This window comes from Arvicola amphibius, chromosome 3 (genome assembly GCF_903992535.2).
Source record: "Arvicola amphibius chromosome 3, mArvAmp1.2, whole genome shotgun sequence".
NCBI lineage: Eukaryota > Metazoa > Chordata > Mammalia > Rodentia > Cricetidae > Arvicola > Arvicola amphibius.
Window position 1 is genome coordinate 99,401,097 of NC_052049.1, and position 71,929 is coordinate 99,473,025.

Genomic DNA, 71,929 nt, shown 5'->3' on the forward strand with positions numbered 1-71,929 from the left:
TGGTGCTGTATACGCACATTTCATTCATTGATTTCAGGTGGGCTTGGGAGAAGAATGTGTTAGCGTCTGTTTACCTGGTGAGTGAGCTCCCAGAACAAGCAGAAGCCGCCTCTGCTGGCTAGTTTTGTGACAACTTGACACAAGTTAAAGCCATCTGAGAGGAGAGAGCCTCAACTGAGAAAATGCATTTTCTTAATTAGTGATTGATGGGGGAGGGCCCAGCCCATGGTGAGTGGTGCCATCTGTGGGCTGGTAGTTCTGAGTTCTATAAAAAAAAGCAGGCTGAACAAGCCATGAGAAGCAAGCCAGGTAACAGCACCTCTTCATGGCTTCTGCATCTGCTCCTGTTGCCAGGGTCCTGCCCTGTTTAAGTTCCTGTCCTGACTTTCTTTGATGAGGAACAGCAATGTAGAAGTATAATTCAAATAAATCCTTTCCTCCCCCAATTTGCTTTGGTCATGGTTTTCCGTTACAATAGCAGTGACCCTGACTAAGACAATGGAAAACACAAATCTGCCATTCCTTCCACTGGTCTCTGTTTCTGGGGGCCACTCATGGCTCATGGAGTGAGTGGCTAGCAATGGGAACCAGAGTCTAGAGTTTCTGAAGTCAAGCCACTGCCTTCTTCTCCTGTCCAATGAAGGAACGAATAATCTGCTCCGGCACAGAAGAGAACTCACAGGGCTGGGTTTATTGAGAGAGACATGGCAGTCTCTCGTGGCTCATAAATACGACTTTTTTTATAAGTGATTTAAGAGATTTTAAATGTTATGTTGACTATACATGATTACTTGTAACATATTTGTTGTATTATGTAAAACTTTTTGACTGGAAAATCATAAAAATGAAGAGACTAGCTGAAACTGAGTAGAGAAGCAAATGGCATATGGAGCATGTTAGAGAGAGATAAAAATAAACAGGCTCCATGGTCTAACCTACATAGACAGAGGAGGGGGACCAAAGTGTAGCAAATACTCATGACTTGTCTTAGTCAGGGTTACTACTGCTGCAATGAACCATCATAACTGAAAGCAAATTGGGGAGGAAAAGGTTTTTTTCCACATCATTGTTTATCATCAAAGGAAGTCAGGACGGAACTCAAGAACAGCTCGAATCTGGAGGTAGGAGCTGGTGCAGAGATCATGGAGGGGTGCTGCTTGCTGGCTTGCTTCTCATGCCTTGCTCAGCCTGTTTTCTTTCACCAGGACCACAAGTCCAGGGATGGCACCACCCACAATGGGCTGAGTACCTCCCCTGCCAATCACTAACTAAGAAAATGCCCTACAGACTTGCCTACAGCCAGATTTTATAGAGGCATTTTCTCAGTTGAGCCTCTCTTTTCTCAATTGAGGCTCTCTCCTCTCAATTGAATTTAGCTGTGTCAGGTTAACATAAAACTAACCAACACACTAACAATACATGAGACACATTAAACTTTGAGCATTTATGTCTTAAATGAGCCACTCAGTTGACTTTGCTAGTCCTTTGCCTACCTTCCTAACATAAACCAACGGAGAACTACCCATCAAGTTGGTTGGTAAGATTCGGCTATTGACCAGCAGAGCTGCCCTGCAACCTCTGCTATCTTTCAAATATAAAATTACATAAGCTCCATGTATCTTCAATCTATGGGACGCCTATGCTCAAATATGAACTCTGATCCTCAGATACACATCATAAAAGAGGAAAGCAGTAGCATGATTAATAAGAACCCAGAGACAGGGGAGATGGAGAGATGGTTCAGAGGTTAAGACCACTGACTGCTCTTCCAGAGGTCCTGAGTTCAATTCCCCGCAACCACATGGTGGCTCACAACTATCTGTAATGAGATCTGGTATCCTCTTCTGGCCTGCAGGCATACATGCAGACAGAATGCTGTATCCACAACAAATAAATAAATCTTTTAAAAAAAAAAAAAAAAACCAGAGACAGATACTGGAATTCAACTTGAAGGTCAGAAAAGCAAAACAGCCAGCCACTGGCTCTTACCTCTACCTCATTCTGAAATGGCGATCCTGCCCCAGTAATCCTCAGAAAGAAAGTGACTGACTGCCTGCTCCTGTTTTATATTCCTCTCTAGATCTGGGATTAACTATCCGGTTTCTGTGGCAAACTAGTGTGGCTACTGGGATTAAAGGTGTGTGTCACCACTACCAGGTCTATATGGCTGACCAGTGCAGCTGTTTTATGCTCTGATCTTCAAGCAAGCTTTATTTATTAAAATACAAAGAAATATCCCTACAGAAAGCTGACATGGAAGGGGACGAACAGAAATATGAACACTGCTGAATCCACAGTCAGGTAGCATGGTCTTCCGCTCCACTATACCTTATCAACTACGTTGATCTACCTTATGTCTTTCTTCATATCTTTCACTGCGTCTCTTAAATTTTATAATCAAATACAATTCAAGTTTCTGATTTTAGTCAGTGGTTCCGTTATGTTTTTGTTGCCTAACTTTTTCTGGGAAGGCAAAGAAATTTGTTCATACTAGACAAAGAAGATACCAGCAAGCCAAAAAAAGAATTCCATCCAAGTAAAGCTTGATAAACCAACAAGTGTATTAGGGTCAGTTGTGCGTTTCCTTTTCCCCAACAAACACCTTTCTTCAGCTTGAGTCTGTCTGCTGCTAATGACAGGGTCTGAGATTTCTCTACTGCTATCTGTCCTACTTCAGATTTTTCCTGCCTTTTAATTCTTTAACTGAGAAAAACAAAACAAAACAATTAAGACCCCTATACTCTATCACAAGGAGGGAAGGGTCCTCATGAGGTTCTGAGGAAGGCTAATGCATTTTGTGAAGCTCATGTACCCCCATGAGCCACACAAACTTTGTGTACATTCCCCCTCCTCCATGAGGGAATGTCAATGGGCCCAATGTCATGAGAGTCCCCTGTGGACAATCATACTACTGTGATTCAAGATGATCATATCCAACCTAGAGGAAACAGGTATACAATACTACAGTTTTCCTTTTGTTTCTTCCCACCTCATCTTCTTGAGCACTGGAGGTAATGATATAAAGATTATATAGGTATTATCTGAGAAGTTTGACAAATTACGAGTTTCCACAATAATTATGGGAAGAAGTTTCTATTACTGCAGCTGTCATGAGGAGCAATCTATGGGTATAAACACAGATATTGAGGAAGGAAATTTATAGATACATTACATCTGTTTAATAGAGCAATAGCAGCAGCCTCTCCACTCCTCCACCATCTTCCTAGCAATAGTTTTTTGTCTGAGGTTACAATATGAAATATGAATCCTCTCCTCTGGAGTGAGGTTTAAATCCAATCAGAAGAGAGTAGGTTGCACCCACAACAATCATGCCAATGTTGTACAATAGGCACATCTTGCCAGGCATGGTGAAAGCACAACATGCCGAGACCATAGCTGAGCAGGACTTTAGTAATAATTGTATCCCAGCAGCCCACGTATGTATCAGGCACTATAAATGCTAGCCAATAGGAAGAAAACTTACAGCACAGTCCAAGTTTGATTTCTCTGTGTCCCACAATCATACTTATGGTGTCGTCAGACATAAGAACTTTCCACTTAGTTCTAGTGTGTAAGCAAGAGCAGTGACAAGAGCTTGTAGGGGATGCTGGTGGAGAACAGGAGCTTCCCTGGACAGCAACATATAAAGAGGCAGCCCACTCTGTCACTGGCAGTTCTAACCAATACCCTTAGGGCTTTTAGAATGCTCTGTCACACTCACACAGGGAGCCTTTGTTCAAACTCGTTAGCTATTGTTTTCACTGTTCTCCTGGATGTTATTCCAAGTCCAGAATATTCTTGAGTCAGCATTATATAATGAAACCTTTGCAGTGTGTGTGGACAGGATCTAGGAAGCATTGGTGCCATCATTTCCGAGCAAATACGGTGTGGTCTTGGGACCTAATAGCTAAGGGGTTGTTACTTAGAAGGGTTTCAGTATAGCCTAAAAACACCTATCCCAACACTTGTGTCATTTGTCCCATCAAAGGAGTGATGCTGAATGTACTGTTGTGGATGAGATGTGCATGGGATGTCTACAGACACTTTCTATTTCTGTGTAGTCCTGGCTGTCCTGGAACTAATTCTGTAGACCAGAAGAGCCTTGAACTCACAGGGTTCTGCTTGGTTCTGTTTCCCGAGTGCTAAAATTAAAGGCTTGCACTACCCCTGCCCGGCTCTATTTAGCTTTTTATTGTCCACTTTACCTCCACAAACTGTCTGGTTTCTTTGCCATCCATAATGGGCTACCAAAAAGGTATGGTCTATGAGCCCATCTCACCCAGCCATGCATGCTTGATTTTATAGTTTAAATCTTGTAGTGAAAACTTACATTAATGTGTGGAAAATGTATTTGAACAGTACGTGCACGTATTGTCTGTATACTTTCACAGATGAGAAGTGTACACAGCACACTAATCTTTTTTACATGTACTGCTCCATCTCCACCGGCCCTTCTGCTTTGGATGGTGGCTGTGAATTAAAGCACACCTAGCTCAGCATCTAAAGCCTTCACAATAGCTTCACAACAAATCCCATCCAAGTGAGGGCCTCTGGTTACACTGTATGGCCTCCACAGACCTGCAACACTAGCTAACTCCTTCCAGGAGTAGTTAGGGTGGTAACCAACCCACAGGTCTTCTTCCACAGTAGCTGGTGGACAGGGGATCATCTGTACTTCTTTTGCCATTCATCTTTTCAGTGAACTGTTCAGACTTTAAAGCTTTCCAGAGGTTCATAAACATCTTTTTATCCCCCGACCCCCATTGCTATCAAGTGACCCAGACAGAGCTTTTCTATGATTTCCCTTAAACTCTTAAACTTTTCATTCTCTGCAAAATCTAAAAACTCAGCACTTTTATCCCATCTTCCCTCTTCCCCACATTTCCCTTCTGTGTTGTGGAATATTATTTGAAGATGCGTCACATTTGTTTATGCCGTGGAACATTTGCTTAATGATGCACAGATGTGTTGCATTCTTTTATGTTGCATTTGTTTAACTCTGTGAAGCTGTGTTGCTTTACCTGCCTGAAACACCTGATTGGTCTAATAAAGAGATGAACGGCCAATAGCAAGGCAGGAAAAGGGATAGGCAGGGCTGGTAGACAGAGAGAATAAAGAGAGGGAGAGAAAGATCAAGGAGGAGCAAGAGAAGAAGGAGAGGAGGACACTAGGGGCCAGCCACCCAGTCACAGAACCGGTCACAGAGTAAGAGTGAAAGTAGGATATGCAGAAGTAAGAAAAGGAAAAACCCAGAGGCAAAAGGTAGATGGGATAATTTAAGAAAAGCTAACTAGAAATAAGCCAAGCTAAGGCCAGGCATTCATAAGCAATAATAAGAATCTGTGTGTGTTTATTTGGGAGCTAGGTGGCGGGCCCCCAAAGAGTAAAATAACCAGCTACACTCCTGTATGTCTATTTCCAGGTCAAGTTCCCTTAGGTGGGAAAGTTCCCTTGGGACAGACAGATAAGCCTCAGCTGCATGTTTCATCACTGCCAAGAGGGATCATGTAAATGCAATTACAGCTTGTAGCAAACCGTTCTATATCACCCCAGGGTTTCTTCCATGGGCACACCATTCTATAGTCATCTTTGACTTTGTCAGATTTACATGTGAGGTATCATGATAATCTTCCTGGGGAAGATTATAGAGTGGCACTAACAGACTCAAGATAGGTTCCATCCAAGTCCAGATTGGGGAAACAGGGACTATATTGGGATAGCTGCAGAAGCATAGGTGACACAGGCAACTCTGCCATCAGGAGGTCCCCTGGGCAAGTGCGGGCAGCTCTATCGCTGAGGAATCCCACCTATACAACATCATTCATGAAAGAAGCACCACTTTAGAGGCCCTTGAACAATTCATGAGAAACTGTACTACCGAGGAGTTCCCAACCCCCAATCAACCTTCCACCTCCTATAGAACCTTGGAAAGTAGAGGGACTTTGTGGAGATTTCATGAAGATTCATGAGCCCCGTGAGCCCCATTAAACGAACTCCAGGAGCTTCCTCCTCTTTCCAAAAGAGAACACAAATCTGTCCAAACTCTTGAGGGCTGCCTGTACGAAATCAGATGGAGATGGTCAGATACAATCTAGAGGAAACAGATGTGGAATGCTGCTGTTGTTTCCATGACTACTTTTCCTAAGGCTTTTGGAAGCAAGCGTTGCCCCAGGCTAGCTTCTTGTATACCATAAGCTCACTTCAGAAACTTTGAAAAGGAAAACAAAAAACAAACCTGTGATTTTTACAGTCTCAAAGGTCATTAAATCTGTCTATTAGAACAAAGGTTGAAAAATTACATGCAATCACATTCATATCTCATCAACAGCCAATGGATCTCTGAATTTGAGGGTAGCCTGGTCTACAGATCAAGTTTCAGGACAGCCAGTGCTACGCAGAGAAATCCTGTTTCAGAAAACAAACAGAACGTCGGGCAGTGGTGGCGCACGCCTTTAATCCCAGCACTCGGGAGGCAGAGGCAGGCGGATCTCTGCGAGTTCGAGGCCAGCCTGGTCTACAAGAGCTAGTTCCAGGACAGGCTCCAAAGCCACAGAGAAACCCTGTCTCAGAAAACAAGCAGAACCCATGAAGAGAGATTTAGGACGTCAGCAATAGCTGGCCACGCCTCTTCCTTGTTTCACGAAGAGGATGCCAAGTTGCTGTTTTATGTGGAACACCTGCACCATGAGAGTTTATGAAATGAGAAACAGAGACAAAAATGTACATGCAGTCAGGATAGGTGGCACATGTCTATAGTCCCAGCCTAAGGAGGCCAAGAAAATAAATTACTTTAGCCCGGGGTTTAAGATTAGCCTGGGCAGCAAAGTAATACCCCATTTCAGGAGAAAAGGGAAAAAGAAGAAAAAAGGAAGAGAATGAAATGAAGGAAAGAAAGAAGGATGTGTGTTGTGCTCTTTATAAAATTATCTGCTTGGTCTGTGCCTCCTTCTAGAAGATGCATTTCATATCCTCATGTCTGGCTTGGAAGCTGCATGTTTTTATGGGACCTCAGCTGCTTTAATTAAAGTTGATATACTGAGAAATGAATCCAAATTGACTAAACCAGGAAACCTGGGAGTATGAACTTAAGACCATACACATTTGTATGGTCTATTCCTGTGGATTACAGTATATTAGGGTTATGTCCTGATACCTTGGGTTCTGGAGACAAATTACTTCTAGTTAATCCTGATTTTGATATTTAATATCATATGATCTCGGGCAAATGTCTTATATTTTTGGTTGTGAGCCTAGCCTTTAACGGTTGAGCCGTCTCTCCAGCCCTTGGGCAAATGTCTTCATGTCTCTTCAGTTACCTCATTTGTCAGACAGATAACTAGAGTATTTACTTCATATATTTACAGTGAATAATAGAGCATAAAAGAGCATCTGCTACCTATGTACGAACACACATGCATATCAAGCCTTTGTCTGGCGTTCCTTCTTATACTACACTATTAGGTAATCAGATAACAAAAGAGGATTCATTTCCTTTGTAACTAATAAAATAAGATGAATAGAATTTGTAGGTGGATGTTTCTTTGGGCCCCCAGCTCACAAATAATGACACAGAGACTTACTATTAATAACGATAGCTCAGCCCGCTTAGGATTGTCCTACTAGTTCTTATAACTTAAATTAACCCATTTATACTAATTTATGTTCTGCCACGTGGTATTACCGCATCTCCTTACTGCCCACACTGTTTCTTCCCAGTTCAGCCAGCAACTCCACCTTCTTCTCCGATTTCTCTCTGTTCAGAAATCCCACCTATACCTCCTGCCAGGCTATTGGACGTTCAGCTTCTTATTACACCAATCACAGCAATGCATCTTCACACAATGTACAAATACCCCACACCAAGAATTATATCACCACATAAAAACTCCTAATCAATTAGTTGATATAAACATTACTCATCAGAGGCTGTTAGCATTACAAAAAGAAAAAGGCAAGCACACATTTTTGTATTGCCTAGTGGAAAAACACACAGCCACCTATGAAGTAATCTGTCCTAAATAAAAATTGAATCTGATAAGACATCTAGATCCCATTACTGATTCACACAAAAATGCAGAAGGGAAGGGAACATGTTATACATACCAAGTGTCAAAATCTACACTGTGGCAAATAACATAATATAATCCCTTATCCCAAAAGAGAAAATAATATAGAGGCCTTAAAACATGTACCAACCAAGCCAGGAGTGGTGGTGCATGCCTTTGATCCCAGCACTCAGGAGGCAGAGGCAGTTGGACCAAGTCTGGTCTACAAAGAGAGTTCCAGGACAACCAGGGCTATTACACAGAGAAACCCTGTCAAAAAAAAAAAAAAAAAAAAAAAAAAGAATCAACCAAGCACAATATAACTCAACAAACTGAGGAAAATATTATATTATATGCAAATGTGTATGGGCAGAGAGAAGCTACGTTAGTGATTGCTTGGGACTGGAGGGCTGAGATAAGGAGAGGAACAGCTAGTAGGTCTGGGTTTCCTTTTGGGTAATGAGAAAGTTTAAAAATTGACTGTGGTGATAGTTGTACAACTCTGAAATATTAAGAATCTCTGAGGGGGCTGGAGAGATGGCTCAGAGGTTAAGAGCATTGCCTGCTCTTCCAAAGGTCCTGAGTTCAATTCCCAGCAACCACATGGTGGCTCACAACCATCTGTAATGGGGTCTGGTGCCCTCTTCTGGCCTGCAGGCATACACACAGACAGAATATTGTGTACAGAATAAATAAATTTTAAAAAAAAAAAATAAAAAAAAAAAAAGAATCTCTGAATGGCACACCTTCAATGAGTGGATTATGTAGTATGTGAGTTTTGTTTTAAAAAAATTGTACATATGTGTTACATACATTACATATACATATACTATATATGGTATGTATTATTGTTGGTCTGTATGGGTCTGCAGATGATAAACAACAGCTGGACTTCCAGATTTGAATGAGCAAGTTTAGAAGAACATAGCATGCAAAAGAAAGAATAAATAGGGGCTGGAGAGATGGTTCAGTGGTTAAGAGCATTGCCTGCTCTTCCAAAGGTCCTGAGTTCAATTCCCGGCAACCACATGGTGGCTCACAACCATCTATAATGAGATCTGGCACCCTCCTCTGGCATGCGGGCATACATGGAGGCAGAATGTTGTATACATAATAAATAAATAAATCTTTTAAAAAAGAAAAGAATAAATAGCTGGGCAGTGGTGGTGCATGCCTTTAATCCCAATACTTGGGAGGCAGAGGCAGGCAGATCTCTGAGTTCGAGGCCAGCCTGGTCTACAGAACCAGTTCCAGGATATCCAGGGCTACACAGAGAAATTCTGTCAAAAAAAAAAGAAAAGAAAAAAAAGAAGGAATAAATAGGATAACAAGGAGCAGACAGAAAGCAAAACATCATCCAATTGGGTACTTAAAATATCCAGCAGGAATTGACTGGGGAAGCCCCACTGAGGCAGCCAGTTAGAGTTCCTGACTGAGAGAGTGAAGTCTCCTCAGGAGACACTTCTAAGGAAAATAATAAATAGCAGCAGAAAGGTAACATCATCAAATTGAATTTTAAAACCATCTGGCAGAAAACAACTGATCAAGTTGAAGCAGTGAGCTGAACCTCCAGTCTCCTGTGCCTACTGCAGGCATCTTAGTAGCACAGGGTAAACAACAGTAACCTCTGCTAGAAATGGTTTGCCTCAGGGCTGTTTTCAAAGACTGCTGTTTTTACTCAGGGCTTGTTGGACTATTTTCATCCTCTTGCCGTTCCAGAAGTGTGTGTGTGCTAGGATGGCAGCTCATTCACAGACTAAGAGGCCTAGGAAGAGACTATGAGAAAAACAGGCTTCCCTCTTTAAATGGGGAGCAGGGAGGCAACCCGATTTCCAGAGACAACTTCTCAGATCAAACAGCACTTGACCATTTACCAATATTACGTACAGTAGCCTATGTAACAAATATCTTTTACATTATTCAAAGTGTATCACATAGAATTATCAAATATGTAAAAGAAGAGCTCTGAAGATGGAGGAAACATAGCCAAAGAATGGAATATTACAATTTAGAAGAACTAATGTAATCAAGAAAAAGCATGGTATTTTAGAGATTAAAAAAAAAAGTCACTCTGTGACTGACATGTTTCTTTGAAGAAGTCAAGGAAGGACCCAGACAGTAGTATTATGAAAACCACAGTAAGAGCTTGGGACTTCACCTGAGAACAAGAGAAACTGTTGGCTGTTGGCTGACATGGTTTCCAAGCATTACAATTCTGGCTACTGTTTGGTTAGAGAAGAGAAGAGGGAGTCTATTTGGGAACCAGGTAAACCATATTACTATTTTCTAGGTGCCATCTATTCTGTTTCAGGATGGTGGCAGTGGGAGTGAGCATATTTAACAGTTGTTCAATTGGATTGACTTGCAGTAGGGTAGGAAAATGACAAAATTGACTTACCCAACTGAGCGGATGGTGAAATGGGAACATTAGAGAGAGGCATGTTTCAGGGTAAGGAAAAGAGTTTTTGTTTATATAGTTGGAAGAATCTAAGAGGAAGAAACTTGAAATGTGTTGTAAGTAAGTAATGGGCTCTCATTGAAATAATTCCAGTCAGACTAGAAATCTTTCTGGTGAGTATGAAACATTCTATCTCTGAAATATGTTTTTGGTTTAAATAACTGAGTTCCCATTCAACAGTAATGATCTACCACAAGAAAATACCGTTTTTGCAAGAAATGAGTCTCCCAAGCAACTCATGGATAAAATAATACCCCCCTCCCCGGAATTTGCCTGGAATTTGAATTCCTCAGAATCACCCACGCTGGGTTAATAATTAAAAGTCCCTCACACTGTCTAGTTTGTTTGTTTCACCTGTGTACAGGATTCCGATTTCACAAAATCCTCCCAACAGAATTATTCAACCTGGTGTCAAAGAAAGGTCTACCTATTCTAGCAACGCAAGGGCAAGTCTCTACTAGCTCGGGAAGAAAAGAGGTGGGAGGCTCAAGAAGCCACAGAAGCTGATCCTGCCCAGAACCAAAATACAGAAGAGGCTTCCAGCAACAGTCAATCTTCTTAGCATTTTTTTTTCTCACAACACCTTCTCCAAGCATCTAGAATTCTGCCTTTAAAGACGAAAAGCCATTTGTCAATAAATTCTTCAGACATCGGGTGGGAATGGGATGGGAGGATGATAACGTTTTAGAAGCAAAATGAGAAACAGACAAAGCTTAGGAGAGAAAAGGAAATGAGACAGAATTAAAGCTGTGCGTGCGTGCGTGCGTGTGTGTGTGTGTGTGTGTGTGTGTGTGTGTATGTGTTTTCTGCCCAGCCTGTCAACATTAGCTACCACCTCAGTCCCTTGAGTCACAATTAGAAAAGTCCAATTGAATGCTCTTTTATTGACTATTAACTATCCTAAGACTTTATTTGTCTACTTTATTCCCTCTAGATTCTTCACCAGTTGTTTCCATGACACATGTTTTCAGCACAGACTCCACCAAGGACTTTAAACTCAGGCACCGCCCTAGACTGCGAGATTCTTCAATTCTCAGTGCAAAGACAGGCCCGAAGTATTTTAAAAACCTGATAGAGTAATACTAAGAAATCTATAGATTAGGTTATCAAGGATTAAATACCTTCTATATACTTGAAAATTTGTTAGAAACGGTGAAGGGCTACCGCAGACCTTGGTTTCCTTACCTTTATTTGAAAGAACCTTTCTTTGAGTAGGGAGCTCTGATGCTCGGAGGTTTGCCGTGTGGAGGGTGGATTAAAGTCGGAGGAGGCCAAGTGTCTATTGCAACCGGGAGATCAACCTACCTTGCACAAAGAAGTCTTTCGGTTTAAAAGCTGGAGGTGTGGGTACATAGTATACATATACATATGCACAGCGCCCAAGGTGCAGAGCCTTGACTGGCATCCTGCCCTCCTCCACGCTTCCTTGGGCACAATGCCACCTGTCTCTGGGGGTACTCCCGGCGTACCCCCTTCCCTGGCTAAATCACCAAGTCTGGTTCTCTGAGGATGAGGAAGTCATGACTTGGGGAGTTTTAATACGTAAGCGCTGATTTCGCAGGCGACCAAAACTTGAAAGCCCTTTAGACTGTTTCTGTCAAGTGACCCGAACATTCCCTCCCCCAAGAGCAGAGAAGAGTCGATGTACTAGGATGCCTGCCATTCACGGTTGGGGAAGGAATAGTTCACAGTCGCTTTAGGTTGTAGAAGCCACTCTGTGTTTGGGAAACGAGAGAGACATGGGAGCCGATTTTTTTTTCCTAGTCATCTCAGAATTGCACTTCCTGCCACGGTAATCAGAAAAATGCTAGGGCCACCTCACAGCACTATGAGGATGCCAGGCGCGCCAAAACGCTCTGTGGTACCACTTGTAAGGGATCCCTGTCCATCATGGAGAAAGCAGGAGGACTCGCTAGGTTCCCAGCGGCCCTCGTGGCCACGCCTTGGTAGGCCTCAGTTTCCACGTGCGAAAAAAGGCCACACTCCCCCAAACTCCTTTCCCGACAGAGGATTGGGGTGCTTTGCAGCTACAACCACTAGAGAAAAACAGTTTCTTTAGGCTTTTAGTTTCAAGGAAAACCAAATCGTTCTAACGTTTCCCTTGAGGCAGCTCAGAGCCCGGCTACCGAAGGACAAACTGGACAAGCCTCGTGGCGCTTATGCACACGTAGGAGCACACGGACAAGTGCACAGACCGGGTCAAGGCCCCGCGGCTTCTGTGTCTGGCTGGCTCGACAGGCTAAGGACAGCTCGCTCTGCGCTTGCGCAATAGCCGCGCACCGCCTTCAGCCCGGCCCCGCCCCTCCCCTTCCCCAGCCCGGCCGTCCGCGCGGAGCATTGTGGGACACAAACAAAGTGCCCCCAAACAGGCTGGAGTGAAACGAGCGGCTACGGCGGCGCCGGCCCGCACGCGCGCTGCGGCGGCTCCCTCCCAGCCTCCCCTCCCCTCCCCTCAGTCCCTTTCCCCTTCCCCACCCCGCCCCGCCGGGCCAGCGCAAGCCGTCGCCCGCCCGCCCTCGGCAACCGCCCCCAACGGCCGCCCGCGCGCCGCGGGCTGGGCCCCTCGCTCCTCCTCTCAGGCCCCACGGGCGCCGGGCGCTCTCCTCCCCGCGCCTCGTACTCTCACACCTCGCGGGCACGCGGGCGAGAGGCGCCGCCATGCGCGCCCAGTTCCAGGCTGCACACTGGCCTAGGCGCGGCGGCCCGAGATAGGGTCCCCTGAGCCTCCCGGGGGAGGAGAGGAGCCAGCCGCGCGCTCCGCCCCCTCCCCCCGGGGTTGCCGGCGCCGCCGCCGCCGCCGCCACCTCGCCGCCTCAGCCAGGCGGGGAGGAGGAGGAGGAGGAGGAGCAGGAGCAGGCCTCCGGACCCCCGCACCGCCGCCCGCAGGTAACGGGGAGGGGAGGACCGGCGGGAGGAGGGGGGGAGACGGCGGGCCCGCCCGGGGACGGACACCACGCGTCGCCCACCTGGACGCGGGGGGCGGGGGGGAGGAAGCCTGGTTTGTCACCCCGGTTCGTACCGGGAAACACCCCACAGGGCCCCCTTATTGGCATTTAATCGGGGCGGGGGTGCTGGCCTGGGTCCCTGCGAACGTGAAGTAGTCACCCGGATCTTCCGAGGGAGCGGATTTGCAAGACCATCCGCCCCACAGCAAAGGCGCTGCTGACGGGGTGTTTGTACGCGCTCACCTGGTCTCCCCGCGAGCCGTAGACCTGTTTATTCCTCCCCTCCCGGCTGCTTCCTCCAGCCCCCCCACCCGTTTTTGAACGGCACTTTTCTTTTAAAAGAAAAGAGGAAGAGGATGCAAACACACACCTACCTGAGGATCTCTCTGTATCTGGTCATTTTACTGTCGGCCTAACAAAAAGAAAGAGGTTACCTGCAAGTGAAATGACGACTTAAGTTAGAACCGATTAAAGGAAATTGCATATTGGATTTTTTTTAACCAGAATCTGTTGTAAAATGCGATGTTCGTGTACTTTCTAGTAACTTACAGAATTTAAGGCCAAACTTATTTTTTTAATATATAAGCATACTAATCTGTTGAATGTTTATCGAAAAAATTCTTAACTTCCGCTTATTATCATTTTATGTGGCGATAAGTTAATATCCAAAGTAAACTACAGTATAATAGATACCAGAGGGTGGATAAAGATTTGATACTTGCTTTTGCTCTTTTGATAATTCTTGCTTTAAAAAAATACTATATAGAGCTTGATTTTTTTCTCATTCACATTGATTTCCAGCTGATTTATAATATTTGTACCTTTTGTAGTTTTCCATGTGCAATGTAAAAATGAGTGTTTTCTTAATTTTTATTTTCTGATTTGATTTAATAAGGAGAACCAGATTTACTTTGTGCAACAGTGTTTTGCTTTTTATGTGTGTAGTCTTAGTCTCGGAACCCGATGATGTAGGTAACTTTTGAATTTCATAGAAGAGATGGAAACTTAGTAACATTATTTGTAACTTGTCCTAGGTTATGCAAGTAGTAAGTTGACAATTGAACAGGTGTCTTTCTGCTGGTCTTCTTAGCAGTGATATTATTTCATTTATGGCCTGAAATTTTTCAGTTTTACACAGTTGTCTGGAAAATACAGTGACCGTATTAATTATTAATTAATTAAGATTCAGTATTTAATGTTTCTTCCTATATTGTTGCATGTTTTGTTCTTGAGACAGTGTGCCTCCTCCTGTTTGATTCTTAAATATTTATTAAAAACACCAAGTCAGTAACAGTGCCCATCAAATTTTTTGTATTCAGATGTCCTCAGTAGTCCCAGAGCATCTCCACAGCTGTAGTCAATCGAGATGCCTGTACTGTATTTGGTGATTATGTGTATTTAGTCATGCCTATTGTTAAAAAGGGTAGTACCCAGACTATCCATAGAGGGGGGTGCACTTAACTGACCAAACCAGTTGTTCTGTAAAACATTTGAGCCTTGACCTTGTCCTCTGAGTGTCATTTTATTTACTGCTCTTTCTTTTAAGTGAAAGTTTGGTTCCAGACCTGCCCAACTGTGTTTGCATAAGGCCAAAGATATCTATGAATACAACCCAACACAAAGTTGTAAACTGAAAATATTAGGTTTTTGTGTGGATAACATGGTTGTGAGGTCCTTTGAGAACTGTAGATAAAGATAGTTTCTTGTTAAGAGATTGGACATCTCTGGAACAGAGATTTCATTAGTTTAAAGTGAAGCCTTGTGTGGCAAGAATGCTTAAATAGGTGATGCTCCGATTGTATATGTTAGGAGTTGGTAGTGTTGGAACACCACACAGTTGACAGTGTGAAATAGACCACTTGATTAAAGGGGTGACTGCAAGGTCTTTTGTAAAGGTGTGGTTTGACAGTTTGATTATATGTGGCCTTAAGACAATAACTGACAGGAAGTAACTTATTTCTGACTATACTTTCCTTAGTGATTTTTAGCTCTTAATTACTTTATTGAAGAATCTCTGAATTTTCTTTATTAAGTATGAACTAAATTCCTAAAAATGCAGATTAAATGCTTGATTTTTACCACCTTAATTGTTGTTGGCTAATTTTAAAGAGCTAGGGAAATTGTTATCCTAATGAACACACACACACACACACACACACACACACACACACACACATATATATATATACATATATATATATATATATATATATATTTCTTCGTTTTAGGGGGGTTATTAAACCATTACGGACTTGAGATTTGAGGAAGTAGTACCACCAGGGAATTTATTAATTTTATAACCAATTAGGATCCTTTTTGAGGGCCACATTGTCACCAGTTTGGACATAAGAACCCTTTCAAACTGGCTACAGTGTGTTAAAATTTGACACTTTAGGCTCGCCTCTTTATCTTGGAACACTTTCTTGTAAAAGGTACCCTAGGCTGATTTTGCTGTGCCATCTGGAAAGGGCTGTTTATCCAAGGAGTCTTGGTCTTTTCAATGAAAAATTATATATATATATATATATATATATATATATATATATCTCCAAAAGTTTGGCATAATCATTGCTGCCAGAGTATTACTGTTTCTAGACTTGTGTGAAAGGATAGCACTAAGAATTTACTTAGGCAGGGTCTCACTCTGGAACTCACAGACATCCTTCTACCTCTGCCTCTCAGGTGCTGGGATTAAAGGTGTGTGCTGCCACACCTAGCCATTTTGCATTTGTTTAATCCTGAGTTCATAGTGATATAGCCAATTCAAATTAGCAAGGTAGACTTTGTCATCTTTGATTCTACTTTATCAAAAATGAAGATTGGGGGGGGAGTTGAGACAGGGTTTCTCTGTAGCTTTTAGATCCTGTCCTAGAACTAGCTCTTGTAGACCAGGCTGGCCTCAAACTCACAGAGATCCACCTGCCTCAGCCTCCTGAGTGCCGGGATTAAAGGCATGTGCCACCACCGCCTGGCCTAAAAATGAAGGATCTTGCTAACAAAAAAGTAATTTTGTTTTCTGCTCTATTTAAATCATTTAAAAATTGCAATACCAGTACTACTGATTCTTATTAAAATTGGAGATTTATTTTAGGATTTGTTTTTTAAGATTTAAACATTTTTTTGTGTGTGTGGGGGCGTTTTGTATACTTATCTGTGTACCACATATGTACCTGTTGCCCTCAAAGGCTGGAAGAGGGTGTTGGAACCCCAGGAACTAGAGTTACAGTTGGTTGTGAGCTGCCGTATGGGTATTGGGAACTGAGCCTGGGTCCTCTGCAGAGAAGCAAGTACTCTTAATTGCTTACCCATCTCTCTAGCCCCAGGATTTTAGTTTTGAATGTATAAAATATATGCATAGTTCTAAAATAATGCTGTAAAAACTATGCCTTAGTCAGGCGGTAGTGGTACACGCTTTTAATTCCAGCACTGAGGAAACAGGCAGGCGGATGTCTGTGAGTTATAGGCCAGCCTGGTCGACAAGAGCTAGTTCCAGGACAGGCTCCAAAGCCACAGAGAAACCCTGTCTTGAAAAACAAACAAACAAACAAAAAAAAACAATACCTTTAGAAACTACACTTAAAGCTGGGTCTTTAATCCCAGTACTCGGAAGGCAGAGGCAGGCCAATCTCTTGAGTTCTAGGCCAGCCTGGTCTACAGAGCAAGTTCCAGGACATGCTTCAAAGCGACATAGAAACCCTGTCTTGAAAAACAGACAAAAAAAAAAAAAAACCTTCAGAAAACTTCACTCAAGGGCCTAGGTAGAGGTTCTAGTATTATCAGAAATCAAAATCAAAACCTTGGCTCAAGTGCCAGAGGGTTAGCTGTAGGGATTCAGCCACATAGTACTACAGTTTTACAGCTGCATTCAGATGCCTTTGGCTAATCTTCAGAAATTTGCAGAGTAGATTTGAAGCCTGCTATTGCAGGTGTCATATATTCATGAAAGAAAAACTGCAATTATTACTTGAAAAACCTTGTTCTGGGGAATGAGAGTAGCTCTGTGGATAAGTACCTGCCATAGCAAGTGTGAAGACCTAGGTTCAAATCCCTAGCACCAGTGTGTGGAGAAGTTGGAGACCAGGATTTGAGGTGTGTGTAGAAGTAGCAGGATCCTGAGACTTGCTAAGCAGCCAGTCGAGCCAGTAGATGATTTTCAGGAAAGTAATAGAGGAAGACAGGAGACTAACCTTGTACCTTGCTTGTTCGAACAACCCCACTCAAATCATCCTTAAAGCTGAATATATTTGAAAGAGGTTTGTGAATATTTGCTTTTATACTATACAACAAAACTGGCTGCATATGCTGTCTGCAGATGTAAAGGTCGTTTGGACACATGATCAGTGAAGATAACACATTTGGATTAGATAAATTTTGTTTAAACTCATAATTATGTGGAATGAAGTACTGTGTCCATAGTTTTCAGAGGAAGCAGTGGTTGTCTAAAGTATAGCCATGCAGCAGCTATAGCTTATTGTAGTATGCTGTGTGGGCTAATCTGATTGTAATTACTAGCCATTGTTGCACCTTTCCTGCGCTAAATATTTTGTAAATTATCTCAGTTAAGGCTCATTTTAACACTTAGATATTTTTTACTAGTATTTTATTTTGCAAGTAAAACTGATAGCTAGAAGAATTAAATGGCATGTCTAAAATGTCACAGCTAGTGAGTGGCAGACCCAGGTTTCAAATCCAAGTGTATTTTCAGAGGAACACTGAAATTGTAGGTCAGAAGTCACAAGTATTTGTCATATCTATTATAAGTCCTTAGATTTCCCTTCTAAGAAATTTGGGAGTCCTGACCCTGTGTCAAGAATTGTTTGTAAGATAAGATTTTATTTAAAGGTATCAGAAATCCAGATGAATTGATAAGTGGATAGATTTGTAATGCCAGCACTCCAAAGGTGGAGGAAGCAAGAGGATCATCCTAGACCCAAGCCAATTTAGGTCACCCTGGATTGTTGCATGAGATCCTGTCTCAAAATCTCAAAACTACAATAAGGTTTGAGTTTTTTTTTGTTTTTTTTTATATTTATTTATTTATTATGTATACAATATTATGTCTGTATGTATGCCTGCGGGCCAGAAGAGGGCACCAGATTCTATTACAGATGGTTGTGAGCCACCATGTGGTTGCCGGGAATTGAACTCAGGACCTTTGGAAGAGCAGGCAGCGCTCTTAACCTCTGAGCCATTCAAGACAAAATAAACAACCACTTCTTACCTCCAATATTATGGCAATTAACACAGAGACACACACCACCCCGCCACACACAACACATACATACCCAGTCACTGTACAGAGACTAGGAGATGTGATGTACTTAGCCTTAAATGAGACATATATTATTACTTCCTAGGCTTAGGATCTCCTAGGAAGAGGGGCAGAAAAATTGCAAGAGCAAGTCAAAGGTGGTGGCTGACTTCAAGGAAATAGTACTTTCTGGACACAACAGGGTTGCTCTTCACATACACTCAGTGATTGTGACAGCATGAGCAAGACCTGCACAAGATCAGGTCAGCCAAAATCCCTGCATTGTGGGAATGGGCGTAACAAGTCTTTGTCCTGACAGCCAACTCCCAAGTAACAGCATGGAGACTTATTAATTATGAAAGCTCAGTCTCAGCTTAGGCTTGTTTCTAACTAGCTCTTAAAGCTTAAATAAACCCATTGCTACTAATCTACGTGCTGCCATGATGCATGTGGCTTTTAACTCTCCTGTATGTCCTGCTTCCTCTGTGTCTGACTGGTGACTTTCTCTTTCTTCTTACCAGAGCTCTCTCTGTCCGGAAGTCCCACCTATACCTCCTGTCTATCTATTAAACCAGTCACAATGACATATGTTTACACAGTCTAATCAAATATTTTGCAACAAATGGACAGTGGAGATGGGCACAAAAATCCTATGATAAGGCAAGGAAATATTGATATTTGATAGTTGTTGAGAGAGACAAAGTCGATTTTCTATAATGTTAAGACTCCTGGTAGATTGACTACACTACAGGGCAGACCCACATGCAAGAGTAAGTTGGGCAACATAAATTGGATTCATGGAAAAATGAGGAGAAAAGGAAAATTCAAAGTTAGGTGGGCAAGGGAGTTGAGGGTGGTTATGAAAGGAGTTGGGATAAATATGATCAAAAATATGTGAAGTTCTCAAAGAGTTAAAAATACTGTTTTTAATCACAGTATTGACAGCTACTTAAAAATCAGTATAATATAGTATCCCCCTGTGTCTTTGTGTACAGTAATCCCCTAAAACTTTTAGTAAATCTTTATAGTTTTTTTAAAAGATTTTTAAACAATTATATTGGAGGAGATGAGCATGTAAGCTTAGGTGAATGTAGTTATAAGTAGTTTTTAGAGTCCTAACATAGATGATAGGAGCTAAACTCAGGATCTCAAGCATCAAGGGCTAAGAGGGCTCCTATTCGCTGAGCCATCACTCCAGCCGCTTTCTAGACTTGTAAAGGGAGTTTCACCATTGCTTAAGAGGCTCTTAATTAAGTTCCTAACAATAATTTTTAATACCCTTATAATTATTACATATATCAAAAACAATTTCTCCCTGTGGTTTCTTGATATTTTGTAGAATGCAATTTATATAAATTTATGGGGTAGTTTTATATGCCTCTACATTCATTATGAAACAAATAGTTCTCCCACTAAATAAGAATTGGTTAATAATTGGGTTGAACTGAAAGTCTTGGGGAAGTTGTTTGTTGTTCTTTGTATTAAAAATACTTTGTTTTACACTATAAGCTGAAAATCTTTAGACTTAGTCACAGGTAGGTTTTTGGTATTAGCAATGTTGGCTGAGATTGGGTTTTATTATGTAGTCTAGACTGTTTTGTAACTCAGTATGTATGCTAGGCTATCCACGAACTCCTGACAGTTCTTGTATCTCACTTTCCCCAGTGTTGGGATTCGAGGTTTTATACCACTATCTATGCTTCAGTTTACTCAGTAGTGACTGCATGTATGTTTGCCTTTAAAAATACAAAGAAACATTAGGTTTGCATTATACTCTTGCCTGAATGCTACATTAATATCTTCATTTAACATTACTGCCTCAGATGTTCTTTCTTGGCCAGCAGTTTTACTTATTCCTTACTCTGGGGTAAATCCTGGTTTCCAAGAGGCCAAAAGTAGGTGTCGAATCCCCTAAAACTGGAATTAAAGGCACTTGTGAGTCATGTGAGGGCTAAGAACTGAACTTAGACCCTGAAAGAGCAAAAAAGTATTCTTAACCACTGAACCATCTCTTCAGCCACTCTGAATTTTTAAAATTTTTTTCTCCTTACATTTCATTTTCTTCACCGATAAAATTGAGATTCTAAATGTCTATCTCAAATGGTTATGTGAAAATGAAATCATGTACTATGAAAAAATACTTAAAACATTACTAGGCACTTGTTATTAATGATTATTGTTACTGTTTTCAATAAAAGGATCTTTTTTTAAGTTTATGAAATATAGCTTAAATGTAACTCAAAAAGCTTTGGGTCATTCCTGCTACCAATGTTGGCTCTCTGATTTAAATTGAGTTGTCAGTGGCTCCTTGCAGTCCTTCTGATTTAGGTGGGTGGGTGGGTGGGTTGGTTGGTTGGTTTGGGACAGTCTCGCTGTAGTGTCCATGCTGGCCTATGCAGCATTCCTCCTGCTTGAGTCTCCCAAAAGCTGGGATTACAGGCACTTGGATATATGTCTGTTTTGCTTGAAAGTGTGTCTGCACCACATGTGTGCCTGGTACAGGTGGAAATCAGAGGAGGGCATCAGATGCCCCGGCCCAGTCACCCTATCCCCCTCTTTGCCTGCAACTTTCAAATCAGATGTGAGCACTTAGCTACTGCTCCACCATCATGCCTACTTGCCTACTTACCACTATGCTCCCCTCAATGATGATCATGGAGTAACCCTCTGAAACTGCAAGCAAGCCCTCAGTGTACCCTTTTATAAGCTACCTTGCTCATGATTTTTTTTCACAGCAATAGAACAGTAACTAAAACACACTGTAAATGGAAAGTGACATAGAAATAGAAGGGATTGCTAACATCTGGGGTAGAGAGAGGAAAAGAGTAGAATTTAACCTGTTGAGAGCATTCAAGTACAACTTCCCAAAAGGCACCAGAGGTTGAGAACATTTAAAGAATGCGGAACCAGAGTAGATTTTGCTGAAGTAGAATTCATATTAGAATCTGTGGAGAGAGAAATGGGAGCCTAAAGCATCTAAAAGGAGAATGGAACAGATAGAGTGAGAAAACCTAGCAGACTGTATTACTGGCCTTGTGATGTTTCCCCTCCCTTCCTTCTTTCTTCTTTTTTTTTTTAAATTTATTTATTATGTATATAGCGTTCTGGGCACCAGATCTCATTATAGATGGGTGTGAGCCTTCATGTGGTTGCTGGGAATTGAACTCAGGACCTCCAGAACAGCAGTCAGTTCTTTTAACCTCTGAGCCATTACTCCCTTCCTCCCTCCTTCCTTTTTTTACATCGTGTGTGTGTGTGTGTGTGTGTGTGTGTGTGTGTTCTGTACATATAGGTGTGCTTATGGAGGTCTGAGGACAAAAGAGAGAAGTTGTTTCTCTCTTTTACCATATGAGTCCTGGGAATTGATCTCAGGTCATCAGGCTTGATGACAGATGCCTTTATCCATTGAGCCATCTTGCCAGCCCACATTTCTTCTGAGTCTCCATTTCCTTGTTAGTATAGTAGGAAATGATTCTTATGTTAATGATCTTGTATCTTAAAATCAGTATTAAATGTTCTAGCCTATGAAAAGTGCTACAAAGCACCAAGGGTTAATAGTTTAACGTGCTAAAACATGAGCTAATGTCTGAACTCCAGTGATTGTCTTATTTAAGAAACAGTAGAGAATTTAAGTTTGGGTAAACTCAACAGTCAGGATTCTGGTTTGGGGGCGGGGTTGTTTGGTTGTTGTTGTGTTTTTGTGTGTGAGACAGTTTCTCTCTGTAACTCTGGCTGTTCAGAAACTTGTTATTGTAGACCAGGCTGGTCTCGAAATCACAGAGATCCTTATGCCTCTGCCTCCTAAGTGCTGAAATCAAAGGCCTGTACCATCATGCCCTGCTAGATACTGTTTTAAGTAGTCTTAGCATATTTGCAGTATAGAAAGGAATTTGGTCGGGGCTGGAGAGATGGCTCAGAGGTTAAGAGCATTGCCTGCTCTTCCAAAGGTCCTGAGTTCAATTTCCAGCAACCACATGGTGGCTCACAACCATCTGTCATGAGGTCTGGTGCCCTCTTCTGGCCTGCAGGCATACACACAGACAGAATATTGTATACATAATAAATAAATAAATAAATAAATAAATAAATAAATAAATAAATAAATAAATATTTTTTTAAAAAAGGAATTTGGTCTTAATGAACAGGTCTATGTTGAAAGGAAAAGAAAAAGAATTATATTAATTTCTAGATTATCACAAATTGCATAATTTACAATCACATCTAATACTTTTCCACAAAGGTTAGGTAGATTAGGTAGGATCAGGACATTGGTGGGAAAGTATTTCTATTTTTGTTTTTGTTGTTGCTTCCTGGAGGCATTGAAACTTAAAAAGTACTTTTGTAAGGCATGAGAATAGAAGTTGGACTTTGTATTAGTCAGACTTTTGTAACTGACCAAATATCTGATAGGAACAATTTAAAGGTGGGAAAATGTATTTAGAAGGGGAGAAGGAAGGAACGGCAGTGGGGGAAAAAAGAAGATGTATTTGTATCAAGGTTTGAGAGATTTTTAAACTGTTTCTATCAGGTGGACATGGGGGAGTTCAACTCATGAAAGCCTTAAAACAAGAGAGATTTTTGTTTGTTTGTTTGTATTTTGTTTTGAGACAGGATTTTTCTGTGTAGCAGTTGTAGCTGTCCCGGAACTCGCTTTGTAAACCAGCTGACCTTGAACTCACAGAGATCCACCTGCCTATGCTTCCGTGATTATGAGCATATGCCACCACTGCCCAGCTAAGAGAGAATTCTTAACTGGTTTTCTCTTTTTGTTTCATCCAGGACTCAGCCCATGGTGGCGCACTCCCCACATTCAGGTTATCCTTGTTCTCTAGTTACTACTCTCTAGAGACATCCTTACAGAGATACGCTTAGAGTTATGCTTTGTCAGTCTCCTAGGTTCTTCTCTTATCTTACCAAGTTGACAGTCAAGATCAGCCATCATGGGGCTGGAAAGATGATTCCTAGTCAAGAGCACTTGTAGCTTGTCCTAGTTAGGTTTCTATTATTGTAATAACACCAAGTCCAAAACCAGCCTGGGGAGGAAAGGGTTTATTTCTTCTTACAACCCCAGCTCACAGTCTACCATTAAGGGAAAACAGAGCAGAAACTCAAGCAGGAACCTAAAGGCAGGAACTGAAACATAAATATACATGGAAGCATAATATTTATTGGCTTTTCCTCATAATTTGCTCAGCCATAGCCATCTGTCCAGGAATAGCATCACCGTCTGTGAGCTGTGGCTTCCATATCAATTACTAATCAAGAAAATGGCCCACACAAACTTGCCTTTAGGCAACCTTATGGAGGCATTATCTCATTTGTGGTTCTTCTTAGATGACTATCTTGTCTCGGGTTAATTAAAAAACTAACCAGTACATCCTTTTTGGAGAGGACCCAAGCTCTGTTCCAGCACCTACATCAGAAGGCTCACAGCCACCTCTAACTCAGGTTTTAGGGGATCTGAGGCCTCTTCCGGGATCCATGAGCACCTGCACACATATAGTGCACATGCATACACTCGGGTACACACACATAAAATAAAACTTAAAAACAAATCTTAACAAAGATAAGCCAACACTGACCATTTGAAGTTTCTATGAGATAGCTATATGAGGATACTAGTTGTATGTACTAGCGATCTTGATTTGAGTAGCTAAAACAATAAAAGCATTTGTCATTTCATAAGCACTACAGGAGTGCAGCTATGGAGTTGTTTTATTTAACAGCTCAGTGACATCATACGCTTACGTTCTCACATTTTCACTTTGCCATTCTTACACTAGCTCATTGATGATTACAAGAGACTCCTGATTCTCAATCTTAAGTCCAGAGATGAAAGCATTCAAAGGGCTTGTTTTGTTTTGTGCTGTACCCTCTTTTTTTTTTTTTTTTTTTTAAAGCCAAGAGATTTAACTGAAGTTCTAGTTTTCTTGGCCAGATAAACATATTTTTTACAGCTACATTGAGAATCTGTTGAGGTCAGTACCTCTGTAATACAAACATATCCTTCCTTTATGACATTTTAAGTGTTAAATGACAGAACAAACTACTTGAGCACTTATCATGAGACACTAATTTATTGTTCATCAGGCACTGGTTAGTGGTTAGTGTTGTCTGGGGACTCTTGTGGGGATCTCTAGAACTTCTAAGAATCACTGAGGTCAAAGCAATTTCATAACAGTATTTTATTATTATTATTTGATTTTGGTTTTGGTTTGCTTTTCAAGACAGGGTTTTTCTGTGTAGCACTGACTGGCTGTTCTGGAACTTGCTTTGTAGACAAGGCTAGAGCCTCAAACTCAGATTAGCTTGCCTCAAAGATATACGAGTGGTGACCATTTGGCTCATAACAGGATTTAAATGCTCTTTACAGCTTTTTTTTTTCCTTTTTCTTTTCCTTTCTCTGATGTACAGTAGAGATTTCCAGAACTAGGCATGGTAGGTAGTACATACCAGTAATTACAGCATTTGGGAGCCTGAGGCAGAATTACTGGCTTAGTCAGAGCTACAGTGTAAGCTCTAGGACAGCCTGGGCTAGACCTGCCTTCCAGAACAAAATCAACCAACAATAGAAAATTCTGTGAAACAGCAGCATGCAAGTGCAATGGAAGAATTCTACTGATTTCCAATAACCAGAATCAACATCACACTTTCTGCCTCCCTTCTTTTGTCTGAGAAATTTTTTTTCTTGAGCACTGGCTGCTCTTTTATTTTTTAAGATTTATTTATTTATTATGTATACAGTATTCTGTCTCCATGTATGCCTGCAGGCCAGAAGAGGGCACCAGATCTCATTGCAAATGGTTGTAAGCCATCATCATGTGGTTGCTGGAAGAGCAGCCAGTGCTCTTAACCACTGAGCCATCTCTCCAGCCCAAAAACATATATATTTATATGAGGTGGGCAGTGGTGGCGCTCACCTTCAATTCCAGCACAGAGGCGGACCTCTGCAAATTCAAGGCCGGTGTGGTCTACAGACATTCCAGGGCAGCCAGGTCTACACAAAAACTAGTCTCAAACCAAACAACAATGAAGTTCTTTTGTGTTTACGTGTGATAGACTTGTTTTTAACTGAATCATTTTTTCCATATTTTTATTGTGTGAGTGTAGGTGTGTGTGTGCTAGTCAGATCAGCTTGCAGGAGTCACTTGTCTTCATCAACAAGGTGGCTCTTGGGGATGGAACTCAAGATGTTTTCAGGGGTGGCAGCAAACACCTTACATGCTGAGCCCTCGCACCAGCCCTGAATCTTTTTTTAATTTGCAGGTTTTAATTTATAATATGGGAGGTGTTAGAAATATGCATTTTACATACACTTACGAGTGTCAAGAGACAACAGAGTCTGAAATATGACTGCTAGGTTTAATGTCATCCTAGCAGCATACACCAGAGTTTGTTTCTTGTTATTTTTCTGTGTCTTTTCTTGATTATCAATGTACATACCATGGCTTCATATGCTGTAAGGGTTCTTGAGGGTAATTCAGTCATTCTTGCTATTTAGTATTTGTCCCATTGACAGTGCAGCGTGCTTAATTTCCCCCATTCTTTGTTAATCTAGCTATTTCTGTACTTATTTCAATCAGAATGTCCTATTTTTGTTTATTAGCATTTTTAGCATTTTTACTGGTTTTGTACCCACCAAGCATGATGGACCTTTTTTTTTTTTTTTTTTTTTTTTTTTTTGGTAAGATCTTAAAACTAAGCACAGAGCAAAGCAGTAAAGATCAGAAATCCAAGAAATAGATGGCATTATAAGTTCATTATTATTGACTGCACATGCTAACACATACATATAATACAAAGTCTCAAAATGAGACTGAAGGTCTACCAGATAGATGTTCAAGGCAAGCCTGGACTATAGTAAGTACCAAGATAGATGGGGGCTGCATAACAAGACTGCCTCAAACAACAATAAAATTTTGTTATTTCTTAGTAGTAGACACAGTTAATACTCTTGCTCTGGAAAATGGCTTTATCATTAAACATAAGTAGAAGATAGTCCTTAACCTGAAATTTTGGCTATAAAGAAAAATACCTGAAGGGTGGTTTCCAGGTTTTGGTAGGTTGGGTTGGAGAATTAAAAATGGAAAGTTTCCTATATCCGCAGCTTGACTTTTGCCCTTTGAGTTACTCATGATAAGCTGTAAATGCCATAAAAAAATTTTTAAAAGAAAGACCAGGTTTACATAACTTTTGTTATGTATATTGTTAAAATTGTACTACATGGTTTTTGTTGTTTATTTCTTTCTGGTTAAGTCTGAACAATAGGGGTCAGTACTATTACTACACATGGCTTCAGGCATCCTCGGGGGCTTTTGTAGCCTCAAATAAGAGGGAACTATTACTCTTAGATTTTAAGCTGAGTGGCTGGGCAGTTGAAGACATCCATCATTAGAGGAGCCTATGCCTGTAATCCTAGGAGAGGCTCACGTAGAAAAAAAACATAAATATGAAGCCAGTCTGGGACTCGGTAAGTCCTGTCTCAAAAAAAAAAAAGAGGGGTATGAAGAGAAATTGTGTAGCAGAATGTTAGCTCCGTTTTAGATATTGAATTTGAAATGTGGCAAACACATCCAAGTGGAATTATCAAGCACGCTCACTGGTCACTAGAAGCCTGAAATTGAAGTTCAGGAAGGATGTTGGAGATCTGAGATTGATTTAATCAGACATCGTAGTCAAATCTACCATTGTTTACTCATTGCTGTACCACTCTCTGTGTGTGTACTGTGTGCTAGCACTGGGATACTTCACATATATTCATTTCATTCCTATACCTAACTTAAGTCATCCAGCTTCTTTGATAATATAGTGATGATTCAGGGTTCTCCAACTACAAAACTCTTTTTGGTTTTGTTTTATTAAACTAGGCGTTGAATCTAGGGATTCATACATAGCAAACACCTTATCATTGAGCTATACCCTCAAACCATTTTTACTTTTATTTTAACACAGGATCTCATTAAATTGCCCAGGTTATCTTTGAACATTCTGTAACTCAAATACATGTGATCCGTCTGTCTTTTTCCTACTGACTAATTTTATAGGAAATGGAGGAGTCTTGCTACATTTGGGGCACTACAAAAAGACTGTATTTTTAAATTAAAGTATAGTAATGTACTAAAGGCTTGGTGGATTAATCCTTAGTCTTCTGTAGTTTAAATGGACAGATAACGGAAATGTCTGTCATGGCAGATCTAGAATTAGAAACCTTAATTGGAATTGAAGAATAGCTATGATTTAAGGTACATACAGTTTATTGGGAAGACTTGAGGTAATCGGTTTCTAAGAAAATGACTGAAATTAGATCCAGTGGCATGTTCCTTGACCCTCGAAGCTAGGTTCTATAAACCTGCCTGGGAGCTCAGATGATTAAGATAGACACAGTACTATAAAGCAGGAATCAGATGAGTTGTGTAATTTGATGGAGACATGTCAGCAGCCAGATAGACAGTGCATTTATAATATATAGAATGGTTGAGAAGGCAGGCCAGCTAGGTTCATCTCTGTAGGGGAACAGTCAGAGCTGGAATGCAACATGGGAGAAGGGACAAGGTGACTGCAGAACGTACTTTTTGTATGTACTGCTTACCTTATCATTCCATGAGTCTGAGGCATTGGAGTTGTCAACTTGGCCATGCTCCTGTCGTGAATACTCATTAACACAGGAGTAACTCACTCTCCAAAGGCATGAGCCTGTTCTTGTCCAGCTACTGGGGTTGCTAAAGCAGCATAATCTCTTGAGTCACTTTAGTTTTAGTTTTGTTTTTGAGACAGGGTCTAGCTATGTAACCATTTCTCAGTCCTGCTCAGCCTCACAAGTGCAGGGATTGTAGGCATGCACTACTATACTAGACTGAGCCCAGGAGTTCAAGGCCAGATTTAGCAATAAACAAGATCCAATATTTAAAATAAAATTAAAGGGACTGGAGAGTTGGCTCAGTAGTTAAAAGCATTTGTTCTTACAGAGGACCCAGTTTCAATTCCTAGTACCCTCATGGCAGTGCAGGGCAGTCTATAATTCCATATATATTCCAGGGAATCTAACACCCTCTTCAGACCTCTGTGGGCATCAGGCATGCAAGCAAAACACTCATGCACCTAACAAGAAAAAAAACAAATCTTAAAAAAAAAGTTTAAAAATAATTTTGTTTTGTATTTCAAGACAGAGTTTCTCTGTGTAGCCTTTGTTGTCCAGGAACTCACTCTGTAAACTAGGCTGGCCTCACTCAGATCTACTTGCCTCTTTCTCGGTGCACCACTGCTGCATGACAAAATGAATACATGTTTTTAAGAGGCTTTTTTGTAGTTTTCATTTTCACTTGCAGATTGAAAAGTATTTCTCTGAGACACTCAGACAGTCTTATGTGATACTGTCTGGGTCTTCATAATCACTTTTCCTTGCTTGGTTTTCAAGCAGCAGTACTACATAAGAGAGCTTTTAGAATTCTAGCCCAGGCTGTGGCTGTGGCTCAGAGGTACTTGCCTAGTGTTCTGTGGTGTTTGACTTGATCCCTATCACTTCAAAAGTGACAATCATTATTCTAGCACAACAATAACTTTTTTCAATCTTTTGTTGTTTCAGTGAATATTAGCGACCTTTAATATTTTTTTATTGTATTGTATTTTTAGTCTTGGTTTTTCAAGACAAGGTTTCTCTGTGTAACAGTCCTGGCTGTTCTGGAACTCACTCTATAGACCAAGTTACAGAGATTCGCCTGTTTCTAGTGCCGGATTAAAGGCATGCGCCACCCCAACCCTCCCCCAACTTATTTTTAAAAATGTCTTACTGAGGATCAAAAGTAGGACTTTTCACATGGAAGACACTATGACACTTATGACACCAAGCTAACTTTCCAGCCTCTTGTTGTACACCATTTTGTTATAGGACTTGCCTGACTTTGCAACAGCTTGATAATTTTAACTAAAAAAGACAGTATTGTAACAAGCCCTAACTTTTCACCAGAGGAACTGCTTTATTTCTGTATAGAAACAATTTGACACTTTTAGGAGAGTTGGTCACAAGTTCTAGAAAGAAAAGATTTCTATTCTATTAATAGTTGTCCTAGGACTGGGAAGGTAACTTAGTGGTAGAATGTTTGCCCTAACATGCAGGATACCCTGCGTTCTACTCTCAAGATTAGATACCCCATCCCACCCCTGTGTAAGGAAAAAGACAGTTGTTATTATTATTGGCAATTGCAAACCTAGTTATGTTAAAATGCCATGAACCAAAAGCAGTTTAGAATTTTATTTTAGCTTTGGTACTGGGGTGAAAGTCCATAATGGTAGAGATACATGGAAGGAAGGAGTAGCCATGGTGGTTGGAGCAGGAAGCTGAGAAATGGCATCTAACAAGCAGAGGGAGCAAACTGGAAGTGGAGTGAGGCTCTAAACTCTTAAAGGCCACCCCTGTGATGGCCCTCCTCCAGCCAGGTTCCATGAATTTCCCAAATGACTCTACCAGCTTGGGACCAGGTGTTCAAATATGTGAGCCTGTGGGGGACTTTTTTTTTCATTCAGACCACCACAACTTGAAATGTGGAATGCAGCTTCAGGGGTGTGTGGGGGGGGGGCGCGTGGGCGACCCCTCCCCCCCATTTGTTTGTCCATCCTCCAAACTCCAATAATCCTTCTGTCTCTGCCTCTACTTTCCTAAACTCTACAGAGACACCCAACTCCCAGCTCCCACCATGACTGCTAAGGATCTGAACTCAGGTAAGGTCCCAATCTATTGAGTCAACTTCCCAGTCCTCCGGTTCTAGTTTTAACTCTTGAGTTTTGTACAAAGTTGTGGATTGTTAGGAACCAAGTTATCTGGGGTCTACTTCCAGTTCTGCTAAGTTACTAACTTAGCTAAGCTTTCTGAATTTTAGCACACATATCTGGCAGCTGATAAATGTTTAATTAAACTCTTCAGAACTATTTTTTATGTCTAAAATTCACATTCCTAAAATTATTTTAGTGCTTTCTTGTATAAACACATGTGCATGCCACTGTACATGTATAGTGGTCAGAAGCCAAAATTGGGTGTTGGTTCTTGCCCTCTACCTTGTTTGAGACAGAGTCTCTGAATTCTAGGTTAGCTGACCCATGAGCTTCCCATCTTACCATAGGAGTGCTGACATGACATGTACCACCCTATCCCTTTTTTTAAACATGGTTCCAGGGATGCAAACTTAGTCATCTGATTGTGTACCAAGTACTTTTATCCATTGAGCCGTCTCACTAGTCCAAGTAGTTTATATTTGTTTTTCTAAGGGGGGGGGGAATATTGCCTCTTTTCAATTTAACCATATTTATCTTTTTAACCTTAAAAATAACATTTAAGCTATGAATACTAATATCTATGCAGTACATGAAAATGAAAGGTCCCAGTTCCAGTGTCACATTGGCTGGACATATTGATTAACTAATCTAGAGCAGTGGTTCTTAACCTGTGGGTCAACCCCTTTGGGAGATCTAGGTGACCCTTTCACAAGGGTCTCATCAGAGGTATTTGCATTGTGATTCATAACAGTAGCTAAATTATAGTTATGAAGTAGCAGCAAAAATAATTTTATGGTTGGGCTACCACAATATGAAGAACTGTATTAAGGGTCACAACATTAGGAAGGTTGAGAATCACTGATCTAGAGGCACTTGGAATATTGCTATTATCAAAGCAAAATGTTTCTCTGTAGTTGTCTATATCTACAGATTAACTATTTCCAGAGCAGCTGTTTGAAGTCCTGTTCTTGATCAGTTTAGTCAAAGTCTTCAAATGAGTAGATTACTTATCAAAACTTTTGTGATTGTCATATGTTAATTGGTTGCAAGTAAATGGAAGCTTCAAGAGTTGAGTTTCATCCTAGCACTAGGGAGGCAGAGGCAGACAGATCTTTGTGCGTTCAAAGTCAGCTTGGCCTACAAATCAAGTTACAGGACAGCTAGGGTTGTTATAAACCATGTCTCTTAAAAACAAAACAACAAAAAATGGGTTTTCTATCTTAATTTTTTAAAAGAACCATTACTAATATATAGTATTATTAATAGTGTGGTAATTATCAGTTATTGGCATGATTGTGCTTATTAGAATTCTAGTTTTTGGTGTGTGCTTATCATTATTATCACTGCTTTGCAGTTCAGGGGATTCAATTCGAGGTCATGCACATGTTGGGGAAGCACTGTGTGTTCTCATTGGGCTACATCCCAGCTCTTGGTATGTGAATCAGCTGTCTCTGACTCCTGAGTACTGGAATTAAAGGCATACATCACCATACCTAGTCTGGATTTAAAAATAAACATTATTTTATGTGTATGATGTTTTGCTCATGTAAGCTTGTGCACCAAGTATATGTCTGGTGCTTATGGAGGCCAGAAAAGAATGTTGGATTCCCTGGAACTGCAGTTACCCTACACCATGTGGATGTTGGGAATCAAACCCAGGTTCTCTGCAAAAGCAACAAATGCTCTTAACCTCTGAGTCATATCTTCCTTTCCCCCAGCAATCATTATCACCATCATCATCATCATCATCATCATCATTATTAGTCGAGACAGGGTTTCTTTGTGTAGCCTTGACTGTCCTGGAACTTACTCTGTATATCAGACTGACCTTGAACTCCCTGCCTCTACCTCCCAAGGACTGGCATTAAGGGTGTACCACCACCACCCAGAACATTAATAACTTTTTTAAGGGAGGAAAGGGTATGATAATTATTGTCATCCTTATTACTTACAGGCATCTAAGATAATAATGAAAGAAATTCCAATAATATCACCTTGTGTAGATTATATGAGTTCTAATTTAAATTTGTGAAAATTTTTATTTATATATAGTACATGTACTTATCTTTGTGGTATCTGTGGTGTAAAGAACAAGAAAGATTTCTTATGGTCAAAATTGTTTTTTAAAATGAGGTTGAATGGGCTGGAGAGATGGCTCAGCGGTTAAGAGCACTGACTGCTCTTCCAGAGGACCCGGGTTCAATTCCCAGCACCCACATGGCAGCTCACAACTGTCTGAAAAATGCAGTTCCACGAGATCTGACACTTCACACCAATGAACATAAAGTTAAATAAATCATTAAAAAAAAATGAGGTTGAATATATTAATTATATAAAAACAACAATTTTGTGCTGTTGAGATGGCTGCACTACTACAAGTTAACAGCTTCCATGCCATCTCTGGAAACCATGTAAACATAGCCAGAGAGAACTGACTGTACAGAGTTGTCCTCTTACCTCTCTGTAAGCATGCCTTCCCACACTTAACACGCACACATATGATAATACATTGTTTTAAGGAAAAATTTGCTGCCAGATATGGTAGTATATGCCTTTAATTCCAGCACTGGATGGGTGGGGATGTTGTGAGAGAATGAAAATTTAAGTACTTTCTTATACTTTGTAAAATTCTTAGGGTATAACCATGTTAAAAATCTGTGGTGTTAGACTGGAGAGATGGCTCAGAGGTTAAGAGCACTCGCTGCCATTCCAGAGAACCCAGGTTCAGTTCTTAGCACCCATGTGGCAGCTCACAACTGTCAAACTCCAGTTCCAGGGTATCTGAAACCTTCACACCAAAGCTCATAAAATAAAATTAATTAAAATCTATGATAGTATTTACTTTAGTTTCCTGAAAAAAAAATTTTTTCTTTTCTTTCCCCTTCGGTTTTTTTAAGACAGGATTTTTCTGTATAGCCCATTGTCCTGGACAGACTGGCCTCAAGCTCACAAAGATCTGCCTGCTTCTGCCTCCACCTCCCAAGTGCTGGGATTAAATGCATGCGACACCACCTGGCCCCTGAAATTTTAAAAATAGGTAAAAATGGTTCCACTTATGCTGCATATGGTGGAGCACACCTTAATGCCAGCATTCAGACATTAGAGGCAGGCAGATGATTGAGTTCCAGAGCAACCAGACCTTGTCTGGGGTGAGGGGAGACGGGGTGCTACTTATATAACAGTATGAACATACTTAAGACATTGACTGCACATTTGAAACTTATTTTCAGAATGACATTTGTTAGGCTATCAGCCTGATTTTTTTTTAAAAATATGTATTTATTGTGTATATAGTGTTCTGTCTGCAGGTATTCCTACATGCCAGAAGAGGGCACCACATCTCATTACAGATGGTTATGAGCCACCATGTAGTTGCTGGAAATTGAACTCAGGACCTCTGGAAGAACAGTCAGTGCTCTTAACCTCTGAGCCATCTCTCCAGCCCCTTATTAGCATAATTTTTAAAAATAGTTTTGCCCATGGAAGTGTATCACATACTTGAAAATCAGTCAGTCATTATTTGTCATGGCTAAAATAATTAAAATACAGATGAGACTGTTAACTTGGAAAAGAAAGAAATGTGAACCGTTTAAAGTAGCCACTGTTCTGAAAATACAGTGAAATGTTAAAATTTGATGCTTGGGAGGTCTTCAGTCAAGTATATTAGAAGGCTATAGGGATGCATGGTCATTCAAAACGCCTTTCTAAAGAGTTTGAATTTGAGCACATCTCATTAATGGGTAAAATAAATGCGATACATTCACACAGTGTTGTAATATTACTGAGTCTTAGAGAGCAGGGAAAGGTTGATGAGCTGTGGTGTGGATCACTCAGGAGAGCATTATGCAAGTGACCACTTGAAAACCTTGAATTGTAAACTGAGACAGAAAGTAGGAAAGTGTCTTCTAGAAGCCAGGGAAAGGAAAGACTGAAGAGTTGCTGTTTTTTGGGAACTGAGTTCCAGTTCAAATTGGTGAAAACAATTTTGGATTACTGTCTCCCAGAAGTGTAAATATACTTAATGCCACTGAAGTGTAGACCTATCTCAGGGTAAACTTCAAAGTGCTCTTGAAGGATGAGCCATATTTCTAGCCTCAAGAGGTTTTTAATTACTTCTTCAGTCATTTACTAGTCTTGAGTTTGTCTTTCTCATCTTGGTTTCATGAGTCCATCTATTTGAATCTTCTCTTTTAGTTTGGCTATGGGTTTTTTGATCTTGCTCACTTTCTTAAATTTTTGTTTATTTTTGTTCTAGAGACGGGGTTTCTATATAACTCTGGCTGTCCTAGAGCTCACTATGTAGACCAGTCTGGCTTTAAACTCATGGATCTGGCTGCCTCTGTGAGTGCTGGAATTAAAGTTGTCCGGCACCACCATCTTGCTTTTAATCTTCATTCTCTTTTGATTAGTTTGGCTATGGGGTTTTGGATCTTGTTAATTTTTTCAAAGAACCATTTCTTTGATTAATTTATTTAATTTTCTTTCTTGTTTCAGTTTCATTAATTACTGACCTGACTTTATTTGGGTTTCTATTGTTTTTAAATTAATTATTTATATTTTTTGTATGCATGCTCTGCATGTTTGTTTGTTTGTATGTATGTATGTATGTATGTATGTATGTCTACATGTTAGAAGAGGACATCAGATACTATTATGGATGGTTGTGAGCCACCATGTCATTGCAGGGAATTGAACTTGGGACCTCTGGAAGAACAGCCAGTACTCTTAACCACTGAGCCATCTCTCCATCTCTGAGTTTTCTATTATTTTTGTTTTTACAAGGCTCTTGGAGCACTAAATTACTCATTTGAAGTCACTCTGCTTCTTTAACATATTTTATACTGGGGCAGGGAGGAGCACACATCGTGTGTGTAGAGGACAAAGGACAGCATATAGAGTTGGTTCTCATCTTCCACCTTTGTGGGTTCTGAAGACCAAGTTCAGTAATTGGACTTGGCAGCAAGCGTTTTCCTTCCTGACCCATTACTTTACCCATGAACCATTTCATTAGACACCTCTGGGCTTTGTGGATTTTTTTTAAAATTCACTTGTAGTTGATTTTCCTTATGTAGTACAGTTTTTCTGGTATCCCAAAGGTGCCGGTTTTCATTTTGATTCACTTCTAAGCATTTTAATAAACCTTCCCCTCAAACTGAGCCAAAATTAATCTTCTCTTAAGTTGCTTCTTGTTAGGTATTCTGTATAGCAAGAAAAAAATAACTAGATCAGAACATTGGTACCAAGAAGTACGTCTGCTATGTGATACACCTGACCATGTGGTTCTTAGGTGTTTGAAACTGGATTGCAGGAGGAATGTGGAAGAGTTTGGAATTTGGGACTAGAAAATTGCTAGAATGCAGAAGTTAATGAGCTATTCTGGTTGGAGTTTGGAAACTAAGAGAAACATAAGGTGTGGATATCCAACTCAAGATGTTTCAGAGAGGAATAGGGCCTCTATTGGGAAGTGGGCTAGATGCCATTCAGGTTACAAGGTTACATTGGTGCATGAGAGGGGCAGGGGCAGTGCAATCAGTCTTCATTGTGACTGTGGCCTGAGAAATTTAGTGAGGCTGAATTTTAAAGTAATGAGCACAATGTGTTTGGTGGAGAAAATTTCAGTGCAAGAGTAGCATTCAGAGTGTGTCACGTGGCTACTTGCTCACTGCTCTTACTCAGGTCTAAAGAGAGCCACCATTGTACCCATAAATTCTCTGCTTAAATTCATGTTAGTACTGAATATTGGTAGGGATCTATCATTGAGAATGAGAATTTGAACCTTTATATGAAGGACAATGATAATGTCATTGACTTTTGAATGTAGAAGATGTTGTTGATAGTTACCCATTCTAAAAGATTTGTTATGCATTTCTTAAAATTTTACACTTTTAAAAAATATTTGTTTTTATGTCTGTGCTTTTGCTTGTGTGTATGATTGTATATGTCTGCCTGGTGCCCAAGGAAACCAGAAGACATTGGATCCCTTGGAACTGGAGTTAAAAAAATTTTAAGATACAGTGTAGAGAGATTCAGGGAACTGAACCTGGGTCCCTCTCTAAGAATGTCAAATGATCTTAATTGCTGAGCCATTTCTCTAGCCTGGAGTGAGCCTTGTAGACAGGGAATGAGAACATAATAAGCCCAAGAGTCTGTAACTAGAGTGTTTTAGTGTAGTTCATTCTCTTATGCCCTTTTGGATGGTTTTGTAGTATAGAGTGAACTAAGTCATGATAACAAAGGGTGCAGAATTTCTAGAGTGAATAAAAGTTCAGGTCATTTGGTAGAAATAGTAAAGTCATAATGTAAGCAGAAGAAATGATTACCACACAGCTGGAAATACATAGGCTCTAGAACACTGACCCAGGAGAGGAATAAGAAAAGCCAAAATGAAGGATTGTTTAAATTTTAAACATCATAGTCATAACAGTTTTTATTATTTTGTTTGCATTACTTGCATGTACCTGTGTGTACTAAATGTTTCAGAAGGCCAGAAAAGGACATCAGATCCCCTTGGACTGGAATTACTAAAATTGTGAGCTGTATGGGTGCTAAACCCGGCTCCTCTGGAAGAGCATTCAGTGATTGTAATCACTGAGCCATCGCTCCAGCTCACACAGCAGTTTTTAAACACAAGGTTAAATTTCTTGGAGATGTAATTAATCTTAAAAATCCCCCTGATAGTATTTGTTCCAGGCTGGAGTTAGGGCATTCACAATAGCCTGAACAGTGGGCAAACTACTAAGGTATTTAGAGTAATACCCAAGTATTCCTGCTCTTTCAGACATGGGGATTTTACGTTTTTGAAGAGGTTACTTGTAGATTTGTTGGTATAGTGTGAAAAGTTAGCTTCAGTTTAGCGAGACCTGAGACTTGAAAGCCGAAGTGGGAGTGGTGAGAATAACCTTCCCCTTGGTTGGAAAGGTTGTTTGTCCTGTAGGTCCTTTAACAGGATACAGTTTGCAGGCCTGATTTTAAGATGTAGGGAGAGATATGAGGAGGGTGCCAGGAAATGTTGACCAGCATGCTTTCTGACCAGGCTTCTAAGAATCAAACTGTAAAGACTGACCTGGTTGTTCCTAAGATAGGGTTTGGTAGGCATACCAGTGTTGAGGAGAAAAGGCCTATGGTGGGATAACTTGAAAGGGCTTAAGCATAAAAATGCTTGTTATCTTTATTTCTTTTCCTGTTGCTATGACAAACTACTGACACAAAAGCAGCTTATGGGACAAAGGGTTTGTTTATTCTGGAGATAATGGCTAGAGGACAGATCTGTGGATTATCTCTTGTAAGAATATCTGGTTGACTTCTGAGGCATATTTTGGTTTTTTTGGGAGGGGGGAGACTTCTAGGCAGCCCCAAAAGGTGTCAATAGCATTTAATAAACCACTTTCATTATTTGTATTTAGATATGCGTGAAATCCATTTGCCAATCTTATCTAGATATGTTTTCCCTCAACTAAGTGGGAAAGAAAGAGGTTAGCCTGAGATGTCCTTGAGGACTGAAAGGCCTGCAGATAGAGCAGTTTTTACTGAATTAAAATTATAATTTAATTCCTGGTTTGAGAAGTAGATAAAGGGGAATATGAAGATTGTGAGAGATTTGCACCCTACATAAGTATTATGTAGTCTGAGAGATGTTGCCTTGTTGACAGAGGAAGGATTATTTTTTTCTTGTAAGGAAAGCCAGAATCATTCTTTGTTGGCTTCTTCCTCTATTGGTTCCTCCTATCTTTTAGCCATACTCAGGAATGATTGAGAAAATGAATAGCCAGGGCTACAGTGGCTGGGAAGGGTTAAAGGACAGCTTTTCTTGCTTTTTTTTTTTTTATCCATCCTGATATTTTCGCAGTGTTTCTGAAGCTTGAGTCTTTTGTGTGTTGTGCAGTAGATAACTGCAGCCTGGCTTGGGTTTTGAGCAGCTCCAGTTAAAAGTCCTCTTCTAGATTGCTGCATGTGAATGCAGGATGTGGAAGGCATGTTAGGAGTCAGTATGTTATGTTAAGAATGAGAGCTCTGGTAAATGCAGTAAGTTATATGTTTTGAGGGTAGGTGTTGTTTAAGGATATGTATAGACCTATAAAAACTAAGAATCGTTGCCCCCACACAATATGTATGAGATTTTCTATAACCGCAAAAGATAGAAACAGGCAGAAGAGAGAACTCAGTGGCTCAGGTACTTGTTGTATAAGCATGAGGATCTGAGTTCAGCTCCCAACACTCATAAAATGTTGGCCTTGGGGCTGGAGCGATGGCTCAGAGGTTAAGAGCATTGCCAGTTCTTCTAAAGGTCCTGAGTTCAATTCCCAGCAACCACATGGTGGCTCATAACCATCTGTAATGGGGTCTGGTGCCCTCTTCTGGCCTGCAGGCATACACACAGACAGAATATTGTATACATAACAAATAAATAAAAATATTAAAAATGTTGGGCATGGTGTTATGTAGCTGTGTTCCCAGAGCTGGGGACACAGACAGAAAGATCCCAGGGGCCTAATTGTAGTTTTTGGATTGAAAGAGACTACTACTATTCCAACTACTGAATTTCTCTGTTGCTTTTAACTATGTGTTCGATTAGCCTCCAATCTCTGATATAGGTTCTATTATTGCTGTTTTACTGCTGCAGAAATTAAAGTATAAAGGTTAAACTTCATATCATTTTATACATGACGTGATCAAGATGGTAATCCAGTATTCTGGTTCCATTCTATGCTTTTAAATCAGACTCATATCCTTCAGAACTTACCCAAGTATAATAGGCCTGAGATAAAGAGAAAACATGCCTTTGCTTTTAAAGTTGGGCCATTAAGGGTGATTACTTTGATTGGCACCATGTAGTTGAGGGCAGTCACTACTTTCAGGAAAGAAGAGAGTTGAATAGTGTTTGGAATTCAGGACTCACTGGATTATTGACAAAACTCCTCTTTTAATTTCTAGCTCTTTAATCATAGAAGATGGCGGTAACACCAGATTGAAAAAGGTTATCACTCTTTTCTTGTCTGGGTAGCCTTGAACTTTCTTTGAAGGCTGGTACAGTATCTAGGATCTCCACCCAAATCAAGTTTGAAGTGGTCTGATTTTAGTATTCTGTTTAACATTTTCTAACTGTGATGCTTAATTTCTAGTTTTTTAATACCTGAGTTCATGCAAATGGTCCCTAGGCCTTGAGTATCATTTGCTCTGAAGGCATGCTTCTGCTATCAACCACATGATGGGAATCAAAGTATATTTGTTGACATACAGTCAATGAATAACACATGTATACAACTTCCTGTTATACAAACAAGAGAAAAATTTATCAGATCCATTAAGTTATTTTCTGCCTAGATCAATCCTAACTGTATTATCTCTTTGTGATTACTTTGGGGTTTGGGTATTTGGTTTTTTGTTTTGTTGTTTTGAGTTTTTTGAGACAGAATCAATGTATCGCTGGTTGGCCTGGAACTAACTAACCCTGTAGGTCAGGTTAGCCTTGAACTTGTGGTTATTTTCCTAATGTACTGCCCCTACAGTGCTAGGATTACAAATGTACATTACTATGTCTGCCTGTGATTACATGTATTTAGGAAAAATATATGGAGTAGGGCTTGTTTTGAGGTTGTCTTTAATGATCTTTTTTGATTTTCTCCTTTGGAGGATTGAGCAACACTTCAATCTGCATAACAGAGTAAGTGTTTCGGTTTGATATGGTCAAGGCATTATTTCTACAGTATCAGCTCTCTTACCTTCTTAAGATTCATTTTATGTTATCTTTTATCATGATCATATCAAGTGGGGAACAGTTTTGTCTCCTGTCACTAGATTATTGAGACTTTAAAAATCTTGAAATCTTTCTTTTTCCCTTCTCCCTTTCTCCTATACCTTTATCTGAATAAAACGTTTGACAGAATCATAATACTTGCCTGACATTATTTACTGCATGTTCATATTTAGAAGCAGAGATAATTATATACCTTCTGACCAAGGTGTCTTTGCCAGTCAAAAGACTGTCGTGTGTTAAGTGTTTACAGCAGTTTCTAACACATAAAAGCACTCTATAATTGTCACCTAACTATCATTTTAAAATGCTGCTCATTAATAAGACCACTGGTTGATGGTGTAGAGAATATATTTTTATTATTTGTGCATTCATTGTATTTATTTGATACAGGATTTTATCCCATAGTCCAGGCTGGCTTCAAACTTACTGTGTAGCACAGGTTGGCCTTGAGCTTGTGGCAGTCTTCTTACTAGGATTATAGGAATTTGATACCACAACAGACCAGAAAATATATTTTAATATATCCCATACCTGAAATTTTTCTTTTTCACTGTCTTATTTTAGGCTTTTTATTTGGCACAGTGGTTACATGAAAATGGTATAAATAGTTCATTTCAGCTATTAAGATGTCATTTTGTGTTTTGTTTTCTATATTTTTAGGACATTTCTGATTTATTGCATCCTTGAAGAGTATCAATAGAAGAGGAAAAAAAAGATGGGTGTGAAAACATTTACTCACAGCTCCTCTTCCCACAGCCAGGAAATGCTGGGAAAACTAAATATGTTACGAAATGATGGACATTTTTGTGATATCACTATTCGTGTCCAGGATAAAATCTTCCGGGCTCATAAGGTGGTACTAGCAGCTTGCAGTGATTTCTTTCGCACAAAACTTGTGGGCCAAGCAGAGGATGAGAACAAAAATGTCTTGGATCTGCATCATGTTACAGTGACTGGCTTTATACCTCTTTTAGAATACGCTTACACAGCCACTCTGTCAATTAATACAGAAAATATTATTGATGTTCTAGCTGCAGCCAGCTATATGCAAATGTTTAGTGTTGCTAGTACCTGTTCAGAGTTCATGAAATCAAGTATTTTGTGGAATACACCCAATAGCCAACCAGAAAAGGGTCTAGATGCTGGGCAAGAAAATAGTTCTAACTGCAATTTTACTTCTCGAGATGGAAGTATTTCTCCAGTGTCTTCAGAGTGCAGTGTTGTGGAAAGGACCATTCCTGTCTGCCGAGAATCCCGGAGAAAACGCAAAAGCTACATTGTTATGTCTCCTGAGAGTCCCGTAAAATGTAGCACACAAACAAGTTCACCCCAGGTATTGAATTCCTCAACTTCCTATGCAGAAAATAGAAATCAGCCAGTTGACTCTTCTTTAGCATTTCCATGGACTTTCCCTTTTGGAATTGATCGAAGGATTCAGCCTGAGAAAGCAAAGCAGACAGAAAATACCCGGACTTTAGAGTTGCCTGGCCCGTCTGAGGCAGGCAGAAGAGTGACTGACTATGTGACTTGTGAGAGCACAAAAACTACCTTGCCTCTAGGTACAGAAGAAGATGTGCAGGTCAAAGTAGAAAGATTAAGTGATGAGGAAGTTCATGAGGAAGTGTCCCAGCCTGTCAGTGCATCTCAGAGCTCACTGAGTGATCAGCAGACAGTGCCGGGAAGTGAACCAGTTCAAGAGGACCTTCTGATTAGTCCACAGTCTTCCTCTATAGGTATAAATGCTTCTTATATTTTTCATTTTTTAATAATTCAAACTTTTTATTTTCTGTGCTCAGTCTTATAAAAAAATCATAAATGAGGGGAGGCTAAAACATAATTGAATTTGTTTGTTTGTTTGTTTGTTTGTTTGGGGTCCAGGTCTCAATATATAGCACTGGCTGGCCTGAAACTCATAGAGATCCACCTGTCTCTGCTTGCAAAGTGCTAGGATTGAAGGTGTGTACCACCATGATTAAAGTCTGATGTTTGGATTTTTAAAATTATTATTAGCACTATAAGTTTTGTGTGTGTGTTTAACAAGTTACACATTGAGGAAGAGGGTCAATGGGGTGTATAAGGTCAACGGGGGATATAAGGGACAAAGGCAGAGATAAAAATTGTGAGTTACTGTTTATTTAAAGAGATAGTCTTACTTTGTAGTCCAGGTTGGCCTTGAACTGCTGTTTCTCTTACCTCAATCCTGGGTGCTGGGATGACAGTTATGTACCATTGCACCCTGCTGCTAATAACTTTCAATATTTTAAAAAAAAACAGATTTTTGAAAACCTAGTTAAAGAATCTAGGCACAGTGATGCAGACAGTAAGAAAACACAGGCAGGAGGAGGGCAGTAGCTCACAACTGTCCTCAGCTACATAATCAAGATGGCTGTGAGAGACCCTGTGTGTCGTGGGGATCTACTTACTGTTTTGTTCTTTATTAAAAAATGGGTGAAGGCCTTTGCTGCCTGAGGACCTAAGTTTGAGCCCTGGAACCTCTCTGATAAGACAGATCTCTCCTCCGTTCCTCCCTTTTCCCTCTCTCCCATCTCCCCCCCCAACACACACACACACACCACACACACACGCACGCACGCACACACACTAAATACATAAATCTAAAAAGTAAAAATATTTATTGAAAATTTAAACAGTGTGCAACGCATGGTGCTATGTAAGGAGAAGACATCACTCTTACAACAAAAGAGATAAAGATATGTCAGTAAGTAACTACAACAGATTAATGAAGATCCTGTGTTAGGCAAATTAAAGCATTGTTAGTGTAACAATAGAAAGAGCAAGTTAACCACATATATTTGAGTGGAATCTTACATACCAAATAAGCCCACAAGTGAAGATGTTAAAAAACAAAGCATCTAGTAGAAAAGCTTGATGGTTTAGAACATCCAGTAAGCAGATTTAATGCAAAGTGATATATAAAGGAAGCATGGATACTTAAATCTTTGAGGAATGAGTGGAAAGTCCAAAGGAGATGAAAGAAAAATTTGTGGAGCGCCTTGAACACTAGTTCCAGTTAAGGGTTGCATTCAACTGCATGTAACAGAGCCCTTCTACAGTGGCTTTACCAAAAAAGATTTTATTTTTATTGCATGGTATGTTCTAGAATAGGAAGTCTAGAACTTGTAATGTGGATCTACAGTGTAATCAGTGTTCCAGGCTAATTGTATATTTATAACTTAACCATCTTTAGTTACCTGTTTAGATGTAGGCTTATTTGCTTTGTGGTGATGACTTCGTCTTGACTTGCCTTCTAGAAAGGGATAAATAGCACTTTTAGTCGGAAATGCACTAAATGAAGGTTTCCCAGAAGTTCTTCTTAAGAAACTAGTGCTAGTTTGTGCCGCATGATCTTTCTTAGCTACAGAGAATCTGAGAAAGAGATCTGTTGAGTAAATGACTACTTTGAACAGAATTAGCAGAGTAGAGCTGATTGTAGCAATGCATGCCTTAACTGCAGTGTTAGGGAAGTAGATGCAAGTAGATGGATCTTGAGGATAGCCAGAGTGCTACATAGTAAGAGCCTATCTCAAAAATAACAACAGCAATAATAAAGCACAGTGGATATTGAATATGCGGCAAGTATTGCCCACCATAGATAGGCTAAGTATAAACATATTTTACCCTAGTTTATCTTAAAAAGAATTTTTAAATTATGCATATACTTAAGGAAAACTAGTAAGTTTGCTTATTTTATTTACTTAATGATTTTTTTTTTTTTTAATGTATGAGTGTTCTGTCTGCCTGGCCTTGCATGCCAGAAGAGGAGCTTTTTATAAGATGGTTGTAAAGGCACCATGTGATTGCTGGGAATTGAACTCAGGACTTCTGGAAGAGTAGCTAATGTTCTTAACTGCTGAGCCATCTCTCCAGCCCCTAAAATCTTTTAATTACAATATTTTATTAATAACACAACCTAGTAATGTTGAGTGTGTGCAGTGAGACAAGTCAAAGTACTCAGGATAAAATAATTTTTTCTATTATATTAATTGATTCTAAGTAACAAGTTTAGTTTATTGTCTGAATTCTGATGTATCTTACTATTGATAATCTTTGCCACTGTTTTTTCTTAAAGACACAAATTGATAATTATAAGATGGATAGAATTTTTGTCATTTAAACGCAATAACTACGGTATGAACATTGGTAGGAGAAGGTTGGAACCTCACTTTTAAGAATAATCAGCAAGATCAGTTGTGTGTGAATTTTGCTTGAATATGACCAAGCAGTGTCAGGCCACAAAGAAATCAAAAGGTGGGATTGGTAATAATTTACAAATTTGGACTTTATAAAACTATGGAAGAGCCAAAACTCTTGAGAGATTCTTATACTCAAGGTTGGGAAGTGATAAAACTAATAATAATAATTAGTAATGATCTCTCTAAAAGGTTAAAACACCAAAAGCATATTAATTTTATTAATTTCTTATGTGACACACTGTTGAGTTTCCAGGACTTCTACAACACAGTATCACAAGCTTGATAACTCTGAAACAGAACAAGTTTATTTTCTCAAAGTTCAGAAGGCTCAAACTCCAAAATAAGGTGTAGAATATCTCTGTTCCTTTTAAAGGCTCCCGGGGAAGAACCCTGTCTTGCCTCTTAAAGATCTCACAGTTGCCAACCATCATTTACATTACTATAAATTACAGTTTTATCATTAAAATCTCTACTTTTATCTTACCATGACTTTCTTTGTGTGTCCAGATCTGTCTCTGAATCTCTGTCATTATGAAGATGCCAGTCATGGCATATAGGACCTCATTTGGTCTTATGTAACCACGTTCCAACTTGATATCTATCCACAAGAGCCCCATGTGCAAATAAGGTCTTACTTTTAGTACCATGGTAGGACATCAACTTTTGGGAGACAGTTTTATACTTCTGAATTTGAGTCAAGAAATTTTGAAGACTTTGAATAAATATAACATTGATAAAATGTTTAATGTATACAGATCAGAGCCATTTTGAGTCTTTAGTCTTAAAACTATCTTAGTACCTTCTAAATAGTAAATAATTACTATTTACTTATCTGAAAATTTAGAAATCCAAATATTTAAATATTTTGGTAACTACATGTGAAATATTCATTCATTACTTCCAGGTGTATCTAGTCAGTTTATATTTTGCCTTTATAATCTTATTAAACTTTGCTATATAAAGAAATGAATATGAGTAGACAAAAACTTTGTTATATAAACACAGTTTTTGCCTATATTGTTGTGGATTCTATACCATGAACATAGGAATATCTGTCCTAGATATCATGTAATCACATGCTCTTAAATGGGTTTTTTTTCTGCTTTCATATCAAGTGCACTAATTACTTTAACCTATCTTACATCAACAGATTTCTACATTAAAGCAAAAGTGTAAAGAACAGAAAAATAAATTCCTAGGATACTGTGGTCAGTCATTCTGTATTTCAGAAGAGCATTAATGTGAACAGTTCATTTTACTTATTAATTCATTAAAGATACCAAAGTGATAGCTTAACATTCCACTGACTGATAAATTTGATACCTAATACATATATTTTGAAATTTTGAAGTAGTAAAAATTTGACTACCAATGAATTGTATTCAAATGGAATTTTGCCTATATTTTAAGTCCTTATTTTCACCAATTGCCCAGTAAGAGTAAAATTTAACACCTTGAATATAGGGTAAGTAAAAGCAATCTTTACAGCAAATCTGAAAGGGAAAAAAGTTGCCGAGATTTATCTTTTTATCCAGAAGGATAAGACTGGGGCTGGAGAGATGATGGTTCGGGGTTAAAGAATGCTCCTGCTCTTCTAAAGGAATGGGTTCAGTTTCCATCATCCACCAGGTAGCTCACATGCCTGCTAACTCCAGCTCCAGGAGATCCAGTGCCCTCTTATGGCCCCTGTAGGTAGTGCATTCACACACAGGTAATTAAAAATAATTTAAAAAATAAAAACACAGAACAATTTGTAGAACATTAAAAGAAAAAGAGAATCTTAGATATAATGTCTTCATTACTTTATTTAAAGTATTCAGTTATCTGTATTCACCAAGGACAAATATAAATTGACTTTAGATACGCTAGCAAAGGAATTCTGAACTCTAGAATTCTACCATTAAAAATAAATTGACTAAAGTTTGCTCAGTCATCTTTTCCAGAAGACCAAAACTCAACTTTATGAGATTGTCAGTAGCTGCTCTTAGTGTCATTGAAAGCAACCCTGCCTGTTTGCTATAGAGTTGGAGACAGCATGCAGATCTTTTGAAGCACGATCATGCCCACTTGTAAGAGTAAATCATAAGATTCAAAGTAAAATTCCCAAATGTAAAAGACATCTATTCACTTACATGTCTTTTAGAAGACAACAAAACAATTAGTTTCACCAAGGAACAATTTGTATCTGGTTAAGTAGCCTACTCCTAAAAGACCTTACTTATAAGAAGCAAAATAGCCGGAAGGTGGTGGTGCACGCCTTTAATCCCAGCACTCAGGAGGCAGAGGCAGGCGGATCTTTGTGAGTTCGAGACCAGCCAAATCTACAAAGCAAGTTCCAGAACAGGCTCCAAAGCTACAGAGAGACCCTGTCTCAAAAAAGGGAAAAAAAAAAGACACCAAATAAGCCTAGAGGTGGCACACACTCTATAATCTCAGCACTTGGGAAACAAACACAGGCGGATCTCTGTGACTTCGAGGCCAGCTTGGTCTAAAAATTAAGTTATAGGACAACCAGGACTACACTGAGAAACCCTGTCTAAAAAAACAAAAGACAACGAAGAAGGAACAAACCCAGCAACAAAGCAGTCACTGAAGTATTTTAGCTTGGTTCATTAATTTACCTACCAGGCAAGGGCAGTTTGTATCTCAAAGGATTTGCCCAGCTAGCTTACACCCAAAATAACCACACAGAAACTATATTCATTAAAACACTGCTTGGCCCATTAGCTCTAGTTTCTTATTGGCTAATTCTTACATCGTAATTTAACCCACTTCTGTTAATCTGTGTATCGTCACGTGACTGTGGCTTTCCGGCAGGATTCTAACCAGCTTCCCTCTCAAGCAGAAGACCTTGGCGTCTCTCACTCTGCCCTTCTTCCCAGCATTCAGTTCTGTCTTGTCCATCTTCCCAAGTTCTGCCCTATCAGACCCAAAGCAGTTTCTTTATTCATTAGCCAATGAAAGCAACACATGAAGAGAAGAACCTCCTACACCATTTCCCCTTTTCTGTTTAAACAAAAGGGAAGGCTTTAACTTTAACATAGTAAAATTACATATTCTAGTCTTCAGTGTTAATCAAAGAGCTTTAATGCATGACAGCTAGACAATCTCCTAGGCTACTATTTCTGTCAGATCCTATCACCAAAGACGAACTATAATGAACAGTTCACTTCATTGCTTCTTTACAAGGATGATCACACCACAAGGCTTTTAGGGTTTTGGGTTTTTTTTTTTTTTTCTTTAAGATGATCAAAGAGATACCAAATAAAGTTACTGGAAGGACCCCAACTCAAAATGGCTTACAGATCACTAGAGCCAATTATTTTTATTAAGACCTTTGTCCAATTCCATGTTGCAAAATATTGCTTGTGTTGGGCAATGTCTTCTGGCTCTGCAATCAAAAATGCTCCGTTTGCCATCATGATGAACTTCTGCAGTGCTTAGCCAGGCAACACAGAACACTGCCACCTTCTCTGCCTTACAAGAACTGCCAGATGAAATACATTTTCAGATATGGTCTTCTGGCCCAACTTTCTTACAGTGTTGAAGATGAGGACAAGAGTATACCCTAGCCAAAATGGAAGAGGACCATGATAATATCCCACATGGGCATTTGGCCTCACTGGTCATAAAGTACTCCCACTGGTGCCTTGGCCTGACTTAGAACTATGTGATAGTCAAGATCATGAAGGCCATGATTGTGAACCTTACCACCAATTGTGTGTACTTGTATTTCAAGAACAATAACCAGCCTTGTATCTTTATTCCAATTCCCTCGACTTTCAGGTTAGTAAGATGGAACTCAAATACTACCAAGCAGGTTTGTCAGAAGTAGTATTTCTCACAGATGAGCTTAAGACACTGTTGGTTCTGAAGAATGATATTTGTGTGGTGGTAGACTCCAGGGAAAACCAGAAGATCCAAGGGTAATGTACTTCTTGTTCCTAAGAAGCCTATAGGCAAGAAAACGCAACCATCTATGATAGCAAGGACTGTAGCCAGTTAGAAGTACTGATGTCCAGAACTCTTTGAAAGCCTGAATTCTACCTCTGGAGCCTGTTTGAGCATCACAGGTTTTGTGTCTCAGCTACTGTCCATCTTGTAAACCCTGGCTTTTTGCCTGTCTGCTGCAGTATCTACTCTAGGCTTTTTCACAGTGACCCAAATGACTTCTTATTTTTAACTATCAACAGCAATCTTCCAAATAACCTACTATTGATCATGAAAGAATATCTGGATATAAGACCCTACTGTGCAAGAACCAAGAAAGCCTGGTGTCAGCCATAACAGAACCTTCTTTGCTGTGCTCACACCACGTTGTCATTGTATTCTTTATAGTAGCTGTACATTGGTTTGTGGTAATTCTGAAAAGGTTTAGAATCCTGAATGGGAAACAGAAAGTTTGAAGGAGCTCCACTTTCAGGTTTGCCATTATTTTGAGTTTTGATTGTGAACCATCAAGTTAGACATCATGCCTGTTTGTTCTTTTTTTCTGAAAGAGGTTATTAGCCCTCTATCTCTCTATATGTGTGTGTATATTTATTATGTATACAATATTCTGCCTGCATGTCAGAAGAGGGCTCCAGATTTCATCACAGATGTCCATGAGCCACCTTATGGTTGCTGGGAATTGCACTCAGGACCTCTGGAAGAGCATCCAGTGCTCTTATCCATTGAGCCGTCTCTCCAGCCCTAATTTTTATAATTTTTAAATAGTTTTTCTAGCTCTTTTGAAGCTCTTCCTGTATCCTTGCTGCTCCTCCGTTTTCCCTTCCTCTGAAAGAGTAAGTGAGGTCTTCTGTCGTGTAATCAAAACTTACAGATTTTCAACTGGGCATGATAGTGTGCCTATACTCCCAGCACTTAAGTGAGGCAGGATTAGAAGTTAAAAGCCAGCCTCTGCTATGTAAGGAATTTGAGACCCACAAGAGCCACATGAGAACCCTGTTTTAGAAAAACCCATACAGAAAGGGCATTATGATTTTTTTTGAGGGTTTTGTTTTTGTTGGTTTTTCAAGGCAAGGTTTCACTGTATAGCCCTGACTATTCTGGACCTCTCTCTGAACCAGGCTGTTTTTGGACACAGAGACTTGCCTGCCTCTGCCTCCCAGGTGCTGGAATTACAGGCATGCTCCACCACCTCCCAACTATGGGCCTTATATTTTTTAAGAATAGTACAAAACTAACTAGTCATAGACTCTCTAGTTGAGAAGAGAGTGTTGAGAGCTTTGCTAGACAGAGGGAAGAGTATGGACACCAGGTTTCTATATGAGCAAGTGCAGGTTTTTTCAGTCTTAGGTTGCTCACTTTAAAAGACTCGATCGATAGAACTAAACCTGCTCCTTGTCCTTCAAACTCTAGGACTAGTCTGTAGCAGTCAATCTGTGGCTGTTGGCAGATTAGAAGAGGCAGGAGGGGGCTGGGGAGGTAGTTCAGTGGGTAAAACATTTGCCAGAGTTCAGGTCTCCTAGCAACCACATAAAGCCAGGCAAGCATAGGATTTATAATTGCTTAGAAGACAGGACCACTCCACCCTCCAGAGCTGGCTACACTACACTAGCTGTATAATGGTGAGTTCAGTGAGAGACTTTACTGAATTCAGTGTATTCAAGAAAGAGCCAGGTGTCTACATTTGGCCTACACACATGACTACATGCATATGAAAAAGAAAGAGAAAAAACACTTCCCTGAAAAGTGGTCAACCACTAGATCACTATATATATAGTCAGTCATTCTGGGTATGCAACATGTGGACAGGCAGTAAACTCTGTAATATCCTCTTCTTTATATTTGCATGTTTTACCAAACCCTTCTTTCTCTAATAGTCTCTATTTTGTCTCTTCTCAGCAAAACATTAAAATTATTTAAATGATTTTAGATTCTCAATTCTTTTGCTAAATCCAATCTGCTACAAAAATATTCAATGAGATTTGTTTTTAGCTAGAATTTTTCTTTCAAATCTCTTATTTTGTGTATCATTCATTGTTCTCTGCATTCGTTCAAACCTGTTAAGTGGTTTTCTAGTTTTTTCTAAGTTTCTGTCATCTTTTCTTTGTAGGTGTGTTTCTCTGTTGCCTTGCTTCCTTGCTTACCCCAGTTGTTTGTGGCCTTGTTTTCTGTCTTTTTTTAAAAAAATTATTTACTATATATACAATATTCTGTCTGTGTGTTTGCCCGAAGGCCAGAAGAAGGCACCAGACCCCATTATAGATGGTTGTGAGCCACCATGTGGTTGCTGGGAATTGAACTCAGGACCTTTGGAAGAGCAGGCAGTGCTCTTAACCTCTGAGCCATCTCTCCAGCCCTTGTTTTCTGTCTTTTATGAATGTAAGGGACCAGGCCGGCAGTGGTGGCACACACCTTTAGTCCTAGCACTTGGGAGGCAGAGGCAGGTGAATCTCTTAATTTCAAAGCCAACCTGGTCTACAGAGTGAGTTCCAGGCAGCCGAGACTACACAGAGAAACTGACTCTGCCCGCCCCCCCTCCCCCCCGCAAAAAAAATCCAGACAAATTCATGCAGAAATATAAGTATTACTTATACAACACAGTGATAATATCTGTAGGCCTAATCATACAAAGTACCAGAAAATTTGTTATAGAATTGAAGCAGGTGGAAAGGGAGTTGAAGCTGTTGACCATCTTTGTATTATGTAGGAAGTAGTAAAGGTTTTGGTTAGACTTGGTAAGTTATATCCTGCCCCAGGTTCTGGGAGAAGGAGTTGTTAGGGACAGAACCCAGGGGTTTGTCCATGTTAGGTATTTGATTTATTACTGAGCTATACCCCAGACCAGCATATATGTAATGACTAAGATAACCAACCAGTAGAAACAGTAGGGAAGGTATAAAATTTCCAATCCAGTAGAGAAGGAAAATTTGGATCATACATATGTGCATTAAGCTACTTCTGCAAGAGCATTTACACCACTATAGTTCATAGTGCCCTTACAAGGGGATGTGTTATTAATATTCCATAACAGTGAAAGTAACCTAATTATACATAACATGAATGTCTACAGTGTCTAAAGAAGCCAACCCCATGAATATGTATGAGTATGTAATTCAACTTTACATATAGAGTTTATAACTAGACATCACTAAACTTTTTTGTGGGATTTGAGAGGGTTGTAAATAAACCAAGATACTAAATTGTATTGTTTTTAGTGGGTTGATAATCTTTCCCATAAATATCAAATAATAAATAGCTTATACATAGATTCCATATAGTCGCTAGCACAACCACAGCCAACCTTGTCACTGTGTTTAGTGGGACAAAACTGACACTGACAGTCAGAGGTAGCATGTTTGGTACATATACTTGATAAAAAGATTACTTTAAAGGATGGGGGGACCAGATAATAACCATAAAAATGGGCTATTGGAGGAAGGGAGATTACTGATCAATGAGGACTTGTAGGATGTGGATACTACTTCATTGTGGCTTGTATGGAGACCACTTAAGTGTTCACTTTTTGTCCTTTTAATTTTTTTCAGTGTTTGTTTTATGTGTGGGTGTTTTGCCAGCATGTGTCTCCGTGCACCACCTGTATTCTGATGCCCTTAGAGGCCAGAAAAGGTAGTCTTATGCTCCGGAACTGGAGTTAAAGACAGTTGTAAGCTACCATGTGAGTGCTGGGAACTGAACCCAGGTTTCTGGAAGAGCATCCAGTGCTCTTAATGGCTATGCCATCTCTCATTCTAGACCCCGCCCTTTAAATTTTCTGTAAAAATTATGTGTGACAGTGTAGCAACTCTTAAAGGTTCTAAATTGTCAAATGCTTTCTTTAAAATATGGTTAAGTATCATTTTAATTTTATATGGATTTCAATTTTCATTTAAATTGTGTTTTCCCAAGGTTTCTATTAAAGAAATATACCTGAAAGAATTTAAATATTAAAACAAAGCTACATTTATTAAATCATCTTGCTGGCTTTAAAACAAGCGAGTATTTAATCAAAAATAAAATATTAATACTACTTTTTAATAGAATGTGAACACTAGATAAGTTAGAGGATTGGGCTTGTGGCATGCAGTTAACGTCTTGGCTTACTTGCATCATGCATTAACAACTGTCCCTCTTAAAAACCCTTTCACAGGCTCAGTAGATGAAGGAGTTACAGAGGGGTTGCCTACACTTCAAAGCACTTCTAGCACCAATGCTCATGCAGACGATGACGACAGGTTAGTACCAACATAGTGTGTCTTTTTTTCATGAAGGTTGGGCTTACAGCTCTAAATTCAGACTTGTATAAGAAATTTATTGAGATTTTATTACAATTGTGCACATTTCCAAATTTGTCTAGTCCCCCCCACACACACACCTTATATAATGATTGCTCTCTTGCCTGCTACAGTTTCCCCAGTCCTGTTCTACATATCATCCATAATTCCCAAGGAATTGTCTTCATTCAGCTTCTGAGAACTATATATTTCCTGTTTTCATCTCGTCACTTCTCACCTAGTCTTCCTGATTTTATTCTTAAGTTCTTTCAACTCTATCTTCAGAATCCTTAGTTCACTTTTCCTCTGTACTACAGTCACGTTGGTTTAAATCACCTTACTACCATAGTTTTCTTGAAATTGGCCCTTGATTGTATTCTTCACTTCTTAAGTCCATTCTCCATGTATTACCAGAGCATTTCATTTCATTTTTAACTAAGCTGCCATGGTTTTTACTTAAATTCTAAATTCTTGCTGGGTGGTGGTGGCACACACCTTTAATCCCAGCAGGTATTAGAGGCAGAGGCAGGCAGATCTCTGAGATCAAGGCCAACCTCATCTACAGAGTGAGTTCTGGGTCAGCAGAACTGTTTTGCTGTTTATAAAGTCCTGCATGATTCAAATTCACATGACCCTCATCAGTTCTTAAAACTGTCCATATTGTTCCTGCCTTTGGTCCTTTCTATCTCATAACCTTTGCTTAAAATAATTTCTCCCCTGATTTCTACTCATTCTTAATTTTAATAATTTTATATATATGGGTGTTTGGCCTGCATATATGTTTGTTTACTACATCTCTGCCTGGTACCTGCAGAAGCCAGAAGACAGCATTAGATCCCCTGGAACGGGTTTCAGATGGTTGTAAGGCACCATGTGGGTACAGGGATTCAAACCCTGGTTCTGAAAGAGCAGCCAGTGCTTTTAACAACTGAGCCATTTGTCCAGCCCCTTCTTTGACTGGCCTTGAGATCAATGACACGGCAGTTCTCAGAGAGACCTTCTGACTACCAGCTTATACCAACACCCAGTCACTGTTGGATCTTTCTGATTCATTTCTCTTCCTTCTGGTTCTTTCTATGATTATTACTTACTTCTCACCACTGAGTATAGATTCTACTGAATGAATAATTCCTCATACAGAGAGCAGAACAGTCTTAATACCTGTATTTGCTGAAAACTTGAAGAATTCAAAGATGTATTATTCTCCGGTAGTTGAACCTGGAAGATTATGAATTAAAATTATTTCATTTAATTAGCAAAGGTGTAAATAAGATCAAGTGTCCTTATTTCTTAATTTTAAATAGTAATCAAACTGTCCTTTGCCAAGTCATGGGAATATGGTTCTCTTGAGCCCTGTTGAGTTTTCAGGGAAGGAAAGAGGTAGGAGATGTAGGGAAGCAGATCATCAACAGTAATCTGCAGGGAGTTTGTACTGTGTTTAGGAGATTACCTACTGAATCAGTAAGTCACTGTAGGTTTTCAGGAAGAGAAGGTACTGACTCAACTACATTTTATAAAATGAGTGGATACTACTTAAGCAAAGAAGGTAGACTTGTAGAGAAAATTCACTGTTGGAAAACACAGCATATGGTACATTAGAGGAATTATTTTGCATCAAGTATATTTTGGGGAGTGGGAGAGTGACCAAAAAACGAGGCTAGATATGGGAAGATGTAGTAGGAGCTGCGGGCTGCGTTCCAGCACAGCTCGCACACGGCTAGATTTACACCCAAAGTAACAACACACGAATTGTATTCTTTTAAACACTGCCTGGCCCATTAGTTTCAGCCTCTTATTGGCTAATTCTCACATCTTGCTTTAACCCATATTTATTAATCTGTGTAGCACCACGAGGGGTGGCTTACCAGGAGAGATCTTAACCTGTGTCTGTCTTGGAGAGGAGAGGCATGGCGTCTGCCAGACTCAGCTTTCTTTCCCTCACAATTCTGTTCTGTCTACTCCGCCTACCTAATTTTCTGTTCTATTAAAGGGCCAAGGCAGTTTCTTTATTGACCAATGAAAGTAACACATAGACAGATGATCCTCCTCCATCAGGAAGATAAGAGTTCATATATGAGTAGACCCTTTGTGGGGGTTGAGAATTTATTCTGAAAAGATACTTTTAGCAAGATTTAAGGGGAAATGATAAAGGCCTAAATTAAAACAGGAGCAGAAAAGGAGGGAATTTAAGAGATTGAAGGGTATCTAAGGTAAAATAACTTGTGATATGTTCTGAGGGGTTTATGTCTATACTGAAAGATGTAGGCATTTTGGACAGTAATATTGCTTAATAAATATTTCTAAGTGAAAGTCATTGTCAAAGTCTTTGTTTTTCCTCTTTTCGCTTAGCATTGGGCTGCAGAGATGTGTGTTCAACTTAAAAATCAGAGCCTGGTTTCCTTCTTTGGTTTATTTTTTTAGATTGGAAAATGTTCAGTATCCCTACCAACTCTACATTGCTCCTTCTACCAGCAGTACAGAACGACCAAGTCCAAATGGTCCAGACAGACCTTTTCAATGTCCAACCTGTGGGGTTCGATTCACCCGTATTCAGAACCTAAAACAGCACATGCTTATCCACTCAGGTAATGTTACCTTTGATGTTGTTGCATAAGGAACATACCAAAACATATGACTTCGCAATCCCAATTAAAATAGAATTTGTACTGGGCATACTGGCCCATGCCTGTAATCTCACCACTCAAGAGACAGAGGCAGAAAGATCCAGAATTTGATCAACTTGGACTATATAATCGAAAGCCTCCATCCAAGAAAGGGGGAATGGGAAAGGAAGTGGAAGCTTAGTGGAATAAGGGAGGTGTATTAGAGAACAGGAAAAAAAAGTTAAAAGTCCAGAGAAGTCAGATGACACTAGGTTGGCTAGCTATGGTCGCCCCCTGCCCCCAAATTGTGATAGTGACTATAATGATACTGTTAATATACTTTATAACTCCTTTATTTAAGCTGGGCATAATGGTGCACACCTTTAATCCCAGCACACAGGAGACAGAGGGCAGGGGGATCTCTGAGTTCGAGGGCCAGCCTAGTCTACAAAGTGAGTTCCAGGACAACTAGGGCTGTTACACAGAGAACAAAACTCCTCTTATTAATATCTAACAATATTAAATACTCAAAAGCTTATTCACCATAAAGTGAGCCTGTCATGATCATAACATACAGAGATGTATGTAGTCTTCTTATTTCTATCTAAAGTAGTATCTTAGTTTTCTTGTTGCTGTGATAAAATACCCTGAAAAAAGCACCTTAAAAGAGAATGGGTTTATTTGGCTCACAGTTCCAGGCCAAGGAAGTCACAACAGCCGGACTTGAGAGAACAGTCTTGACCCAGTGAAGAGCAGAGAGCAGTGACTAATGTATGCATGGGAGTATCCATCTTGCCCTGTTTGCCAATACAATCCAGGGTTCCCTGCTCAGGAAAAGATCTCACTGGCACTTAAGCTAGATCTTCCCACACCAATTAACTTACTAAAGATAAATCCTCAAAGACATGCCCAGAGGCCCATGAATCATGACAGATAGGTTTCAGTGTAGACCTCTCTAATGAAATATAATTTCTTATTGGGGAGTTGGGGTGTTTAAGTGGTATAGTTTGAGTGTGTTTTGTGGCTAGAGGTTTGACTCCATGGTAGGAAATCAGGGCAGGAACTAACAAACACAAAATCCCTGGAGGTATGCTGCTTGCTCACAGCTCATACTTAGCTAGTTTTCTTATACAGCCTAGAACCACGCACTCTAGAGAGTGATGCTACCCACAGTGGGCTGGGCTTTTCTACATCAGTTAGCGATCTAGACAGTACCCCACAGAGATGCAAGCTAATCTAATCACGAAATTCCTAAATTGAGATTTCATTCTGATGTGACTCTAACCTGTTGTCATGCTGACAGTTAAAGCTAACAGGACAATTAATTCATTTTTGAAGTTGCTGAACACATGATTCAGAAAACAGTTCAATAGATAATACCCAGTTGTCTCCTCCCCATTTTGCCCTTTTTTAATCACTAGTGACTTCAACTATTCTGGAACGTCTCTGAAAAATGTTAGTCTGTTTATTGGCATTTTTTCAATTATTATAAAATCGTTATTCAGAAATGTGAGGTCTTAGGACCTTTTAGTTTATTTTAGTTTTCAGATGGTATTTTGCTGTTTTGTTTTATAGGAATTAAACCATTTCAGTGTGACCGCTGTGGAAAAAAGTTCACCAGGGCTTACTCGCTAAAGATGCATCGCCTAAAGCATGAAGGTAAACGCTGTTTCCGGTGCCAGATATGTAGTGCCACTTTCACTTCCTTCGGGGAATATAAACACCATATGAGGGTTTCCCGGCACATTATCCGCAAGCCTCGGATTTACGAGTGCAAAACATGTGGCGCCATGTTCACCAACTCTGGAAATTTAATCGTGCACCTGAGGAGTCTGAACCATGAAGCATCAGAGCTAGCAAACTACTTCCAGAGCAGGTGAGGTGCACAGCGAAAACCCAACCAGGAAAACTGCTTTCTAAATCTCCTGCTTTAGGGCAGCCTCTGTTCTATTAGCAGGTTGCCAGCTAATTAGTCACATCCATTTTCAATTGCCACTGTGCATATGTACTCTGATCTCCTGATCTGATGAGCTTTTACTAAATCTTCTGAGTGACAGTCATATATGTTGTATAGTTGTATAGTATTAAAAAATATTTACTACAAAACAAATAGTAAAAATATCCCCACAGAAGACTCTTGAATATTTTTTTAATGAGGTTAAATAAATTTCTATATTGGATCTAAACTTTACTAGCAGTATCTTAGTAATATGCAGTTCAGACTAGCCGCTAGCAAAGTTCCTCAGCACTACCTCTCCTATTTAATACCTTATGTTGCTAGGTGGTGATGGTGACGCATAACTTTAGTCCGCACTCAGGAGGCAGACTCAGGCAGATCTCGCCTGGTTCATAGAGTTTGGTTCCAGGACAGCCAGTGTTATGCAGAGAAAACCTATCCTGAAAAGGGAAAAAGAAAAAATTGTAATCTTACATAAAGGAATATCCATGGATCAATAAAAAGCATTGTTTGACAGCTATTACCATCGATATGATTAGATCCAGTAAGTCTCCTGTTTTTCTTAGTTTAGTGCTCTGGCTTTTAGCATTAATAATTTATTATGATATTATCTTTCTGATTTATAGGTTATCCAAGTAAATCTGGTTCTATTTCTAGCTCTGTTGTTGATTGAGCATGTCAGGTATCATTTAAAATTTAGCTGAAGATAAAACAGAAGTTTTAATAAGATGGTATCTAAATTCTCCTGTAGATATAAAACTCTATAATGTGTGTTTTTTAATACTTCCTCGGAATTCTACCTCTGTAGAAAGCCTTAGTTTCTCAAATATAAAAATCCTTCTAAATCCTTAGTTTTTAATTTATCTTTTTTTGAAAAAATATCTTTTCAGTTCCAAATTGTTCATGAATAGATTTTGTTTTTCCCCTTCAAACCAGGCATTCATTTTATTTAATCACTTCTGATTCTGAATATGTGGTTATTTTTACTAAAGCTAGATTATATACTTAATAAACTTAGTTGTTTAGGAATAAAATAGTTCGGTTTTACTACTCCTATGTGTATATTTCTCATATAGGGCCCTGTATCTTATACTGCTCTTGTCTAACCCATGAAGACTATTTAGGAAATACAGCACAAGACATTAGAAATTACTTTGCAGACAAAGAAACAGATTTTATTAATACTGAATTCTCAAATTATTAAGTGGTTACTTCAAATGTGTAACCTAGCATAATATCCTCTTAAGTTCAGCAGTGAAGGCTTTTTGGCTGTGTTTTGTTTTTCAATACAGGGTTTCTCTGTGTAGCCTTTGTTGTTCTGGAACTAGCTGTGTAGGCCAGGCTGGTGTTAAACTCAGAGATCCACCTACCTCTGCCTTCCGTGTGCTGGGGTTAAAGCATGTACCACCACCACCCAACACAGCAGTGAAAGTTTAAATAAAATATCTGACTTATTTTTAGTAAGAGATTCTTTCTAAATTCTTATTATTAAAAGGTAATTTATTACTGTTTCCATATACTAAATCTGCTAGTAAAATGGGCACTAGTTTCTCCATCTTTCAGCTTCACATAGTAGAATATATGTAACATCATCTGTGCATAAGGGCTTAGCTTCTTAGCTAACCTCTATCCAGTTGGTAATATAGACGGAGGTTTATATATATCTTCTACTCAGTGTGTGTTCCAAGAGAAGTTAAACATTTACATTAGTCACATGATTTTTGCTTTAGTGAAGTGCCACTTATGTTATATACAGACTCCTGTACATAGATTCAGAAAGACCATTGAAGTCTCCAAAGAACCACTGGAAGTGACCATTAGTCTTTTTTATTGCTCATAGGGAGCTGTGATGCATCTACTGAATGACTTCAGTTCATATTCAGGAAAGCTTATTAACAACTTCATTGAGGAATTAGTGAAACAAAAAGTTCTACTCTTGTTTTACAAATGACATTTCTTTATTGTAGTTTGAAAATTAATTCTGTATTTTATTCTTTGCCTTCTGTTTAGTGATTTCTTAGTGCCGGACTACTTAAACCAGGAGCAAGAAGAGACTCTTGTTCAGTATGATCTTGGAGAAAACACTTTTGAAAGCAACTCTTCTGTTCAAATGCCTGTGATTTCACAGGTCTCCTCAACCCAGAATTGTGAAAATTCTTTTCCTTTGGGGTCTCTTGGTGGGCTTGCAGAGAAGGAGGAGGATGTGCAAGAACAGCCAAAGACCAGTGCTCATGCTGAGGCCGCCCAAGATGACCCCCCAAAGTCAGAGCTGTCTTCTATAACTATCGAGTAATTTTGTGATTTGGCCTTGATTTTGGTTTTTGGAAAGTGCCTGTGCTTGGTCTTTAAAGTTTAAAGTTAACTTTTTAAACAAAGAAGGGTACCCTTTGTAAGCCCTGTAATTGGAGGGTTGCTTTGTTTTGTTTTTTTCATAGCTGAGAGATTGCTTCTGTATGTATACAATAAGGTAACATTGAAGCAGAACATAAACTCTGAGAGTTAAGGAGAAGCAGCTGATTTCAAACATGGCAATTCTTCCCATTGTTAAAAGTGGGCAGCAGCAGATATAGAAGAAACCGGGTTATTGTTGACCTTCCTGAGATAAGAGGGCTCATGGGAAGTTAGTAAACAGAATTTGACAATGCCTAAGTAAATGTTTACTCCTAGATGCAGAGTGTTATAAACCCTGTAGTTTTGGAAGTATTTATGGTAATTTTTTCAAATGAAGGTAAATAACTTTTGAAATCCAGCATAGTCTTTTTTTAAGCCATTATGAATTTTCATGGTGAAAAATTGGTATCGGGCAGGCATTTCCTGTACCTTTATAGTACCACTCCAAAGGCTAAGAGGTGTGATTGAGAGAAGTCAGGCTGTGCATGGAATGGCCAGGGTACAGAATGAGGTATGTATACCCCAGCTTTATAGAAATTGTTTTAATACTGTTTTTCTTACTAGAATGAATGTTTACCTGGCCTTTGAATGCTGATACCTGGCTAACGAGGACATTGCCCAGATAAGTGTCCTACTGTCCCATCTACAGTACTTTCACTTGCATATACTATTGTGCTGCCATATAAAAAGAAAAATATTGAAGATATTCTATATTTTATATATAGGTTTATGTATTGTTGGGGATGTTTATGCTGTGCTGTTTTGGACAAAATAAAAGAATTCTGTTTTGAGGCTACATTCTTAACCCAATTAAGATTGTTTACAAGATCACATACGACAACAATACATTGTCCTTATTCTAAAATGGTTTGAGGTATTGCCAAGTTTGTTAAAAGCGGTTATAGTTTTCACAGGATGTAAGCAATAATGTGAGAGATAAGAAGAGGTTGTAAAATGATCATCCGTGACTCAGAAGTTGGGGGTTGTTAAAAACCAAAATCTAAAAACTTTGCTACTCAGATGATGACATTTATATGATACCCTAGATTGGGATATACTTTTTTTATCTGGTGCCATTAAAGCCTCTTTGATCTGAAATATTCATGAGTCCATGAATAATGAACTTTTGAGTAATTTTTTTGTATAGAAAATCACCCTGAGGTTCATCATTATGATAGCACCTGATGGGTCAGAAAATAGAAACAACATATGTTTGTTGTTTGACTTTGGATACTTTCTTCTGTTTTGTGACAGGATCATATGTCGCCATATGATAGGCTGGCCCAGAACTCATGATCCTCTTGCCTCAGTTCCCTCACAGCTCTTGCTAGCATTATATAGTATAGACACTTGTCACCATACCCAGAGGAAACTATAGTTTGTTAGTCAAACACATGATCTGAATTTTGTTCCAATGCCAGACCTTCCTTACTTTTTACATTATAGTAGCCAATTTCTTTAAAATTTATTAATTCTGTAATTTAGTTTCTTTCTCCTTGTCCATATTCTGCTACCTTACTTCTACTTTTTCTTCTTAATATTGAGAATTGGACCCAGGACCTTGGTCAGCATGAGCACATGATCTTTCACTGAGACACAACCCTAGGCCTTTATTTCTAGTTTTTCATCTGACTCACTTGCTCCCAAGCATAGGTATATGACTTTCAGAAAAACCAGCTATGAAAGTCAATAATTTTACTTAACTGTCATATATGATCTTCTAAAACTGTGCCTACTAGTAAGTAAATTCTAAAACTCAGAATTCTATTTTAGAATGGCAAAGTTGTGTTAAATTGTGATCAAGGATTATGTTTTTGGTTCCAAGTTTTATTATTTTGTTAAGAGTCACAAAAGAAGAAGAAGAAGAAGGAAGAATAAATCAGAGACAAACTGTTGAATTCTTTTCAGATTTTTTGGTTGAAAGTGTTTCAGTCTATCCTATCCTAAGAATTCTTGAGTTAGGATGTCCCTGGCAGCCCCCTGTGAAGGACACTCCTCACTGTGAACTTTCATTGCTGATGACAAATCCTGTAGCCAGCCTTTGTGAAAGATTTGAGTATACCGTGAAAACATGTATAGTTAGTTGCCAACTGCCCAAATATTTTATGAAGGTGCCTGACCAGAGTTTAATATAAAATGATACAAAGGCCTTTTTCTGTTCCAGTGAGAAACTACATCTTTGAGGACATTTGTTTATGGGTCTATAATAGGAAACACAACTGCAAGAGATCATTTTATATGTAGTAACATTTAAGGTTTATTGAAAGTTGATGTCAGAAAGAATGCCTAGATAAGTACTTTTTACCAGAGTGTATGGAAAACATTTTGAAGAGATGAAAGCCAGTCATATGATCCCTTCCATAGAAACCACCACGGTAACCAAGCAGAAGAGCATTCTTGTTTAGAATATTTAAGGTAACTGTCTTTCATAAGACCTAAGAGGGTAACTTTGTGATATTTAAAGGGCTTAAATTTTAGAATGAAGGATATATTACTTTTTTAAAAAAGCTAAGCATTTTATACAAGAAAAGCTTTTGTTTTCAGTTTTTTCCCAATTACCAAATAGATAGGATGTGCTTTAGGAGTAAGATTTTTGCCATGGTATCAGGTCTGGCCCCTCCTGTCACACATTGCAAATCCAAATGCACATCACTTTCATGTGCCAGTGATTCTGATGCAAAGACAAGTTGACCGTGGCTTTACCTCTGCATTTAAACTTTCCAAGAAGTGAGTGGAGGTAAATGTTGCTATCCAGCAGTGTGTTTGGATGAGTATCTCTTATTTGACCATTTTAAGTAGTCCCAATTTTTATTTGAAGTAACCACAATTCATTATACTAACTACCTTTTGTTTTGGGTTTTTGGAGGGTGGCATTTGGTTTTAAGTTCACAGTTTTGTTAAAATGAACTAGAATATTTAAATGGCCTCATTTCAGTCTTAAGTTTGAACAGTCTAACTCCCACTAAATAGGTTCCATGTTAATACTTTGTTATTAAAGACCAATAAACAAAAAATACTTGTATTTTATTAATATGTTTTACGAAATAGTGAAGTAATCAGTGCCTCTGATAAGCTGAGTCATTGGTAACCCAGTTACTGTCTAAACTGCTGAGCCAGGCTCTCCTGTTCCAGAAACTGATCCTGTTCCTATATTGTCTTTCGCTCCTTTTAAAAAATAAAAAAAATAAAAACAGGGGCTGGAGAGATGGCTCAGCACTTAAGAGCACTGCCTGCTCTTCCAAAGGTCCTAAGTTCAATTCCCAGCAACCACATGGTGGCTCACAACCATCTGTAGTGAGGTCTGGTACCCTCTTCTGGCCTTCAGGCATACACACAGACAGAATATTGTATACATAATAAATAAATCAATCAATAAATAAAATAAAAACAAAAAAACACCAACAACTTATTTTATTCTATTAATCTAATAGGAGCCACTTATGCAGTTAGTGGCTTCTGTGTAGGTTTTAAGACTGTGCTTTAGTCTGTTAGCTGTGAATTTTCCACAAGGTATATCACCATGCAATGTCATGGTAGATGGCAATTCTCTACTAGTATCACAGAATTGTTTCTTAGGACGACAAATGAATGGTCCTGATATTTTAACTGACGAGATTTTGATTTGTGGAAGTAGTAAACAGACATATTGGAAATTTCCATTGGTACTGCATCATCTGCCAAAAGAGCCTTAAAACTCTGATGTATACATCTGAGTGAAGGAACGAGTTTTGAGCTCTTAACTCGGGGTAGGGAAGAAATTAGGAAAGCTCACATACGGAGCAAGCTGCCCAAAGGTGGAGGAGGAAAATGGGTTCTCAAGGTAAGTTGTTGACATCAGGGTTTTTTTTTTTTTATGTTTTCATAATTACTAAGAGAATGTGCAGAAGACAGAAGGCAGTGGAAGAATTGAGGGAACAGACTTTATCATGGTAAAGACAACTATGAGGAACATTTATTTGTAACTAAACACAGGTTTTAGGAAGGAACATCAAAATTAAGATTCCTTATTTTGCTTATATTAGGATTTATCAGTGTCATTTTTGACAATGTAGTGACATGGAATTTTTTTTTTAATCCTCAGCAAAATAAATTTGCCAAAATGATAATGGTTCAAATAAACAGTGAAGTGGAACTGAGCCAGTCCTCATACAGGCTGGGAACAGGCTATGGGTGTTTCATTTGGATTACATACAGATTAAGATTTTTGCTGTGACCCTGAGGAGTTGAACTATGCTGAACAAGGAATTCGTACCAGCTACCACCAGGACTTATACTTTTTATTTATTAATTTATACAAATGTGATAAGCTAGATGTTCCCCCTATATCATATTCTGTTTTTTATAACAGAAAAAGATAGTTCCATAATTTTAGGAATAGTTGCTGTAGCAATTTCAGACAGTTTATTGGAGCTTTGGTTTTGGCAGCATCTGGGCAGTGAAGCTATAGCTCATTTGTTTCTGTGACTTCATTATACTCTGAGTAAGGCCCAGACTGTGTTAGCAGACACTAGACTTCCTGTACACAACAGTTTACAAAGAACTTAGTTCAGACCATGGTTTAAACATTGAAATTAATATTTTTATTAATTAAAAATAAAATACAAAATTAAAGTTTAAGATGAAATTTTCTTTTTAATTTTAGTGTCTAGTTTATATAAAGTTAAGTCCTTTATTTTCTTATTAAGTTAACTAGTTTTGCTAAGCCTAAAGCCCTGGGCTCAGTTGCGATGTCTTACTGGTAAAATCACTGATAATCATTTGAGGAGCTATAGTATCATGACTTACTAAACTCCTTTGTTTTTTCAAATGCCAGTCTGACCGTACCTAGAACTTGAAAAGTCATCGTGTGAATGGATGTTGGTTACCAAATTGCATCACCTGCTGAGGAGTCGGCCTCCCCGCACTAGGGTGTGTTGTGTTGTCTTCAAGACAGGGAAGTTGTTTTTGTAGTTCTCGTTTCTGGAGAGAGCCTGTTCTGTGACTGGTGTGTGAGTGTGCCTTCTCCAGGTTTGTCATTTTAGGTAGCAGTTTTCAAGTTGACAGATGTCAAGGGACGCCTCTCATACTGAGCGTGCGTTGCAGTTTTGAAAGGTGCACTGCGCTTCTGCTCCCTGGAGTGACTGGCATCAGATATTTAGAAGTGAAATCTTAAACTTTGGTTTTTGCTTATACAGAATGATGGCTTCTGATGTTTAAAGAAACAGCAATCCCTGATAGGGTAAAATTTGGTTTTGACCCAAGTTCCAATGATGTATTTAGTTTGCTGGTACTGGTGTCGCCTGTTGCATAAGCTAGATATTGCCTGCCTCTTTGTTAGGCACCCTTGTGGCACCTTATGTTCACCTTGAAGGATAGTATGTGGCCTCTTAGTGCCTCTGCTATCTTTTCAAAAGCCATTTTATAAAAATCTTAGGTAGCCTATTTTAATATTTAAATATATATATTTGTGAAAGATACTTTTAGAACAGACTTTTTTTTTAAACATTAAATTCCTGTATTCCCATTTTTAAGAGTAAACTAAAGCTTTTCCAGGCTTAGGAAGTATCTTTTTTTAGACCCGTAATAAGAAAGTGAGTTTGAGGTAAGAAACTGGAGAGTTCAGTGGTAGGGAAGAAGGTGTCTGGTGAGGTGAGACAAATTTAAAGGTGAAAACAATTGCTTTGATGTAACAAAGGAATTTTTAAAATAAAATTACGGTTTTGTCTCTAATTTCATATTTGCTGCTACAGTAGCTCACTATTTTACAGGGCTAATATATGAATCTGGCCCCACTTAGAAACTGGAGTCCTTTCTAAGAAGAGCAGCCTGGAGAGAGACTGTACCAGTCTGCCAGACGGTGGCCAAGTGTTCCGTGTAGCTGATGCCTGCTTTAATATTTGCCTGTAGCTGGCAGCACGGAGGTCAGGGAAGCTTCCTACCCTGCCAGCTAGAGCAGTAACGACTCTTGGGGAACTGGCATCTGTGAAGCAGGCCAAAGAGGGGACTTCTGAGGAGAAAATGTGAATTCAGTTACACGAGTGAGTGTTCCCATGTCCTCTACCCTCTCCACTGTGCCAGTCCCCAGCTCCCCAGCTTTGTACCGGTTGTCGTCATCGCATTCAAGTATAGCTTCACTTGGTGACAGCGGCCAGAGCTAAATTACTTGGCATGTTTGACTTCCTACAAATGGTCTTAAATTTTGTTTTGTTTGATTTCCTTTAAAAAAAAAATGTATAGTGTCATAACTTCACATTTTATATACTGGTATCTGGCTATTAGTATTTTACAGAAACCATGGTTCTTGGTGACTACATAATATATATATATTTTTGTGAATTTTTGTAAACTAAGTGCCGTTTCAACGTTACAATCATTTTTAGAGTTATTGTAATCAATGTGAATATCATGTTTTTTCAAATCTGTTCTGAGCCTAGTGTTTGCTTTGTGAACATACATGTATTGTATATATTCTGTATAGTTAATACTGTACTGAAATATTAGCTTGTTTGATATGAGAAAAGTATGTATTGAGTACTTTTTTGCTAGCCTGATTGCTTAATCTTTTTTTAAAAAGATTTAAACTTTTTTTTAATCTTTAAACTGGCCTTTATTACATGATCACAGATAAAGTTGCAGTTAGAAGGGATGGACAGGGAAAAATTAATCTTGAGTGTTTTGGATAGAAACATGAGACAAAGATTGGTTTTTCTTTTTCATCATTAAAATGTCTTACTGGTGTTTTATGAAAGTTGTTTTCCTGCTGTTGTCATTGACTGCTGACTAGAAGGAGGACCTGGTTATTGAGTATGTGCAGTTTAGAGACGTTTACACTGCACAGCACCTGTCATCTGCCCGAGTGCAGATCCTATCGTACCATGTTCAAAGAGGGCAGCTGGAGAAGCTGTCCGGACTTAAAGCTAGGAGCCAGGTTCCTGGATAAAACTACTTATTGGGTGGTGGGCTGCCTCTGAAATTTTTTAAAAAATTATTTTCTGTTTAATATTGACTAGAGATATATCGCTGCCATTTCAGTGATGACTCACAACAGGATCAGAACAGTGGGACATGGAAAAGTAGCTCATTGCGGGAGTGCAGTGTGCCCATGCAAGCTTAAAGGGGGCCTCAAAGGAAATGACTGTCATGAGCTCAACCAACCAGGACCGTTCTAGTCAATTAGGTTCAGAGGCAGATGGGTTTTAAGAAGTGCTTTGGTAGTAGGCACTGTTAACAAGTTTGTCAGCTCTCTAAAAGTCAGCAGACTGGTTCCTTGGTATCTGGAACCATAATTGATAGGGCAGAGGGAGCATTCAAAATGATTTTATCTTGTTGTTTTTATGAATAGAAAGATTTAAAGAATGATACTAAAAGCAGTAACCAAAGATTTATCTTCTAAATTGGTTAAAGTTAATAATTAGAACCTTTTATAAACAAGAAAGTTTGTTCTATGAAAAACAGAAAGTAGCAAATTATAAACCTACTAAACTTTAAAGGAGGGGAGGTGTGCATAAATCTCTATCCTCATAATGTAGTGGTTCTTTTTTCACAGCAATAAAGTTCACAGGTGTAAAAACAGAGATAGGTGTGTTTAAACTAGAAAGCACTCCCTCCAGTAGACTGCTCTGTGACCAGGGTTAACACTCCTGGATGAACAAAGCTGCTGTTACTGCCATTCCTGTTCCCCTTCAGTTCTGATTGGTATACTTGGATTTTCCTACCAAAAAATATTGAAGTAATTTACTTTATAAATAGGGGACAGACCATTGCAAAGGCCATGAGCAGAGTTGGCAGAACTTCCATACAGGACTCTCCCGCCACCCCACCCCCACCCCCATTTGTCAGTTCCTACCTAATTTTTTCCATGGCCGTGTTTTTAGTTGCTTAAATTTTATCCATAAAAATTTATTAGCAGTATACAGCAGGCTACTAGACAACACTGCATTTTAGCGATAAACAAAAATCCAGTAAAACTGTCACCATCACTTCATACAAGGAACAGACCTTTCTCTGCCACCTTTGTATTTACCTCTCTTTTCCACCTCAGAGTTTCTCTTCCTTTTCCTTTTGAAAGCATTGGTTTTCTTTTCCAGCTTCTCAGGCTATTTCAGAGACTTTACTGTGCTACCTTGCAGCAAGACATAGTGTCTTTGACCTTCTTCCCAGACCGCTGTCATCTATCCTTTTGCTGGTTTTACTAGGAGCATTTACTGAGTAAATCTCATTTATCAGAGAACTTGAAAACTTGGGCAGGATCAATACTTGCCCCACCCTACTTCCCTGCACAGCTAGTATGTGGCCAGCCTCAGGTAAATCGCCTTTGATTCTCGCCATCTAGAAATCATTCATTCATTGGGAAAGTAACTATAGAACACAACCAAATAAAGATTCCCAGACTCTGGTTTAGTTGGGGCCAAAGGCAGAAATGCTCTCTTACAATCCATACATATGTACATAGTAGGATCCTCCAGTAGAATTTTTTTTTTTTTTTTTTTTTTTTTTTTTGGTTCAGTGGGCTGGCCCTGAACTCACTGTAGCGTAGACTGACCTTTAATCTTTAGAACAACTGCTCTTGGCCAGGTCAGAGATACCTCACACTTTCCACAATCCCATTTCTGCATTTTCTCCACCTGCTTCCTCAAACATCACAGTCCATATCTCCGTTGTCAAGGGAGCCTCCTGCTCACAAGTAGAGCTTCTCCTTGCTTTAACATAATGTTCTCTATTTCATCACTTGTATTGACAACCATCCTGCTCACCTCCGGGTTGGGTTGCAGGCTCTTGGCTGTCTGGGTGGATGAACCCTCAATCTTTTGGAGGTAATGGCTTTTGAGGTAAAGAATTTTCAAAAGAAAAAGAACAGACTAGAGGAACACCAAGGAAAGGCTGAAAAGTGGAGGAACACCCTGACTTGATCTGACTGACAGGAAAAGAAAAAGCCTGGGGAGGAGTCAGCACTGAGTGGCTCCTGAGAAGAGGGTGTTTCAGGTAGAGTTCTGAGTGAGTGCAAGACCATTGGCTGGGCTTTGTGGCATTCCTGAACAGGATTGTGATGAAAGCTTGGCAGGGGCCAAGCTAGAGAACGTGAACTACATACAACACCCACCCATAATCCCAGCACCTGGGAGGGTCAGAAATTCAACACTGGCCTGGGAATTTTTTGAGGCACTGTTTCAAACACACTGTATTTGGTATGAAAACGGGTCATGTTAACTGAGCAAAAGACCAGGATCAGAGCTCTCTAGAAAGATTAAGAAGATTTGAGAGAACAAATAGAGACTTCATTGAGTTCCTCAGATTTCAAGTTAGAGCCCAAGAGAAGATAAGAGTAGAGACGCCAGAGAAGCAGCAAGTTAGAGGTTTGACTGAAAAGTGGGCCTTGAGCCTAGTGCAAGTCTTGGGTCCCAACAGTAGGGAATATGTGCTGTGTCTGTCCTATACCCATGGCCTATTCCATTGCTCTGGCATCCTGGCCTTGGTTTTGAAGGGAAACTACAGAACTCAGAAGGCCTGAGTTCTGACTGAGAAACTGCAACTTGCATGTAGAGTGCACACTCACGTGCCAGAGGCCCCAGGTATGATTCCCATTACTGCAGGTGGAAGGATGAGCTTGCATCAGGCCGAGGAAAGTGTCCCTCCTTAAAATGGTTGTACAGTACTTAGCTTGTTATCAATGTACTTGTTCTCGAGCAGAATTTATTTGCTGAACCCACCAAGTTCCTGAGATTGAGTATTCCAGACATTCTGTTCATAAGCATTGGACAACCCAAGAACAAGGTGTGGTGTTGGGCATGCAAGCACAGATCCTGCCCTGCTGGAGTTGTCCTGAGGTCGGGGTGTAGAAGGACCCAAGAGGGGGGAATATATAGGTTAGAACATGCTGCAGGAAGACATCTTGGTAGACTGAGGTCAGGTGACCAATAGTGACAGTTAACTAATGTCCCTAAGGAGGCGATAAAGACAAGAGTATCATAGGCATAGGGAATTATGGTTGTGAGCTGTCATGTGGGTGCTGGAACTAGAATGTGGGTCTTCTGGAAGAGCAGTCAGTGCTCTTAACTACTGAACCATTTCTTTGGCCCTTAATTAACATACTAGTTGCACAAAATAATGACCTAATATTTTTCTACATGAATATATCATACCTTGTTCTTTGTCAATTTCTTACTCTCCCTTTTTCTCACCTCCATACATCCTTCTCCCTGCCCCCAATCGTTTCTCTTCAGATCATCTTAGTTTTTGTTTTCACGTGTAAAGATACATGTCCTCTTAATCTAAAGTATGTCCTGGCTCCAGCTATGGTTGGTTGGTTGCCATGCTGAGGATAGAACCCAGAATCTCCAGCATGCTAGCTACTCCACCACTGAGCTAAGTCCACAGACTCCAATACTTGTCTTTCTGGGGATAAGTTATTTAATATGCTTATCCCTTTTCTTGAAAATGACAGGATCTCATTCTTTATGGCTGAATAATAAATACTCCATTGTATACATAAACTATATTTTCTTTATCTGTTCATCTGTAGATAGACACATAAGCTGATTTTCTAACTTGGTTATTATGGGCAATACTGCACAATAGATATGAGAGTACAGGTCTATCTATATTTGGGCTGATTGGATTCCTCTGTGTTCCCAGGAGTGGTATTGATTCATAGGGTAATTTCAGTTTTTTTGAGAAGCTTTCACACTGACTTCATATTGTGTTGTGTATAAGGGCCCGTTTTATATCATTGCCAATATTTTCTGTCTGTTGATCACCATTATGACTGGGGTGAAAGTAGAATCCCAATGTGGTTTTGATTTGCATTTCCCTGATGACTAAAGATAGAGTAGCATTTTTCCCATTTATGTTGGTCAGTTGTACTCCCTGAAGAAGTATCTATTCAGGTCATTTGGGCATTTTAAAAATCTGTATTGGCCAAATACTATTGCAAATAATATGGTTTCTGTGTGATTATTTAGGGGCTGATCAGCTGGAAACACAATCAGCCTCCTACTACATGAAGCCATTATGAAATGAAATTTTTTACAATCTCAGCAATGGCCTCATAACCTAAATTACAGTTACAAACATTTTCAACAATCAGAAACAACAGGAAAGTTATCTGGTGGTACTTTTTGAAGTCTTCCTCAACTATTTCAGAAACACTTTATTTCTTCATCAGAAATGCCTGTTTGTATTTATCGTACCATTATTGAGTCTATGTCTTTTCCCCACTAAAGCATGAGCTCCAAAAGTCAAGGACAGTGTCTTCCTCATTTTTAGGGTCTAGAAATGGAGTCTATTGAAGGGCTGGTACATAGTAATAGCAAGTACTCGATTAAAAGAAGATTTAACTCTGAAAAAAATCTGGTTCACCCATCACTCTTTTTTTTTTTTTTTTTTTTTTTTTTTTTTTTTTTTTTTTTTTTTTTTTTTTTTGGTTTTTCGAGACAGGGTTTCCCTGTAGTTTCTAGAGCCTGTCCTGGAACTAGCTCTTGTAGACCAGGCTGGCCTCGAACTCAGAGATCCGCCTGCCTCTGCCTCCCGAGTGCTGGGATTAAAGGCGTGCGCCACCACCGCCCGGCACCCATCACTCTTTTTGTCAAGTATTTTGAGTACCTTTTAACAGCTATTAGCCTGGTAAGATGAATAGCTGGCAGAACTGCAGTCAGGAGACTGGGTCCAGCATGACCAGTCTATGCCTCCTTATTATTTTGGAGTCAATGGCTATACCCTTAGAGGTTGGAAAAGAAACTTGGTACCTGGTAAAAAATCAGTAAGTATCCTTGTGGGTCCTGGTGGGGAGAGCAAGCACACTGAGGAATCCTGAACTCATGACCTTAGAGCCAAAGGAGAAGTGGGGATGTGGCTGGAAAGGGTGCTGCAGGTGACAGCATGGGGAATTCGAGCCACAACCACAGAAGTCAACAGAGAGATGTATAGCCAACTAACATGATGTGGAGGCTGAGCCAGGAGAATCGCTTAAGACCAGGAGTCCAAGAGTCAGTGAAGGCACCCCAGATACAAGCTATTCACAGAGCAGCCAAGCTTCTCCCAACTCTTGCATGCTCGTTGAAGGCCCCAGTGTTGTAAATCTGCTGGCCTGTCACCTGGGTACCCTGTCCCTTTAAGAGACATGCCCCACCCACTCATAAGATCTCAGTGTTCTCTCCACCCTATGCTTTCTCTGTGTTCATCCCTCTTCTAAAGAGGCAGCTTCTGCCTCTCTCCCTCCTTCCTCTTTTCCCCTTTCCTTCTCTTTTCTCTCACTTTTCTTCTCTCCACCCCTTCCCCCCAACTAAATAAACTCTACCCAAGCTCTGTTTCCCACCCACCAGGGGACCCCTGCAGCCATGCGGCCTCAGATC

At 39.5% G+C, this 71,929-nt stretch overlaps 1 protein-coding gene across 6 annotated transcripts; it reads left to right on the plus strand.

Annotated features, from left to right (window-relative positions):
* The first annotated feature begins 13,040 nt into the window (after positions 1-13,040).
* Zbtb44 (zinc finger and BTB domain containing 44) lies at positions 13,041-60,703 on the plus strand. 6 transcript variants are annotated; one of them, XM_038323369.2, is made up of 6 exons: positions 13,041-13,389; positions 40,880-41,952; positions 52,529-52,613; positions 55,125-55,237; positions 56,831-57,131; positions 59,223-60,703. In XM_038323369.2, the coding sequence occupies exons 2-6, from the start codon at positions 40,935-40,937 to the stop codon at positions 59,503-59,505; spliced, it is 1,800 nt and encodes a 599-aa protein (XP_038179297.1). In that variant the 5' UTR covers positions 13,041-13,389; positions 40,880-40,934; the 3' UTR covers positions 59,506-60,703. The 6 variants fall into 6 exon arrangements, with proteins under 6 accessions (XP_038179297.1, XP_038179298.1, XP_038179294.1 ...); XM_038323370.2 differs by having other exon boundaries at positions 13,044-13,389; positions 55,128-55,237; XM_038323366.2 differs by having other exon boundaries at positions 13,047-13,389; positions 55,074-55,237.
* The last annotated feature ends 11,226 nt before the right edge of the window (positions 60,704-71,929 follow it).

Bases quoted from the DNA above. Each gene is read 5' to 3' on its own strand.
- Zbtb44 (XM_038323366.2), top strand. From the start codon at position 40,935: ATGGGTGTGAAAACATTTACTCACAGCTCCTCTTCCCACAGCCAGGAA. The intron at 41,953-52,528 runs GTATAAATGCTT...ACCCTTTCACAG, and splicing joins TCCACAGTCTTCCTCTATAG to GCTCAGTAGATGAAGGAGTT. The intron at 55,238-56,830 runs GTAATGTTACCT...TTTGTTTTATAG, and splicing joins GCACATGCTTATCCACTCAG to GAATTAAACCATTTCAGTGT.